This window comes from Bidens hawaiensis, unplaced genomic scaffold, assembly GCF_021521415.1.
Source record: "Bidens hawaiensis isolate Kalapana, Puna unplaced genomic scaffold, B.hawaiensis_p1.1 tig00026819_1, whole genome shotgun sequence".
NCBI lineage: Eukaryota > Viridiplantae > Streptophyta > Magnoliopsida > Asterales > Asteraceae > Bidens > Bidens hawaiensis.
In genome coordinates, this window is record NW_027494311.1 from 192,143 (window position 1) to 264,231 (window position 72,089).

Consider the following 72,089-nt stretch of genomic DNA (forward strand, 5'->3'; position numbering starts at 1 on the left):
ATTTCATATTCTTTGTAGCACAAGAAATTAACAGAAGGGTCACAACAAAAGGAAGAACTATCCAAGCAAATCAAGGAAATAACGGCACACAGGGCACATTTGGATAGTAGTGTCGATATGATCAAAAGTTACTTAAGTAACGGACATAAATCAGTGAGAAACGAAGGATCAGCCCTTGTGGACGATTGGGGATGTCTCAAATCTATGGTGAAAACGCAAAATCTCTCTTTTATATTATCGCAATTTAATTTATTAACGTTAGTTGTTAACTTACTGAACGTTTTGACTGATTAAGGTTCGGACATATGAGAAATACTGTGGATCATTGACTCAATATGGCATGAAACATACTCGAACATTCGCTAACTTATGTAACAATGGAGTTACTAACAATGCCATGAATGAAGCTTCAAAACACGCATGCAGCACGTACAAAATGGGACGATGGAATCCTGCTATTGTCGGTTACAGTGCTTGATCATTACATATTTTGCATGATGAAACCTGTGGTAGACCCGAAGAGCTGTTTTTGTTTTTATTTTTATTTTGTAATAATGGTTACACCAGTTGGAACCAAAGCTCAATCTGCATGCATGGTTAATCTTGTTTGATTACCATACTATCTTGTAATTGTTGTGGTAAAAATAAATGGAGGAAGAAGATTTGTTAATTAACAAGCTTTCATTTTTATAAGGTATATGATAAGTCACCAATCCCACTTTCATCACAAGCCCACGTTCATTTAGCTTGCATACATATTTTGTCAATTTCATTTAGTGGGTGTGTTTGGGATTTCCTTTTGAAGCCTTCCTTTATTTTTGGCAAAAGTTAGAAAAGTCACAATGTTGTGACTTTTAGAACTTGGACAACTTTTACTACCAAAAATCTTGTTTTCCCCACTAAAACTTTATATCTTTTTCAAAAGTAAAAGTGTAAAAGTCGGCTCCAAAAAGGATACCCAAAACCCCGTTAGTATTCACGTATGAATACATGTTAATTCAGAGACGTAAGGGTTGTTTGGCAACTGCTGAATCATTAAATGTTGAATGAATAAGAGGTCATGAATGGTTAAGAGACTCTAAACCAGTAAGATCATAACAAGTTAAAGTCTGTTTTGTTGGACCTCTGAATCATTGTGTAAAATGACTATCTTACCCCTCTAAACTATTTTGTGCTGGATGGAATGTATTTGTTTGGTAACTTTGAATGGTAAATAGTTATAAAAAGAATTGATCATGAACTAGCATGGAGCCCTTTTATGGTCATTTTTATTGTAGCATTCCAAATATGTTTATGGACGAAAGTGGTCTAATTGAACTAATAGCTTAGGAGTGTTGCAATATGGAAGTAAAATTGCAGCCATACTATTTTATAGCTCGTTAAATAACAATTGCTCGTGAAACCTACCTACCCTTTTATAAATTAAATTACGATAATATACAAGAGAGATTTTGAGTTTTCACCATAGATTTGAGACATCCCCAGTCATCCACAAGGGGAGATCCTACGTTTCTCACTTATTTATGTCCGTTACTTAAATAACTTTTGATCATATCGACACTACTATCCAGATGTGCTCTATGTGCAGTTATTTCCTTAATTTTCTTAGTTAGTTCTTCCTTTTGTTATAACCCTTCTGCTAATTTCTTGTGTTGCATAGAATATGAAATGACATCAACATGATGCTCAAAATCATATAGAATTAGATTCACATGTATTTTGAGTATACATACCCTTAGCCACATTGAATAAAGATCTGCAACTCTTTCGTTAACTACACCCATGGGGTCGGAAGATTGAAATGAGTTTGCGGATAAGTTCCCAAGAGTAGAAGAACCTTGATAAACTGAAACAGTCTCATTGGTTATTCCTAATGTACCATATTGCATTACGTGAGATCCTTCATCAGAACCGTTATTGTAAGTCCTTGTCTTTACCTATATAATTATATTGTGTATGCTTTTTATTCAAACACTTGCTAATTGATTAAAATTAAGTCTAGAAAACTAAAATAAAAGCTCTAATATCAAACTTCAAGTATTGTTGATCCAAAGTTTCATGCCTTAAATATTGAGTCACTAAGAACAAAGTCAGAAACAAGCGACCAAATCAATAGCATAATTAATAATAACCACAAGAAAATACTACTCATTCTAATGCTAACGTTTGCTAAATTTAATCAATGATATCAGCTACAAGAGTCGTCCCTTAGAATCGTTATAATTCTTTTATCCAAGAGCGAGTAAAAATATAGGTCTTTAAATGCAAACCTTTTTATTTGCGTTTAAAGTTTTAAATGGACTTAAATTGGGTAAATGTTGATCTCAAAAAGTATTTAATCAAATTAAATTCCATTGTGTTGTTGCATCTTCGGAACATATAACTTAAATAAGGTTACGCTTGCTACTAATATATAAAAGTGGATGGGAGCTTAAACTTTAATTTCCGTTTTAACTCATTTATCTTAAGATCATGCATAGTCATAAAGCCTCACCCACATTCATTATGCGTCACGTGGTGCCCAGCCAGAGTTATGACTTTTTACAAAAATAGGGTGTAGTCATAAAGCCCCACCCCATGCATTATGCGCCACGTGGCGCCCAGTCACTTTTACACCTTTTGTTTTGTTTTTAATTTTTTATTAGGAATAATCAAATAATAATAATATTTTATTAAATAAATATTATATTAAAATAAAAAAAACTACTCGTCGTCGTTGTCGTCCTCGTCGTCGTCGCCCTCTTCGCCCTCGTCGTCTTCGTATTCATCGTCTTCGCCCTCGTCGTCGTCTTCATCATCGTCTTCATTGTTGCCCTCGTTTTCACCAGGCAAAGGCCGATTCATCCAAAGATATTGGACCAAATCCTTCTTTAGTGCGTTATGTATCTCTTTTGACCGCACGAAATCCGAGTTTTCAAGTCTTTGCTCCATACTTGCTGGAGTTCATGGTAGATCTGGGTCCGATATGAAAGTTGGACATACTGCTCTTCACTTGTCCTCGATGATCATGTTATGCATTATGATACACGCATACATAGCACATTTCATTCTTTCTAAAGACCATAGACGACAAAGGATTTTTAACAAAATGTCATCGTTGTTGAAGAACACCAAAACACCTCTCGATATCCTTTCTCGCAGACTCTTGCACTTTCTTAAAATACTGTCTTTTTTCATCCATCGGGTCTCTGAATGTTTTAACGATTATCGCATACTCTGGATATATTTCATCACCCAGATAGTACCCATGATGGAAGAACTTATCGTTAGCCCAAAATGAAGCGACGGGAACGGTCCCATATATGTAACTCTCCATCACATGAGACTGCTCTAAGACGGTTTTGTCATTGTTGGAACCGGGAACACCAAAGAATGCCGACCAAATCCAAAGGTCGTATGAAGCAATCGCTTGAAGGCTGACCGTTGGTCCCTTTTGGTCACCTCGTGTGTATTGACCTCGCCATGCAGTTGGACAATTAGCTCATTCCCAATGCATGCAATCTACACTCTCTATCATGCCGGGGAAACCATGCACCCTTGTATGTGCCTCGTAAAGACGTTGTAGATCATTCCAGTTGGGCTCTCTCAGATAATGTGGGCCATATAGTTTCAATACTCCTATATTTTACATAACTTTTATAAAATAATTGATTAAAGTCAAGTTATATAATTATTAAAAAAAAAATAAAACGTATCGTAACAAAAATACTCCAAGGTGTCCCGAATGTTTTATCTGTCATCTTTAAATACTCGTCGTTGATGTCGAGCACGCGTACGACTGACATAACCTTATGAATAGTCGTGAATCCTAGCGTCCCTCGACCGTCCGGCTTTCGCTTAAAGTAATCAAGCTCACGCTCCAAATCATTGGTGATGTGCATAAATAAATTTTTAGACATCCGAAAACGACGCCTAAAGGTCTTCGGGTTCTTGTATCTCGGCGAGTCGCAGAAGTAATCCGCCATCAACCGGTTGTTGACTTCGGTACAATCTCGTTCAATATATGCTCTTATTGAAACCGGAGGTGGTGAAGAGCTAATCGCACTCGTAATGGAACTTATATAAGTTGTCGCGAGCACAATCGCACTCGTAACCGCCTCTTCCTCGTCGTCTTTGGCTTGTTGGTCGGGCCCGAAAAACCTTTTATATATAGATGGAGGATCCATTTATAGTGAAGTTTGTGTGAAGAAATATAGAGTTGAAAGAGATATTTCATAAATTTGATGAATTTGATTGGGGATGAATTGGTTTAATATATAGAAAATAAAAATTTTTTTATGAGTCTATTTGTGCTGGTTCTACTTAAGCAGTTAGTCAAATCAAACAATCAATTATCCCTATCCCTATCGTTCACATATCTTTTCTTTCTCATTAACATATATCATTTAATCATACTCTTTACCTTTACTGATCTTGCTTGAGCGACACATGGCATTCTTGAACTGGCATCTTCTTTCCTTTCTTACTTAAATCCCATTCTCTGTTCGAGTCTAAGCATGTAGGATGCTTAAATCTCTCGAACTTTGCTCTGATACCAACTTGTAAGGCCCCGAACCCGGTAGCCCTACTTTCGTGTTGGATTTACTCATAAACGCAGTTCTAAATATCAGAGTTAATTAAAACATTCGCGAAATATAAAAGCTTTCATAAAACACTTCATAATAAAACACGTCTTGTCTTAAAACATCATTTTGTCTTTCAAAATAAACGAAACATTAAACTTAAACGTCTTGAGTCTTCCGATGCCAGCCTCTTATTCAGTGCCACGTGTCTCCTCAAGCGAGCTGCCTCATCCTACTCACCTGCGTGCATACTAAAAGTCAACTACGCTGAGTGAGTTCTAGTTAATCACATAATCATACAATACCTTCTTACATTTCATACTTAACCTCTTAACTTTCTTTCATACACACATAATTGCATATACTTTCATTCTTACCTTCATACTTTCTTTACATACATAATCATACGTTTTAAAAAGCATTTCGCCCTATAACCTCACAGATATTATAAGGGTCTGGTCCCTAACATCACAGATATTATAAGGGTCTGGTCTCTAACATCACAGATATTATAAGGGTCTGGTCCCTCTTTCCTCGAATATTAGTAGGGTTCGGTTCCCTAGTTCTCGAATATTAGTAGGGTTCGATTCCCTCTTCGTTACCATACAACCATACATCATACCTCGAGTATTATTGGGGCCCGGTACCCTCTTCGTAACCATACAACCATCCTTTCATTCTTTATTAACTTTATCACATTCATACACATAAGCATACATATCATACTTACCTTATACATAGCGTTACAACCTGACAGTACATGCAATATCCGAAGATCGTTCACGTACCATCAAGCAATCATTCATACATATCACATCATTCACATAAGGCATACACTTATCTCTTAGGATAAGCGTATTAACAAACATATCGAGTATGCACACAGCCCCGAAAACATAACACATAAATGGGGCTAGAAACTCACCTGAATCCTGTTACGCTCTCCGTTAATCGTTATTCCCTTCTTGAGCTGTGCACGGCTAACTGTATAATATTTACATGTATCAACTAACTACTACTACTCATGTTGTATTTCTATCTTTATACAACCCACAACGAACGGGGGTCCGGGGGCAGTCATCAGGCGAACTTAGCTTTAGGCGAAGTTAAACCTTAGGCGAACTTAGATTTGCAGGCGAAGTTGTCATCAGGCGAACTTAGCTTTAGGCGAAGTTAAACCTTAGGCGAATTTAGCTTTAGGCGAAGTTAAACCTTAGGCGAACTTAGCTTTGCAGGCGAAGTTGTCATTAGGCGAACTTAGCTTTAGGCGAAGTTAAACCTTAGGCGAACTTAGCTTTAGGCGAAGTTGTCATCAGGCGAACTTAGCTTTGCAGGCGAAGTTCATCAGGCGAACTTAGCTTGCAGGCGAAGTTGTCGGCTGCAGCTACTGTTCGTCCTTAATCATCTTCGTTTCTTAACCAAATAACTCGATTTAGGTATCCACGGAATCGTCTGACCAGTGCCTACAAACCCCAACCATCAAATCGACCTAACATCGATGTTTAAGGGGTGCGATTTAGGCATATAGGTTACGGGTTCTTTTATCAATCGATTAACCCATCAATTCTTAACCATTTTCAGTAAGTTTAGCTTTGTTGGATTCGTTTTTACCATACAAACACAGATCTATCATTTCTATACTAATCCAAACCTAAACGAACAAGTTCTCGATATAAACGTACCGTAAACGAGTCGAACTACGAACACGAGCTGGTCTTTGATGTTGCTTTGGTTCGTCACGACGATCTAGCACCAACAAGCTTGGGTCCTCGCCTTTGGATCTTGGTTCGGGTTGTGTGTGTGTTTTGGAGTGTGTATGGAATATGTGAGAATGAGGATTAAATGGTGATTAATGGTATTTATATTTAGGGATCATGGGCTTAAGCCCATGGACTCTCCTTCCTTCTTTCATAACCCAAGTCCATAACCCATATCCATTACCCAACACTAGCCCGACCCATACCAACTCCTACTCTATTTATTTATTTTCCGATAACCCGAGTAAACTTTCCCTCTATTATTAAGTAGTACAATTAATATTATTTTGGAAATTTCGGGATGTTACAAGTCTTCCCTCCTTAAAGAGGTTTCGTCCCCGAAACCTAGCTTATTTCTTTAAAAGGAATACGTTTGTAAAAGGAATACCTTTTTCTTTATAATCGCACACTTTATTGAATCACCTTTGCTTTCTGAGTTATCCTTCTTACTCCTGACTTGTAGTCATCGAGCGGTGATCATGTGTTTTAGCTATTAAGGTAGCTTGTCCATGAGGCCCTCAATGTGCCAAGTCTCATCTCACCTTCCCGAGGAACCTTGTTTTATATAATAACGCTAACTCCTAAGGCGACGCTTTACCCTCACACAACTATTTATCATAACCAACACGCATTCAAGATAAATTCATAGGTCGTTCATACAAAATCACAAGAAATCACAAATACTTCATAACATAAAAGGAAATCATTCAAGCTTACTAAAAAAACATAGGTTCAATTGTAACATAAAACACTCTTTAACTACTAAACATAAAACAACTGTGACATGCCACTTATTCTCCTGCAACCTCCTCAGCAGCTAATAGACCATCCTTTCACGCATCTCCTCTTCCTCCCCCCCACTGCCACGGCTTCTCCACACTCCCTAGCTATGTGACCTGACTTACCACACTTGTAACACTTCTGGTCCTCGGTGCATTCACGGGAGATGTGCCCCTTCCTCCCACATCGGTAGCACTGATTTGGACCAGCCTTGCATTCCCCCAAGTGCATCTTCCCGCACACCTTACATGCTTCCTTTCCTGCCATCTTCTGTGTCTTTCTCCCTGCACACTCCACGACATCCTTAGCTCTTTTAGTTCCTTTCCCTTCTTCCTCATCTTCCACTTCCACATCATCCGCCGCCAGATCAACATAGACCATCTCCGCCAACTCGAGCGCAGACTCAAAGGTAACAGGTTTGTTGGCCCTGACTAACATGCGGACCTTCTGGGGAAGTCCTCTAACGTAGCACTTGATCCGTTTCGCCTCGGTGTTCACCATGTCAGGAACCAGCCTAGACATGCGGTTGAATTCAGTGGTGTACTCACGATGTGTCATCATACCGGCCTTTAAATTCAGGAACTTCATCTCCGTCCTTTCAACCTCGGCATCTGCACACAACTTCTTCATCACCAACTCTTTCAGATCGTCCCATCTCAACGCCTTGATCTCTTCTTGGGTCTTCCTCTGCTCCACACTCTCCCACCAATACATAGCCTCATCTTCAAATGATTGGGTGGCATAACCGACAGCTTGGTCAGGACGACACTCGCTGATTCGGATAATTTTATCCATGGCGGTTATCCATTGAAGAGTAGCGATTGCGTCCCCTAAACCAGTCAGCTTAGGCGGGTCACAACCTTTGAAGGACTTATAGTTGCAACCGCCTCGGCCCCTCTTCCTATCATCAACTTTCACAGACCTCACCTCACTTGAATCACCCTTTTCCCTCTCATCATCTTTCCTACCATCTCCACCTGCCCCTTCAACAGTTCGTTCATGGCTTCCAGCAGATCTTTCGAGATTCAGGTTCTTCACAGCAACAACTACAGCTTGAACAATGGCTGCTTGAACTGCAGGGCTAAGTTGAACCTCTTCGTTGTTGTTCTGGTCTCCTCCAGCTGCGCTTCCTTCATCTTCGGTGTTAGAAGCTGTCTCAACCGAAAGTTGCTGGACACGACGAGGCCTGCCGCGTCGTCCAGTGCGACCTCCAGCTCCAGCGATGTCTCCAGCTCCAGCCATCGTATTCTAAAAGGGAAAACACAAACGTCATCACTCAAGGAACTATTTAGTACAAGGATAGCAAGGCTAACAGGTAATAACAGTGGCCAGCTGTGACTAGCTGATCACGTTGCTTTCCGTGTCCTATACACTTCCCTTTATGAGTCTATTTGTGGTGGTTCTACTTAAGCAGTTAGTCAAATCAAACAATCAATTATCCCTATCCCTATCGTTCACATATCTTTTCTTTCTCATTAACATATATCATTTAATCATACTCTTTACCTTTACTGATCTTGCTTGAGCGAAACATGGCATTCTTGAACTGGCATCTTCTTTCCTTTCTTACTTAAATCCCATTCTCTGTTCGAGTCTAAGCATGTAGGATGCTTAAATCTCACGAACTTTTCTCTGATACCAACTTGTAAGGCCCCGAACCCGGTAGCCCTACTTTCGTGTTGGATTTACTCATAAACGCAGTTCTAAACATCAGAGTTAATTAAAACATTCGCGGAATATAAAAGCTTTCATAAAACACTTCATAATAAAACACGTCTTGTCTTAAAACATCATTTTGTCTTTCAAAATAAACGAAACATTAAACTTAAACGTCTTGAGTCTTCCGATGCCAGCCTCTTATTCAGTGCCACGTGTCTCCTCAAGCGAGCTGCCTCATCCTACTCACCTGCGTGCATACTAAAAGTCAACTACGCTGAGTGAGTTCTAGTTAATCACATAATCATACAATACCTTCTTACATTTCATACTTAACCTCTTAACTTTCTTTCATACACACATAATTGCATATACTTTCATTCTTACCTTCATACTTTCTTTACATACATAATCATACGTTTTAAAGAGCATTTCGCCCTATAACCTCACAGATATTATAAGGGTCTGTTCCTAACATCACAGGTATTATAAGGGTCTGGTCCCTAACATCACAGATATTATAAGGGTCTGGTCCCTAACATCACAGATATTATAAGGGTCTGGTCCCTAACATCACAGATATTAGAAGGGTCTGGTCCCTCTTTCCTCGAATATTAGTAGGGTTCGGTTCCCTAGTTCTCGAATATTAGTAGGGTTCGATTCCCTCTTCGTTACCATACAACCATACATCATACCTCGAGTATTATTAGGGTCCGGTACCCTCTTCGTAACCATACAACCATCCTTTCATTCTTTTATTAACTTTTTCACATTCATACACATAAGCATACATATCATACTTACCTTATACATAGCGTTACAACCTGACAGTACATGCAATATCCGAAGATCGTTCACGTACCATCAAGCAATCATTCATACATATCACATCATTCACATAAGGCATACACTTATCTCTTAGGATAAGCGTATTAACAAACATATCGAGTATGCACACAGCCCCGAAAACATAACACATAAATGGGGCTAGAAACTCACCTGAATCATGTTACGCTCTCCGTTAATCGTTATTCCCTTCTTGAGCTGTGCACGGCTAATTGTATAATATTTACATGTATCAAATAACTACTACTACTCATGTTGTATTTCTATCTTTATACAACCCACAACGAACGGGGGTCCGGGGGCAGTCATCAGGCGAACTTAGCTTTAGGCGAAGTTAAACCTTAGGCGAACTTAGCTTTAGGCGAAGTTAAACCTTAGGCGAACTTAGCTTTAGGCGAAGTTAAACCTTGGGCGAATTTAGCTTTAGGCGAAGTTAAACCTTAGGCGAACTTAGCTTTGCAGGCGAAGTTGTCATTAGGCGAACTTAGCTTTAGGCGAAGTTAAACCTTAGGCGAACTTAGCTTTAGGCGAAGTTGTCATCAGGCGAACTTAGCTTTGCAGGCGAAGTTCATCAGGCGAACTTAGCTTGCAGGCGAAGTTGTCGGCTGCAGCTACTGTTCGTCCTTAATCATCTTCGTTTCTTAACCAAATAACTCGATTTAGGTATCCACGGAATCGTCTGACCAGCGCCTACAAACCCCAACCATCAAATCGACCTAACATCGATGTTTAAGGGGTGCGATTTAGGCATATAGGTTACGGGTTCTTTTATCAATCGATTAACCCATCAAATCTTAACCATTTTCAGTAAGTTTAGCTTTGTTGGATTCGTTTTTACCATACAAACACAGATCTATCATTTCTATACTAATCCAAACCTAAACGAACAAGTTCTCGATATAAACGTACCGTAAATGAGTCGAACTACGAACATGAGCTGGTCTTTGATGTTGCTTTGGTTCGTCACGACGATCTAGCACCAACAAGCTCGGGTCCTCGCCTTTGGATCTTGGTTCGGGTTGTGTGTGTGTTTTGGAGTGTGTATGGAGTATGTGAGAATGAGGATTAAATGGTGATTAATGGTATTTATATTTAGGGATCATGGGCTTAAGCCCATGGACTCTCCTTCCTTCTTTCATAACCCAAGTCCATAACCCATATCCATTACCCAACACTAGCCCGACCCATACCAACTCCTACTCTATTTATTTATTTCCCGATAACCCGAGTAAACTTTCCCTCTATTATTAAGTAGTACAATTAATATTATTTTGGAAATTTCGGGATGTTACACTACATCTCCTAAAACTCGCTCAGAACTCCATAGATTCAAGGTTGTTATTTCTTATGTATTCTTGAAGTTTTGACTTCTCAAGTCAAACTAACTATAATCTTTCATTCTAACTTGTTCATCTAACATTACTAACTCTTGAATATGGTGGTACAACATATATATAATACACACCCCTTGTTTCCTTTATTTGTTACTTCACCGACTCTGGTTGGTTAAGTTTCAAATGTCATAAGGCAAGACTTCATGGAGGACTTCGTGTTCTTGATATATATTTACACACACATAACTTATTATACATATCACTTATGACTAACTTCTAACCCTTTAGTTTGTTCATCTTATTTACAAGTTTAATGGTGTGGGTTTGTATAAGACTAACCTCGGTTTAACCGAAACTAGTCCAAACCGGAAACCGAACTTTTATTTACTAGTTTTGTTAAAATAGTTGTTTAAACATGTTTGTTGCTAGATTTGAGTTTCAAAAATCATTTTTACAAGTTCTTTGATATTAAGCATATGGAATCCATCTATGAACTCGTTGGGAGATGGAAACCAAACTAAACCGAAACTTTTGCTTAAAAGACTTGTAGTTAACTTTTTTTGTTGTAAAATTTAAGTTTTCTTCATTTATAAACCAATATACAAGTTCTATGATATTTGGGCATGTAGAAACCATCTATGAACTATTTGTGAGATGGAGACCGAACCAAACCGAACTATACCAACTTTTACTCGCTTAAGACACACAAGTGTGTTTTAGCTATCAAGACTTGTATATTTCTTTAAAAAAACAGTTTACTAACCGATTTTAATTATTTTCTTAAGTACTTGGAATAGTTGGATCCAACTTGATCTCATAACATAGTTTGGACCGACAAAACCGAACACTCGCTTAACGTGCGTTGTTAGTTCTAAACAATAGATCTACATACTTGGTTAAGTGTTAGTATGTTTTAATGAGTTATCTCATAACAATTAATATTTTGGAAAGTTGACTTTGGGTTAGACCATTTGTCAAGACCCGAACCGACAACCCGAACACTCGTTAAAAACCCGTTTTAGTATCTTTAGCCTAATAGAACTTGCATTTTAGCATTTTCCCCACCTTATTACTTAACATTGGTTAAGTAAATATTAAGGTTAGATACTTTAACCCGGTTTTGAGCAAACTTACATTTTTTAAAAGGGTTATTATTATAAATTCTTAAATAGTTACATTTTAAACCTTGAACTTTAATTGATTAGTTTTTGCAACAATTATTTTATTTAAAGATCTTCAAGACAACCTTTCTAAATCCAAGACTTTCTTTTATTTAGGCTTCATACGTTAAACTCGTCCTTCCGGCAAATCTCCAAATAATCAATCTTTCAAGTTTATTACTTGAACGTGAGTAACTTCATACCCCGTTTTCTATCTTTTATTTTGGGGGTGACATTTCAACTTATCTAAACTAAATGTTTTATACTTGGGTCTTAAACCACAAACGTTGTTGTATACCTTACTTGATTAATTGCTCGATTTGGTGTTCTATGCTTATTTGACTATGTGTTTATCTCTTTTGGATGGTGGAACTATAAATCCTAGACCATTTGGCAACCCCTCATGGCAAGGTGTCGTTAACGTAATGCAATTAACGATAACTATAAAATCCTAAACTATTTGGCAACCCCTTATAGTTGGGTGTCGCTAACATGTTAGCGATAACTATTTATCCAAGTTTATAGCTATTATCTATGGTTTTGTATACTAGTTTTGTGGCTTTTCATACTATATATCTATTGTTCAAGCTTATGAATTGCTCACCAACCTTTGTGTTGATAAACTTTATTTTATGAAATGTTACAGGTTTGCATCTAGGTTGATTATGGAGTTCGGTGAAGTAAACGTCACAAATACCGTTAGGATATTAGCAAAAATGAACAATATTTGATTTGCTATATTTTGTTATATTTTGTTGTATTTGAGTTATGAATATTTGGTTATGTGACATTTTCGATGTTGTGAAATGAAATGAGTTTGTTAAATATTGTCGTTTTAAATAGTGTCATGCGCTTATGAGCAATCGTTGCACCCCGGCATGTTCCGCCGCCTTTGGTCGGGGTGTGACAATAAGCTTGCCATCTCACTAAAAAAAATGCCACATCAACAGCAAAACTAACGGGGTTAAGATCCGTTAAGTTCGGGAGTGACAGAAGAAAATAGGTTACAAGTTGAGAGTGATGGGAGACAAATTGTTAGTTGGGAGTGTTCCTTATCAACGGGTAAAAGTTCGGAGTATTTAAAACCAATACCCCTTTTTTTAAAGATAAGTTGAACTAATTAGGCTTATAACATGTTTTAACCATAATCAAAGTTGACAGTTTATTTTTAATGTCCTAAACTCATTTTACTTATTACTCATCTTAATCTGAACAAAACTTTATTTTTTTTATAATGACCTAAACCCAGTTGGCTTACATCCCATTATAACTCGAACACATTTTAACATATCAAAGTCCTCGATCATTAACTCGAGAAAATAAAAATATTAAAAAACTGATCGAAACTCATTTTGTTGGGCATTTTGACCTGAACCCAATCTACTATGTTAGCCACGGTTATTCGGGAGTCTTTTAAAACCTTCATAAACGACCAAAGTTTTAATGTCCACCCAGAGCCAAAATTGATATTTTTTAAATGACCTGGATTCATTTTGCATATAATTGTTTTAACGCAAACCAAAAACACTTTTTTAAAGATGACTCAAACTCATTAGTATACTTATAACATGTTTTAACCAAAACCAAAACTGACAATATTTTTTAAGTGACTCAAACTCATTTTATTTATTGCATGTTTTGGCCTAAACAATATTTTAAACTTTTTTTATAATGATTTAAACTTATTTGGCTTACATCTAGTTATAACTCGTAGACGTTTTGACATGTCAAAGTCCTCAATCGTTGACCCGAAACAATAAAAGTATTTTAAAGAAAATGATCAAAACTCATTTTGTTGGCATTTTGACTTGAACCAAAATTGATATATTATTTTAAATGACACGAAATCATTTTGGTTATAAGTTTATAACATACTACATTGGAACGTAGACAAAAATAAACACGTTGTAATTGTATGTTTGAAATCTATTAAAACGAACTATTTCAAAGATATAAATGAAAAACAAAGAAAAATAATATATGATTATATGGGTAAACTTAAGGGAATGGAAGAGTAATTATTAATTAAATTTACTATATTGAATATAGTTGCAGGGTTAAATTTGTAATTATATTTTAGGTTCATAATTACGTATTTGAGTTGTACTCTTATGCTTAATTGACTTGTACATTATAATCAACACCTCAAAATAAAACAAAATTTACATTGAAACGTCAACAAAAAAACATATTGCAATGGTAAGTTCGCTTTTGTTTAAAACACAATATATTCAAAGATATTGAAGAAATAATTTTTTTAATGAATTTGTCAATTAAATGGGTAAAGATATAGGGTTTATGTTTAACTACTTTACAAATTTACAAAGTTGTATTGAAGTTGAAGGATTATTTTTTGTAATTATTTTCTAAAGTAGACACTGTTAACCGTAAAATGATGTAAAAATACAATATTGTCCTCAAATTTTCAAATTTGTATGCATTAGTGATTGTATTTTATGCAAGTGTGATTATACCTCTTAAAATTTAAAAGATCCTTCACTCATGCTTTATATATAGTATAGATAAACAAAAAATATTAAATTTAATATTTCGGATAGTTCGGATACGGATAATCGGATAATCCGGATACGGATTCGGATTCAGATACTTTTGAACACCCCTAATAGATATGTCCTTTTTTTTGTCATTTGTGTGTTGCAGTTAGATGCCTGTGATAACACGAAAATTTCACCATAGTTGATGAAGAGCCTAGAGGTGCACAAATCGTGTTTTTCAAATACCCGGTTTTGGGTATGAAATCGGGTTCGGGTATGAATGGGTATTGGAAAATTGGGTATTGGCAATACCTGGGTCCGGGTATTGTCTCTCAGTGGCGAAGCTTGGATATACACGTCGAGAGGAGCGGACTCAATATGTACAAAAAAAATCATACCATGTATAAAAAGGAGGTGATTTTACACGGGCTCAAAATTTTGGTCGGAAACAGGTGAATTTATACCATGTATAAAAATTTTCGGCTGAAAAATGATAAATTTACACTGTCGAGCGAAAAAAAGGAGGCTGGGCTCAAAATTTTGATCGGAAACGGGTAAATTTACATTATGTATAAAAATTTTCGGGCAAAAAGTGGATAAAGTTACACTGCCGAGCAAAAAACCAAGGGGTCTGGACTCAAAATTTCAGTAAAAAAACGGGTAAATTTACACCATGTATAAAAAGTTTCGGCCAAAAAAGGATAACTTTGCACTAACAAGCGAAAAAACGGAGGGGGCGGGGGCACCCCGGCCCAACTAAAGCTACGCCCCTGTTGTCTATAAATATCATACTCTATGCATCGGGTTCGGTTCGGGAATAGAACCGGGTATTTGACGGGTGGTCCATTGGACAACCCTTAAGTGATATAAGACCGTTAATAACCATGCATACAATCGGTTTATTTTGTGGAATTAGTTGACTATGTTTACTCATATAATTTCAGGTAGGAGAAGATAGAGGATGAAATCACGAGAACGTGGGCGAAAACGGCGAAGAAAACGGAGTTGAAACGAGAAAGATATGAGGAAAACAAGAAAATGAACACATGATTATCTAACGTACACAAACAAAGCCACACTTATGTTCGTTCATTTAATTAATCAAACAAAATTTCTTGTTCATGTTCATTCATTTATTAAAGAAACAGACATATATAAACGAACGTTCCGCGACTGTTCCAATCATTTATAGCCTTAATGAAAATAAAATATGGACATGATCAATATGAGTTTAGAGATGGAAGGGAGATAGATAGGATAAAGATTAGGAATAACATATATTGAAAAATTAATTGTGAATTAATCTTGTGTTGTGCACTCTCGTGAATATAATCAACATCAACACTCTAAATATCATGTGATATCTCGTCGTAATTTAAAAAAAAATGAAATCTGTAGTGAAGTATCAACAGTTTACATCTTACATATTACAAATTACAATACTAATACAAGAAAACCTCTAAAATCACATGATCTCTTCTAGCTCCTCTTCATCCTATATGGCACTAGATGAGCCTTTCTAATCCCCTACTTTGTCACATGTGAACTAGTAATTACTAATAAACAATACAAACTAACTAATAATAAATAATAAATAAAAATAAATTTTCAAACACATTTCTTTAAGTAATAGTATACTATATTTAGTATACACACGTATATTTACGTTATATAACTTCATTTTATATATAAAAATTTATGAAACCATATTCATACTCTAACAAATAAAAGTTTGATTGTGTCACTTGACATTTATCTGGATCATCATTGTCCTAACTAGTTTTTCAAAATATTTGTTCTGTTGGCCTATTTGACTGATGATGAATGTACAAACCGAATGGTTCAAATCATACGAATGCTGGTAATGGAATCATGGTTAGTTGGGTTAATAGTTTTGTTGTGAGATGCACCTGTAATTGGGCATTACGTACAAAACATCTTTAATGGTTAGGAAGCTAGCTAACAATTAGTTAAACATGTATCTCAAACCATAGAAATGAATATGTATGTTATGTGGATTAAGATAACATAAAATAGTGTGTTTGATTTGTGCATGTTTCATTAAATTATTTGTATATATAAAACTTTGCAATTTATTTGTATTTCTGGAGATTTTTGAACAACATTTTAGTTATTATTATTATTATATGTAAGAGTAAGGTTAATGTAAAAAACAAAAATAATTTAGTCATATAAAGTATTTAAAGATTTATCAATTATATCGTGGTTGTTATTAAATAAACCAAAAATTGTCAACTGTTTTTGTCATTACTAAAGATTGTAAATTTAAAACGGAATTAGCCATTAAAACCTGCAATCAATAGTTGAAAATAGCCAAACATAAAATAATAATGGTTCATCACAAACACACGTTTTGCCTATATAATAATAATAATAATAATAATAATAATAATAATAGTCATAAAACTAGTTATGAATTGTGTAGCCGTGTGTGTAGGCATATATAGTAACAGGTAGTGTTTATACAGAATACATTCTGATATATAATAATTTATGCATCATGAGTCATTGATTTGTACGTATTGCTATACAAAATGTTGTTTCTACATTGGTTGCTGCATATTGTGGTCCTTAGGCTATCTTCAATGTTAAGAGAGCCCTTAGGCGTATTTAGCAGTCTAATCACCTGTCACATCATTTAGTTACAAATCCTTAAAAAACTAATTTCATCTTCAACGATAAAAGAGCCCTTAGGTGTTCTTAGTTACCTACTCAGTTACCACCTCATTAACCTTTTTTTAAAATTTAAGTATTGAAATTATAATAAAATTTTTTAATAATGAAATGATTAAAACATAAGATAAAAAGTAAAAGTAAAAAAATTTGATCTAAACTAAATTTTAAAAATGTAAACATAGATTGCATTACCATACAAAGGATTTAAAAAAAATATAAACTTTCGATAATATAAATTAAATTTTACATATGCAACAGATTGTTTTTTAATTAAAATTTGAAGGGTTGTACGTAGTTTACTTCAAAACAAAAAGAGTGATTGTAAAACTTTCAATAATAAAAGAAAGAATTACAGAAATTATCATTTATGTTTGTACTGAATTTCATTGTTTGTCCTTTATTTTTAAAATTGATATGTTTTATTCTTTACGTTTTTAAATCCAACAGCGTTTATTCCTTAGCCCTAACCCAGTTAAATTTTTCATTAATCATGTTATGTGCTTTGCACATGAGGGCAAATTGGTCTTTTTATTCATCTGATTAGAAAAAACATTTTATTAATTAAATAAAAGATTAAATATATAAATAAAAAAAAACCATATAAATAAACGATTAAAAAACAATCTCTCTCTCCTACAAGGCAACAACACGTCCACCACCACAGGCCGTCGTCGGCGAGGTGGCCGATCACCACCATCAGCTACCACACAACCTGTCACCATTAGCAACCAGACTATCCTAGCTGCTACTTCCGCCGCTGCCACATCAGCTCATCACAAACCCTAGATCTGCCGCCTCCGTCGCTGCCACCACAAACAGCCTTCGTTCCTCCCCACGTCTTGCGGCGGGTGTTTCTGGGTCGATTTTATGGTTGCCGGAAAACAGAGCTAGAACCTTAGACAAGGTTCGTGTAGACGAAGATGTCTGTTAAAAATCTCAAGAAATTCTTACTCTTTACCACTAAATCTATTATTATTTTCTGAAATTTCGATTTTTACTCAGAAAGCTAGGGCTTTTATTTACAAAGTTTCGATTTTGATCCTATGTGTGTGAGGCCGCCAAGCAAGATTGTCCACATCTATTATTTGATTTTGAATCATTGTTCTATTGATCAAGTATTATTTTAATTGGGGTTAGTGCTCTGAAGGACCTGATGGTGGAGATGGCGGTGATTTCAGGTGGCGGGGTTATTGCCGGAGATCGGTTGCGTTTTAGGGGGGGGGGGGGGATTATTTATTTATATGTTTAATCTTTTATTTAATTAATAAAATGTTTTTTTAATTAGATGGATAAAAAGACCACTTTGCCCTCATGTGCAACATGACAGGACTTAACGAAAAAATATAACTGGGTTAGGGCGAAAGGATAAACGTTGTTGGATTTAACGTAAAGGATAAAACATATCAATTTTGAAGATAAAGGACAAACAATGAAATTCAGTACAAACGTAAATGACAATTCCTGTAATTTTGTCTATATATAATATGTGTGTGTCAGTTGAAACTATCAAAACTTATAAATTCTATCATTTTGTTTTTGTATAGCATGGCGAGTCACCTCATTTCATTACTATTTATTCTGGTTGTGGTAAAATTATCTGATACTAACAGATTGAACTTGTTCAATTCCTTCACATCGGTTATCCAACCGAAAGCCGATAGCACGACTTGGGCCGTTCTAGTAGCCGGTTCAAATGGGTACAACTATCGTCATCAAGTTAACATCATTTACGATATTTATGTATGTGATACAAGATTTCAAAAAGTAAAAGCTAACACCTGGTATATGTTATGAATTCAGGCAAACGTTTGTCATGCGTATCAAATCCTTAAAAAAGGTGGGTTAAAGGATAAAAACATAATTGTTTTTATGTTTGATGATATTGCAAATAATCCAAGAAATTCTATGCCCGGTGTCATAATTAACAGCCCCAAAGGATCAGATGTGTACGCTGGTGTTCCAAAGGTATGAGAAAATTGTCACAATTATTTTTTTGTTATAGTTCTCAAAAGAAAGACAGTTTAATATTAACACTGACATGCTCTTTGCAATAATGAAATTATCAAACTTTTAAACCTGCTGAAGCTTTTGATAATCTATAAGTAAAATAAAAAAAGAAATTAAGGAAGATGCAATAAGTGAATAAATATCTATCCTTTTGCAAAAGCTATATTATTTGCCAATGTTTAAGAGTTGGTGGTGGGAAAAAAAGCTAGCTAAAATTTGTACAATAATGTTTAATATGGTTGCTTCAAATGTGTTAGGACTATACCGGAGAAAGTGTGACCGCCGAGAATTTCTATGCGGTGCTTCTTGGCAATAGTACAGCGGTAAAAGGTGGAAGCGGGAATGTGGTGGCAAGCAAACCTAACGACAGGATCTTTGTGTACTACACAGATCATGGCGCCCCTGGATTACTTGGTACTGGGTTACAATTTTTTGTATAGTCAACCAAGATCAAAATGTCAATTTATTATATATTAATTCCTATGTCAATATATTATATTAGGTATGACATACACGCCCGTTTACGCTAATGATTTCATCCAAGTTCTGATTACAAAGCATGCGAGTGGAACATATGATAAGATGGTAAGATACATTTTGCTCTTAATTGATTACTCTTAAGCTAATTTTCAGTGGTGAGAAAGGATACAGTCATTTGAATGTTAAATGCAGGTGATATACGTTGCAGCAAGTAATAGTGTAAGTATGTTTGAAGGTTTGTTACCAGACAATCTGAACATATATGCATTAACATCAGCAAATGCAAACGAGGGTAGTTATGCCACATATTGTCCGTATGATACGGAAAATCCTTCACCTCCAGATAGAGATGTTCAAAACGGTTTGGGACTAGGAACCGGAACCGGTTCCTAACCGGTTCCTATATTCAAAACCACCTTTTAAACCGGTTCCAGGCTCGAACCGGTTAGGGAACCGAACCAGTTCTCCCACCCTCGGACCCCTAACCTATCTAACCGGTTCTTACCGGTTCCTAACCCGGTTCCTGTACTGTAACCGGTCAAAAAACGGCTATTTTTGACCCCAACGGTCAAAAAACGGCCAAAAAAACGTTTAGGAACCGGTTCCGGTTCCAGAACCGGTTCCGGTTCCTACCCGCCCCCACTCAGAAATGCAAGAACCGGTCACGGATCATCGGGTTGAATCAGATAGGGTCCGGTTCCTACAAAAAACGGGTAGGAACCGGTTCGGTTCCACCGGTTCGGTTCCAGGAACCGGTTTTTTTTGATCATCTCTACCTCCAGAGCTTCACAATTGCTTAGGTGACTTGTTCAGTGTTTCATGGTTGGAAGACAGGTATTTTCTCAAGCACTACTTTTGTTTAGTGAGCGTCTTGTGTATTAAATTATTGTTTAAGCAATTGATTTAGTCACATCTTCTTAATGTTTTAGTGACTCACAAGATTTGAGGCATGAAACCTTGGAACAACAATACTCCAAGGTTGGCATCATGATTTACTTATCTTTTAGTTTTCTTGATTTAAAAGGTGTGGATTTACTAGTATTAATTAGAGGTGACAATGTGAGTGGGTTGGGTTGGGTTGGGTTGGGTTTGGGTGATGGGTCAGGATGGGTAGGTGTCAGGATGGTATGAGGTCAGGATGGATTTTTTAAATAGAGGGTTAGGATGGATATGGGTCAAGATGGGTAAAGCTAACCCATCTTGACCCAAGTGAAGGTTGAAATACAAAGTGTTTTAAAAACTCCTCAAAAAAATATTCAAAAAAACTATTAAAAAAATAATAACTCAAAATATAAATAAAAAACGCAAAATGTAAAATAACTAAAATGTTTCCCCCGTCATCCTAGTTCATTAAAAAAAAAACCGTTTTGTGCCGGTTCAGGTTCGAGTTTTTCGGGGTTTTTTTTCGGTTCGGTTTTGTTTTTTTTTTTTTTTTTTCATTTCGGCCTGTTTCGGTATTTGCTCGGTTTCAATGATTTGGGTTTCGATTTCTCCGTTTTTTCGCTTTCAGTGTTGTTTTGTTTTAGTCAGTTTTTTCGGTTTCATTTCGTTTTTTTTGTTTCGTTTCGATTCATTTTCTTTTATTTTCGTCGGTTACATTTCAGTTTTTTGGTTTCGTTTTGGTAAGCTTTTTGATTGCATTTCGCTTTTATTTGTTTCGTTTTGGTCAGTTTTTCGGTGTCATATCGGTTTTTTTTGTATCGTTTTGGTCGTTTTTCTATTTTGGTTGAGTTTCGTTTAAGTTTTTTTGCTTCGTTTTGGTCGGTTCGGTGTTTTTGATTCGTTTTGATCCGGTTTTTAAATTGCATTTAGTTTTTTTTTATGTTTCCTTTTGGTCAGTTTTTCAATTTCAATTATGTTTCTTTGTTTCGTTTCGGTCGTTTTTCTATTTCAGTTCAGTTTTGTTTCGGTCATTTTTCTATTTCAGTTCAGTTTCGTTTCGGTCGTTTTTCTATTTCAGTTCAGTTTCGTTCCGGTTTTTTTGTTTCGTTTTGGTCGGTTCAGTGTTTTTGTTTCGTTTTGGTCGGTTTAGTGTTTTTGTTTTGTTTTGTTTTGGTCAGCTTTTCAGTTGCATTTCGCTTTTTTTGTTTCGTTTTGGTCGTTTTCTATTTCGGTTAAGTTTCGTTTTTGTTTTTTTGTTTCGTTTTGGTCGTTTTTCTATTTTAGTTCAGTTTTATTTTGGTTTTTTTTGTTTCGTTTTGGTCGATTCAGTGTTTTTTTTTAGTCAACTTTTCATTTGCATTTCGCTTTATTTTTTTTCGTTTTGGTCTACTTTTCGGTATCATATCGGTTTTTTTGTTTCGTTTTGTTCGTTTTTCTATTTCGATTTAGTTTTGTTTCGGTGTGGTCGATTGAATGTTTTTGTTTAGTTTTGGTTAGCTTTTCGGTTGCGTTTCGCTTTTTGTTTCGTTTTGGTCGTTTTTCTATTTTGGTTCAATTTCGTTTTTTTTTTTCGTTTTAGTCGGTTCGGGGTTTTTGTTTCGTTTTGATCGTTTTTTGGGTTTCGGATGAGTTTTGTTTCACACGTGATAGTTTGAGTATTTTGAATTAGATAAATTTTGGATAACTTGGATATTTTGTTTTGACCCATTTTAACCTATAAATGAAACTCACTTGTATATTTCTAACCAATCCTGACCCACTTGAAGAATTGTTATGATCCATCCTAACCCATTTAACTTTTAAAGTTTATCCATCTTAACCCAAAACAATCCATTTGGGTTGGGTTTGCCACCCTTAGTATTAATTGAGAAAAACTCACCCAAAATTATTTTAGGTGAAGGAGAGGACTTTAAATAAACAACACCCGTCCAATGGATCTCATGTAATGCAATACGGTACCCTGAGCATAAGCAATGAGATCGTTTCACGTTATCAAGGTTCAGCAGCTGGGAAATATTCTACGGACCAAATTCAAACATTTGACTCCGTGGGTGTTATCGACCAAAGAGACGCGGATCTTTATTCAATGTGGCATAAGGTACTTACTCTCAGATATAATGTGACACTTGATATGATAGCATATTGATGTTATCTCATATTATGTACAGTACAAAAAATCAACAAAGGTAACACATGAAAAGGAAGAACTACTCAACGAAATCAAAGAAATAACGGCATATAGGGCACAGATAGATAGCAGTGTCGATATGATCAAACGCAATTTATTAGGTAGTGGACATGGACAAGCGAGAGATGAAGGACTCGCCCTTGTTGATGATTGGGATTGTCTGAAATTTATGGTGAAGAAGGCTCACAGTTTCTCATTTAATTAGTATATCGTAAATTTAACGCGTGAAGTTTTTTTTTTCTTTTTGATTCTTAACTTCTTAAAATTGTTAATTGATTCAGGTTCGAACATTTGAGACATACTGTGGATCCTTGACTCAATACGGCTTGAAACATACTCGAACATTTGCTAACATATGCAACAACGGTGTTACAAAGAAAGCTATGGATGAAGCTACAAAGAAGTCGTGTAGCACATTTAAAATGGGGCAATGGGATCCTGCAACGGTAGACTAGAGGAAGAAAGTACACGATAATAATCGGGATACTTTTCAAGGGAGTTATGTATTTAAAAACTTATCAAGCCCAATTTAATAGTGTTGGGAAAAAAAGTTTAAATAATAAATCAATGATTCCGTAAAACAAATCGTAATTATTATTCTCGCTTACAATATAACATCTACCTATTCAAATAAAGTAAAATAATTGAAGACACGTGTCGGTTTGTTATTAATCTTCACAATTTTTCCCCTCCTAGACCTATAATTATTCAATATCCTTTTACACACCATTTATATTATATCTATTACATGACTAAGTTATTCACTTTTATTTTTAAACTTTATTTATATTATATCTACAAACTTTTATAAAAATAAATATTTACGTATTATACTACTATACATTGTTAGAATATATTTCACAAAATACTTGGTGAAATCCAAAAATCATAGGTATATAAATAACTAATTAAACAGGGTCGAGGGATATGAAGTCCATAAATAATTTTAAGGACGATGTTCTAAAGGAAATTATATTGGGCAATTAATGTGTTTTAAATGAAATTTTTTCTATGAAAAGGAAAGTGAATTAATATGGAAAATGAAAAAAAACAGTAAACATGGCAATCACTAAAATCATGTCTTTTTTATTAATGTATTTTGGGAACTTTTAATATCACAAAACAATATATATAGAAATAAGTAAATAAATAAATCAAGGATTTTATGTTATTAACTTGTTATTATGTATTTATGTTAAGTCTTCTTTTTTTCTTTTTCCTTTTTTTTCTTTATGATCAATGATACTCAAGTTAACAACTCACAACGACAAACATTATAAATCTATACATACTATTAAAGTAGGACACAATTTCCACATGACACCATTTTAGGGTGTTCACATAGGATGTCACCTCACCTCCATGTCATCCATTTCCTTAATCATTCCAACTCAGCAATTAAACCACATTTAACCCATTAACCCATATTAGCTTAATTTCTCGCGGGTCTTCATTATCCATTAACCCATTAACCCGTAAATTCAAATACTGTATTTAAGTCTAAATTCTTCTGCTTACACTTTTCACAAACCCTAATGGCCGCTCTTAGCCTCTTATTTCTGCTTAATATTTCCGATCCAAGGTAAACTACAATAAATTAATTTCCGGCTACCTTATTATTTTTTCCGGTTATTCTTTCTTATAAGTTTTATATGTTTATTTCAAATATAACTGATTTCAAAAAAATCAGTTTAGGTTGGTGACATGATACACGGTCATGAAGATGATATGTGGACGTTTTAAGTTTTTCCGGTAAGTGTTGCCGGTTTATTTTTCCTATCATGTTTATAACGATGATTTTTTTATATTTGTTTCAATACTTCATTTAACTTTGTTAATTAATCAAAATATGAACTTTCATGATTAATAGAAGTTTCTTTCTCTTTTCCGGTATACCATGGTCATTCTTACAATATCGTTTTTCCGATAACATCTTTTAAATTTTCCTTCTTTTAATTATTGTTTAAAAATCCATAATATATATATTAATTGTCTAATTTATTATTTCAGGATATTGTTCGACTCATCTATACTAATATCGCTTTTCCGGTATACCATGGTCATATATTAATATACTAATCAAAATCATATATTCCATTGTTTCGTTTTTCCGGTTAGTATTTCCGGTAAGTTTTTTTGGTAACTTTTTCCCTATATGAATATTAATATTCTTTTTTATTATTTTAGGTAACATTTTTCGATAACATTTTCCGGTGAGTGTCACGGCTTATACAATATTTTTTCCGGTAACGCCTTTGAATTTCGTTTTTTTCGTTAACACCGTTTAAATTTTCCGGTTATTAGTTAGAATTAGAATAATCCATAATATCAATATTAATATTTTTTTTATTATTTCAGGTAAAATCCGACTCATATAATTTAATTTCACGGAATGATTATGAGTGTATAGTATGTATAGATTTTAATTTCAATGTTGATGTATATGTATATTTTATTTTGTTAATTTGTTAATATTCATGTATATTTGTTAATATTCATGTATTTTATTTTGTTAATTTGAATTATTTGAATTATCTTATTAATAACATTTATTATGTTTGACTTATTTAAATTATTTCATTAATAACATTTTTTTGTTTGACTTTCCTTAATTTTATAGTCAACGTGAATATTAATTAATTATTTTTATAATAATAATAAAATAATTTAAATGTTATATTCTTAGTTCAAATATTAAAGTTTAAACGTTAATATTAAAGTAAATAAGTAAATAAGGAAATATGTAAATCATTACACGAATTAAGGTAATTCGTTTGAATATTAAATAAGGTAATTTTTATCATAAATTTACATAGCAATAATATATCATTTCTACTATAATTTACATTAATTTGAAATCATTTCTATTTATATTATCATTACATAAATAAGTAACTAATTTGTACTATATATCATAAAAATAAGTATTCATATATTTTTGGTATATAACCATACTTCGTGGTACAAATTACAAATTACAAACTAATTAGTATATAGTCAACGTGAATATTAAATAATAATTTTCATAATAACAATAATTTTTTTGGTATATAATCATACTTCGTGGTACAAATTACAAATTTCAAAATTTTAAACTAAATAAGTAAATATAAATAAGTCGATTAATAATGAGTAAATATATAAATAATTAGACGAATTAAGGTAAGTCGTTTGAAAATATTAAATTTAATTGTATTGATTTTTAACTATATGATTTTACATAATAGGGAACTATATGATTTGTATTTATATTACAATTTTACAGTATATTATAATTTACGGATTTATTTATCATTTTCAAATTTGAATTATTGACCAATTATATTAAGTTTAACAAAATATTAACTTTATAAAAATAGTTTAGCTGTTTTGGTATATGATTTAGTGATTTTTTAAATAATTAATGATTTTACTCTAATTTTGGTAACAATGTTTACAAGATTATAATTTTAATAAGTAATAACTAATAATTTAATAATAATAATAATTAATGATTTAACTCTAATTTCGGTATATGTTTATATATTATAGTTTTACACACGGGTTGATTTAAACTTTGACTATATTTTTAAAAACCTGATTTTAATAAATTAATCATTTAACTCAATTTCACTCAAATTCTTTTAAATTTGAACATAATTTTAACTTTAAATATTTATTCTCATTTCTATTTATATTATTTTTTACATAAATAAATTAAATACTTTATACTATATAATAAATACATTTCTTATAATTTTCTCATCACTTTATACCCTTACAACCTCCATTGTTTTTCTCCATCCCAGTTATTCTAAATTTTAACTTTTATTGTTTAATACAATCTACTCCCGTTTACATTTAGCATAATTACAGTTTTCTTAGTTTAGTAACCTTGACTAGTCTTCTAAGTTACAATTTTGTTAATATTTACAAACCGAAATTCAAAATTATCTTATAACCTATTTCAATTTTAAATTCAATATTATAATCTTTACAAAACAAAAACATATCGAAAATAAAATCTTATGAATCATTTTATATGTTATTATTATAATATGTATGTTTATTTCAACTTTTGTAATTGTTTATAACATATAAATCCATTTTGTTGATAACATATAAAATGTATTAGAGTTGTACTTTTAATTTCAAATGATACAATTACCGTTTAATTAGTATTCATGATGTAATACCTTATAATTTATCTAAAATAATCAGTTCTTATTAATATAGCATTTACAATTCATTTAAATTTAAAACACATATGTATATTTTACGTTTTTTATAATTCCCGTTCATGTGTTACACGGGTCACTCGCTAGGTTATTTAATTCAAAATTCAAAAGTGGATTTTTTTTCAAGATGGTAATTTAGTAACTATATATATATATATATATATATATATATATATATAATCCAGATTAACCTCTGTTAGAAATAATTCGAATTTGTAGCAGCCAAACAAGTCCAAGAGTCTCACACTACAAAGTTGATTATTCATTTCAAATTTTGTATTGTTTGAAGAAGATGAAGGTTGTGGGTTGTACTTTACTTTTAATTGGTAGTTTTGTACCATATTGTTCTTTTGCATTATTAGATTATAAATATGCTTTGGTATATTATTAGTTCAAATACTAACTGGATTATTATGGACTTGGAACTATGATCAGGGTTTGAAAAAATTAAGAATATTTTTTACAGGTTCTTATGTTATTGTTTATATATATATTCAACCGTGTGTAGCACGGGCTCTAATCTAGATATCAACAATAACAATTAAATCAATAATAATCGTCTTAAATATATTAAACTTTCATTTGTTCATTTTGTGTAAATAATAATCGTTTTACCAAAACTATTGTTATATTAAATACAATTACTTAAAAAGTATCATTTATTTATAAGTACAACATTTACATTTCATTAAATTTATATGATGTAATATATATATATATTATGTTCCATCATGTGTAACACGGGTACTATCCTAAATCAATATTGGAATCCAATTATCTGTTTCTTTTAAGATATTTGGATCACTTGAAGATTGCTAATGTTAGAAAAGAATGGGCACATTTAGATTTGAAAAGTGAAGTTAGTGAGAAAGTAAAATGGTTGTTAGAGTGTGAGAACTATTAGTCAAATTTTGATGATATTTCAAACTCTTTCGAATTTGAAGATGAAATTTAAGGTAACACTAATTCAATAAGTTAGTTATGTAGTTGATTACTCTAAATTTTTTATTTTCATTGTTTACTTTGTGTTTTCTGTTTAAGTTATTAGTTTAGTTCATAACTAAAAACTTCCAAAAACGTAGAATAAACTTCCATAATCGTTTATTATGATTTTGATGACCAGCTTGTTGCGTTTTTTTTAAAAGCATATGAATTTCTAAGATTGTGATTATAAAGTTATGTTAAATTTTATGATTTTTAAATGTTTTCTTATGAAATTTTATGATTGTCTATATTATATGGTAATTATTACATTCACACATTTTGTTATTAGTTTTACATAATCTTTTAGATATTAATGTTAACATAAACCCATCATGACATACATTAACATTTTAGTTTTATACATAAACAGGTTGCATGGGTTGTTTTGTTTTTCAGGTTCTATAGCAAAATGTTTTTGTTTTTGGACGAAAATTTTTTAAGTTTATGATGGGATAATACGGTTTGAATATTTTCATGACTCTGCTAATATAGACAAGTTTGTGTAATTATTAACATTTTATGTATACAACGCTATTTTCTATATCTCCAATATAGAGATATATGATATCTTTTTGGTTGTAAATTTTATGATATCTTATGGTTGTTTATATACACTTACTTACATATCAAATTTCAACCCGTGTGTAACACAGATGCTATCCTAGTTAAGAATAAAAAAGTAAAAAAACCAATAAGACATTTAATTTCTTCGTCTTTGATTAGTTTTGGTTGCGTGTTCCAGACGATTCTCCTCTTGTAGCTTTCACCACCATACATTCATACAATGTTTGGTCAAATGATTTTTTAAAGTTGTGCCAGCCATATACTTTGAGGAACACGCTAAATTAATTACTTGCAACGAGCCATTGTTATCTTGTCTGGCATTAAACATAATCATCTATTGTAATTTCCGGGGGTTTTTTCACCTTCTAGGCGCCCGTCTCTAATAAAATCTTTGTTGTTAAACCAAAAATCTTAAAGAAGTAATACCTTTTCAAGTGGTGGAATATATACAATCTTTATCAAGTTAAGCACATGTCACATACAGTAGATTATTGAAATTGTTAGTGCTGGGTCCTCAAAAACGTATGAACGATAAATAAAAGTCGTTTTGTGGTTGTTTGGCCCTGCTGCGTTTGGCCCGGTTTTAATCCGGTGTAGTTGGGTCATGTTTATAATACGTAGCCATTCAAAAAAGAAAAAAAGTCGTTTATGTTATAAATAATTATAGTGGATAAACATAATGTACCACTATTCTCCTACTTATGATGCAAAATCAGTTACATATAGTTCAACATGTTACATTTGATAAGTATGTGTAATGTATGCGACGTCGATCTAATACTATTGAACTAAAATGAATATGATGAATGATCTGTGATTAATGTTTATAATGTGATTAATGTCTGGTGTTAAACAAATGTGTCTGATAATTCATATAGTTCATACATTTAGTTGTTGATTTGTGTAAGTTGCTATAAAGACAAAACTCATAGACATACTTCAGTGGCTACAAGGTAATAATCGTCCTTATTTTAGTATTTTGTTTGTATAAGATTCAAATTTCAATTTAGTATTATGTAGTGACTGTCATTTGATATGCTAAAGATTAACCCTGGAAAACTAGGTGGGTTCGTGTGACTTGCCAAAATAGGTTCGGGTTAAGTCTTGTTATGAGTAAAAAAATATTTTGAGTCATATTGGGTTATATATGATTTCGTAACTTATATAAAATTTGTTTCTTTAAACCTTTTTGAAAAGTCTCAATTTAGTTGGGGTCAAAACTGGTTCGGACCAAATGGAGTTTCGGTCAAAACGGGTTCCGACAAAACCAAGGGAGGGCTGACGGCCACAGCCAACCCTAACAGATACATTGGGCTGAGGCCCAATTATTCAACACACAAAAAACAAGCCCACTTCAAGTTTTAATAAACAGGCTACGCATTCCTTCGTATAATACCACTTCAAAGATTTAACAAATAAACCACTCAATAATCAATATTCCTTCCGGTGAAAAAAAAATAAATAAACCCGAACCTGGAACCGGACCCAATAAAAATACCCGAAACCCGTGCCCGACTCAACCCGTAGGGTACGGATAGGGTATGCATTTCAGTACCAAAACATGTACCCAGAACCAGACCTGATTTGTACCCGGTAATACCCGAAAACCATAACCGGTTCCATACCCGAACCGGATTTTACAAACACCCGATATTACCCGAAAAATACCGTAAAAAAAGCCCTAAAAGGTGCAACCTCTTAAAGAATCCAATATATATCCGAAAAATACCCGAAAAGCCAGAAAAAACCCCCTGAAAATAGGGTTTTTGAATACCCGGAAATAGGGTATTCAAATACCCTGTTCTATGCCCGACCCGAACCCAATACATAGGGTATGGTTTTTAGAAACAATAACTGGACCCGAACCCGACCCGGGTATTGTAAATACCTGATTTTCCATTACCCGGTCATACCCGAACCCGGTTACATACCCAAACCCGGGTTTTTGAAAAACCCGATTTGTGCACCTCTACTTCCAATCAAGAGATATAAGCAACTATCTATCGTAGGATCCCATCTGCCCATTTTATATGAGCTACACGACTTCCTTGTAGCTTCACCCACGACCTTGTTTGTAACACCGTATATTGTTGCACATCTTAGCAAATGTTCCCGTATGTTTCAAGCCATGCTGATTCAAGGATTCACAGTATGTATCAAATGTTCGAACCTAAATCAATTTTCAATAAGTTAACAATAAACAAAAAAGCTTAGAAAAATAAAGTTATCTTTTAATAACTAAATGAATAACTATAAGCTTTGTAATTTACAGAAGATAAATTCTCGCTCTTTGGTCGGATTTTATATTTCTTTTGACGCGAATACTTTAACTTGAAAATTAGTTCCATACATGATTTGAAAGATATACAGGAATCAACAAAAATCCAACAGGCTATGTAGTACTAATTACCTTATCTAGTACTTGTTAGTCGGTAACTCAGTGACAATTTATTTTATAGTGACTAGATGATGCTGTTGGTGACAAGAATATTGTTCACACTATAAAACCAGTCACAAAAGATGGTTTTCTTGTGTGTCCAATTTTGAATCTTCTGTCTAGCATGTATTATTTATTTAAAATTAATAGCTTTATTTTTTTATATATTTATCCTGCTTTTTTCTGTACTTTTTATTTTCTAGAAGTTGATTGATGCTAAGCATTAACAAGAAAATACTTTAGACAATGACTATTTTGTTTATTTATTCTAAATCACAACAATAACAGGCTTATTAAAATGATCTTAAGGACTAACATAGGTTGTATGTCAAATCATTATTACATACTTATTGTAAAATACCAAATTAAGTATTATATATATATATATATATATATTGTAAATGTTTTGGGGACCAAAGGGATAGGTAGTTTATGAAGATTCTCTTAACACATCCAAATCATAGAAATATAATAAAAGAGTATACATGGATGCATTACTTTCTTAACTTAATATCGAACGAGTCAGCTGAGAACGAAGTCTTACCACATATAGTGTATTTGGCAATCACTTCTGTATAATAAACAAAACAATATAAAATATTAGTAAACATCATTTTTTTTTGTTTTTCTTTGCAACCGAAAGCATGAGACTGATGGGACCAAACAAATATAAAGTTTATAGTCGATAAGTGATAGTTTGTTTCATTGGTACATGTTTATTCCTTGGATGTTGAAACGTGACCAGTTAAGCGTTTATGACATTTGAAGTAAACTAAAACCTACGGTTACTAATTTCATTTTGCTAATAGTTACAATATTTAGTATAGCTGGAATTGTGTCCGTTAGGGACCAACTTATTAGTCTCGTGGTATGGTTGTCATGTTTCTACAGGGCTGTCTCAGACCCTATCTATATATACAAGGATCAACCAGCGTCTAGGACATGGTCTTGGTAAGGGCTCGGAAGATTAAAAAAAAATTATAAATATAAAGTTTTTTTTAACTTTAAGTGGTGAATTGGGCTAAAAATGACATAAGATAAATCAATAAGGGAACAACATTTTTTTAAACAAGTCTTACAAACATTAAAGAATCTAATAAAGTCTAGGCCTAGCTAGTAATGAAGTATTACAATTATCGTCAATCTTTTGGGATTTTTTTTATAAAAGGTACATTTTTAGTACTCGTCTCGGGCACTGATCAAATCTCGGAGATGGCCTTGTTTCTGCGAAGAAAGGCTGAAATAAACTTGGTTTTTATCATGACTCTCAGATTACTCCATGCATATGCTAGTAATATCTTGTAACAGTCTTTATATCACTAGCTTTCAACACCTGAAGATTTTTTATGGTTGTGTAAATGAGCTGGAACGGTGAATTTGGTTAAGTATATCATGATTAATTAAATAATTTGTAGCTTTAGGTAAATGGCATATTATATGTCCACATTCAGACCTGATACTATTGATTACCTTTGAGTTAGTTATATATACATATTCAACTCAAATTTTTTAAGAATAAGTTTTTTAATTCAGCCATTATTATTCTCTCACTTGTAAGTGATATTTAAAGCACTTGGATATAATAGAGGCTGATTGAATAATGAATGAAGGCAGTCCAGAAATGAAACCAGAAAAAAAGATGTCATCGGTACCAGTCCCGGAAACAAGAAATAAAGATAATGAAGCAGATAGTGAAAATATAGCCCCATACCACAAGCTTTTTACTTTTGCGGATTCCACTGACTGTGTGCTTATGATCATTGGAATAATAGCTGCCATTGGAAACGGGATCGCCATGCCTCTTCAGTCACTGATATTCGGGGAGCTAATTAACACATTTGGTGGGAATCAAGATGACAAGGATATTGTTCATCAAGTCTCCAAGGTTTTAAAAGCCTGAATAACTTTTGAGTAATTTTTTGAATATTGAGTACTTCTATTCATTGTTTCATTACTTTTTATTAAGCAAAAGCTACAACATTTCGTGTTTTTATTTTCTTTTTCTTGTGTTTATATAATTAGGTATCACTTAAATATGTTTACTTGGCTCTGGGGACTGGTGTGGCTGCATTTTTCAGTAAGTTTGTTATTCTCATCCCACCATACACTTGCTTGATTGTGTAACCAAATTTGTAACTATGTTGTAGCTGTGGTTTGCTGGACGGTGAGTGGGGAGAGGCAGGCTGCACGAATCAGAAGTATATACTTGGGAGCGATATTGAGTCAAGAAGTGGGATATTTTGATCGGGAGAGCAAGAGCGGAGAAATTGTGGAGCGTATGTCTGGTGACACTGTCATTATTCAAGATGCAATGGGAGAGAAGGTACATAGTACATACGTTAAATATCCGCATAATTAATTTACTAGCATTTCATGATTTTGGAGTATAAAAAGTCGTATAAATATCCTGATCAAACAGGTTGGAAAATTCATACAACTGATTTCGACATTCCTTGGAGGATTCGTGATTGCTTTTTCACAAGGGTGGCTTCTTTCCCTTGTGTTATTATCGGCAATTCCTCCTCTCGTGATCTCAGCCGCCTTCATGACTGTCCTTATAGCAAAGCTAATGTCTAGGGGACAGGTGGCATATTCTGTTGGAGCAGCTGTAGTTGAACAGACAGTTAGCTCCATTAGAACCGTAAGTGAGAATTAATCAACTATTAATCAGTCGCTCTTCATAACGACTCATTAATAATTTATACAGGTTGCATCGTTCACAGGGGAGAAACAAGCTATTGCCAAGTATGAAAAGTCTCTTGAAAAAGCTTACAGGGCTGGGGTCCAAGAGGGTCTTGTCACCGGACTTGGCGGTGGCGTATTTATGTTTTGTTTCTTCTGTTGCTACTCATTGACCATATGGTATGGTGGCAAATTGATTATTGAAAAAGGATACACCGGAGGACAGGTCATAAATATAATGACGGCTGTCATGATAAGCTCTCTGTAAGTTATAGCTGGATATATGTGTGTGTGTGTGTCGGTATGTATGTTGCATAACTGAAATACTTGCCATGATCATCAGTTCCTTAGGACAGGCTTCACCATGCTTGAGTGCTTTTGCCTCTGGAAGAGTTGCAGCTTTTAAACTATTCAAGGTAATAGATAGGAAGTCAGAAATAGATCCATATGACACGAGAGGTATGACACTCGATGACATTCGTGGGGATATTGAACTAAGGGAAGTTAGTTTTAGCTATCCAGCTAGACCAGAGGAGAAGATATTTAACCGGTTTTCTCTTGTTATACCAAGCGGTACAACCATGGCTCTAGTAGGAGAGAGCGGGAGCGGGAAATCAACTGTAATTAGCCTTATAGAGAGGTTTTATGACCCCCAAACTGGTGAAGTTTTAATCGACGACATCAATGTCAAAGATTACCAACTGAAGGGGCTCAGAGGCAAGATAGGTCTTGTCAGCCAAGAACCTGTTTTGTTCAATTCCACTATTAAAGAAAATATCGCTTATGGGAAGGATGGTGCAACACTTGACGAGATCAAATCCGTTGCTGAGCTCGCCAATGCTGCCACATTTATTGACAAATTCCCCCAGGTTTGATTTCATACTCATTTGCATATGCTAAATTAAAATCTTGATGTTCCACTTATTGTAGTGTTACCAACTTTGTTTCTGTTTGTATGTTGAGTAACCGAGTAGCCACCTATGCTTGCACAGTAGAAAGGGAAAGTTAAGGCATGTTGACCATAAAGTATCCAAAATAGGCAAGAAAATCTCACCTTTTCATATTAGTCATGGAATAAATTGGGCCAATTCAAATAAAAATACATAGGCTAGTTAGACACCATCTGGGGCACCACTAAAAATCTGATGTGATAAAACCATTATGTGGCACTAGCTTATCACGAACACGCTACAAAGAAGCCTAAAGAGGAATTATTAGAGGAAATAATTTGTGAATATTTGTATTCATTGTGTTTAAACCTTTTCCTTGTATAACGTTTGACTCTCCATAATTATAGGAGAGATTTTTGTATCTATAAATAATACTTCTCCAAATCATTGGAGGTTGATTTCTTACATGGTATCAGCCTTTTCTCTCCTCTCCTTTATTTTTTTAATTTCCTTCCTAGGACCTCCCATGGCATCCCAAATAACCGATACCACCTCAAGCCCCCACTTCTCCCCTGTCAAACTTTCATATGACTCTTTTAATGGCTCTTCACAAACTATATGCTCATATTGATGGCTCTCCCTCACCCTCTGAAACCGTAACTTCCGATAACAAAACCGAGCCCAATCCAGACTATGCCGCTTGGCTTGCTGCAGATCAAAAGGCTGCCCTTCTTCTCCTTTCTTCCTTAACTGAGGAGGCAGCCACAGAAGTACTTGGCGTAACCGGTGCTCGCCAAATCTGGATCACCCTTGAGAACACGTATAGCAACGCGTCTATTGAACGTGTTCAGTCTTTACGGGACTCCCTTCAACAACTTACCAAAGGTTCTTCCTCCGTTACGGATTTTTCCCGAAAATTCAAACTCATCTGTGAACAACTTGCTGCAATCGGTCATCCGGTTGCCGAAACGGACAAGACCCATTGGTTTCTTCGAGGACTTGGTCCCTCTTATGAGAGCTTCTCTATCGTCATTCGAAACATCAAACCAGCGCCTTTGTTTCGGGATCTTGTTGTCCAAGCGGAAAGTCACGACTTGTTCACTCAAAATCTTCATGGCACCTCAACACCCCCTGCTGCGTTTCATGTCCAAAACAAACGTGATTCTTCATCACAAAGCCGCGGTCATAGTTCGTACCGTGGTTCTTCTTCTCGGGGCAGGGGTCGTTTCTCTTCTTCTCGCGGTAACAACAATCATCAGCCCCGTTGTCAACTGTGTCGGACATACAGCCACTACGCTACGGCGTGTCCTGATCTTCGCTCGTATGCCACTCAATCTCCAGCCTTGGATGACTCCTTAGCCAAGGCATTTCATGCTAAGTGCCATGTTACAGAAGAGACTCCTGATTGGACCGGTGATACGGGAGCCACAGATCATATGACTCCAACTCCAGATTGCCTTCACCATTCCACTTCCTACAAAGGTAAGCAAGAGGTTATTTTCGGAAATGGTAAGTGTCTTCCAATAACGCACGTTGGATCCTCAAAACTTTGTGATAAGATTAATATTCGTAATGTGCTTGTTGTTCCAAATCTTACCAGAAAGTTACTATCAATAAGCAAGCTTACTGCTGAACACCCGGTTGACGTATTATTTCTTAACATTATTTTCATATCCAGGATCGGAAAACAAAACAGGTGCTTGCTCGAGGGAAATGCGTTGATGGACTTTATGTGCTTCCAAATGAACCACAAGCCTTTGTTGCGGGTGTCTCAAATAAAGCTTCTTACGAATTGTGGCATGCTCGTTTAGGTCACGCATCGTTTGATGTCATTTCTATTTTGAATAAATATGGTTTTTTGTCGGTTACTTCTTTATTACCGAAACCGGATATTTGTACTTCATGTCAACTTGCAAAAGGACAAAGATTATCTTTTATCTCAAATGAAAAACGAGCATCTTTTCCGCTAGATTTAGTTCATTGTGATCTATGGGGTCCCGCACCTATTCCCTCCACAGAGGGTTATCGTTACTATGTTGCTTTTATTGACGATTACTCAAGGTTTACGTGGCTATATCCACTTAAAACAAAAACGGGGTTTTACGCGGTTCTACCTTCTTTTATTAAACTTGTGCAAACGCAATGTTCGCGCAAAATTAAAATCTTTCAAAGCGATGGTGGAACTGAGTTTGTGAACCACACCGTTCGTAAGATTTTTGAGGAAAATGGAACATTTCATAGGTACTCATGTCCGTACATGCCTCAACAAAACGGACGTGCCGAAAGGAAACATCACCATATTGTGGAAACCGGTCTTGCAATGTTGTTCAATGCTCATGTGCCCGCTTCTCTTTGGGCCGACGCCTTTGCTTCGGCAACTTATATTATTAATCGTGTGCCTACTCCACTTCTTGAGAACAAGTCACCCTTTCAGGTTCTGTTCAATCAAGAGCCAAATTTCTCAAATTTTCGGGTTTACGGGTGTCGTGTTTTTCCGTACCTACGTGACTATGCCAAGCATAAACTCGAGCCACGAAGTCTTCCATGCATTTTTATTGGTTATTGCTCCTCTCATAAAGGCTTTCGATGCTTGGATCCTACCACCAATCGGTTATTTATATCCCGACATGCTCGTTTCAATGAGTCGTCATTTCTGTTTAAAGATTCTCATATATCCACGAACCTAAATCACCTAATGCTCACATCTTTTTGTGAGGACATACCAACCGGCCCAACAACCACTCGCCCACCACCCAGCCCATCACAAACCAAACCCCACGGCCCACCTACATCACAATGTTGTCCTATTTGCACTTCAGCTCATCAACCCGCTGAAGCCCAAAACCAACAAAATAACCATCCTCCTCCTACACAGCAACCTCAAAACTCCACCAGCTCCCAACCCGACTCCTCTGTTGCAACCGACCCACCCGAACCGTCCTCCCCTGCTGCACCCGAACCACCCGAACCGTCATCTCCTGCTGCACCTGAACCACCCTCCTCTTCCATACCCGAACCACAAATGGTTGTCCCACCTGTATCTAATTCTCATCCTATGACGACTCGAGCAAAAGCGGGAATTTTTAAACCAAAGCATCAAGCAGACCTCGCAGCTCTAAATTCTTATGCTTTACATGTGGCTTTGGCAGCCGCTACGGAGCCGCGTGGTTTCAAATCCGCAGCCAAAGTTCCAAAGTGGATGGCGGCAATGGTGGAAGAAATTACGGCTCTTCATAAAAATAACACGTGGACACTTGTTCCGAGACCAACATCTGTGAATGTTGTGGGTTCTAAATGGGTGTTTCGCACGAAATATCACTCCGATGGAAAAATTGATCGGTACAAAGCGCGCTTGGTAGCGCAAGGTTTTACTCAAATTTCGGGATTGGATTATTCTCACACCTTTAGTCCGGTGGTCAAGGCATCTACAATTCGCATCGTTTTATCTCTTGCGGTTATCAACAAATGGAAATTGCATCAACTAGATGTCAAAAACACATTCCTAAACGGCGACTTAAATGAAACCGTTTTCATGGAACAACCACCCGGATTTGTGGACTCTAGTCATCCACGTTATGTTTGTAAATTATCTAAGGCTCTTTACGGTCTTAAACAAGCTCCTCGTGCTTGGTTTCAGCGTTTGAGCACATTCCTTCTATCCTACGGGTTTACATGCAGTCGTGCGGATACATCGCTTTTCATTCTTCGAAGGGATGCTCACATCATGTATCTCCTTGTCTACGTGGATGATCTTATCCTTACCGGGAATGATGAAGCCGTTTTACAATCTTTTGTCTCTCGTCTTAATCGGGAATTTGCGGTGAAGGATCTTGGAAATCTCAGTTATTTCCTCGGTTTAGAAGTTGTCCACACAGCGAATGGTTTGTTTCTTACACAAGCCAAATATGCCCAAGACATCCTTCAAAGGGCGAAACTGTATGATGCTAAACCCGTACATACTCCCCTTGCTCCGCATGAATCTTTCTCTGCCAAAGGTGTGCCGTATTCCGATCCTACATTGTATCGTTCGTTGGTTGGAGCTTTGAAATACTTAACCATAACCAGACCGGACCTCTCGTATGCCGTTAATCAGCTCTCGCAGTTTCTTCATAGCCCAACCGTTGATCACTTTCAAGCGGTTAAACGCCTCTTAAGGTATGTCAAAGGTACACTTTCCTTTGGTCTTACCTATAGTCGCTCTCATCCTCCTGACATCATTGGTTACTCGGATGCCGATTGGGCACGCTCTCTTGATACGCGACGCTCCACGTATGGATACTCGATTTTTCTTGGTGGTAACCTTGTCTCTTGGAGTGCCAAGAAACAGCCTACTGTTTCCAGATCAAGTTGCGAATCAGAATACCGAGCCATGGCTAATACGGCTGCCGAACTTGTTTGGATTACTCATCTTCTCAGAGAGTTACACGCTCTACCGCCTGACCGTCCAACGTTACTCTGTGATAATAAAAGTGCCTTGTTTATGACCCAGAATCTTGTCTCTCATAAACGTGCTAAACACATTGACTTGGACTACCACTTTGTTCGTGAGCTCGTTAACTCGGGGAAACTTTACACGAAGTTTGTCCCAACCAATCTCCAGGTGGCAGACATCTTTACCAAAAGTCTTCCCCGCGCGCAATTTGATGCTTTCCGTGCAAAGCTACGTCTTGGCCCGCCACCATTCCGATTGAAGGGGGGTATTAGAGGAAATAATTTGTGACATAATTTGTGAATATTTGTATTCATTATGTTTAAACCTTTTCCTTGTATAACGTTTGACTCTCCATAATTATAGGAGAGATTTTTGTATCTTCCTCATTATAAATAATACTTCATCAATCTCTCCAAATCATTGGAGGTTGATTTCTTACAGGAATGTTTAGGCTAGGAAGGTGTCGACTCTGCTTAGGCTACTAAGGAGCTTAAACCACGAAGGGCTCTACTTTTACCGAGAAGGCTTAGGCTACAATAGAATCGTTTGTTCAAGGTTTACGCTACTCTATAGCCTAAGCACAGTTGGCGCCTAATCATTCCTCTTGATCCTCCATAGTATGCTCACGACACATGTTAGATAAAGTTTCACTATGTCAGCTTTGCAAAGATTTCAGTTGCAGCCCGAATGTTGCCTAGTGGTGCCTAACCAGCTTATGTGCTATTATTTGATTGGTCATGACTAGTTTTGGCTATAGGGCTTGCTTCTATTAGACTTGGAGTTAGTCAAGGATGCCTATTTAAGAAATTAACCCCTAAAAAAAACTCATGCTTTTCAGCCTAAGGTAGCCTTCACTTTTGACCATTTCCGTTTCATGCGTTTTAAAATGCGAGATATTGTTGTTCATCTTCTAGCAAAGCTTGTTATTTACTTATCTGTCATCTTAAAAATGCATGTAGGGCCTAGATACAATCGTCGGTGATCACGGAAGTCATCTTTCTGGAGGACAGAAGCAAAGAATTGCAATAGCAAGGGCAATATTGAAAAACCCAAGGATATTGTTACTTGATGAAGCTACAAGTGCTCTTGATGCAAAATCAGAGAGGGTTGTTCAAGAGGCACTCGACAGAATCATGCTTAACCGAACAACTATAATTGTAGCCCATCGCTTGACTACCATAAAGAATTCTGATGCAATCGCCGTTATTCACAATGGCAAGATTATAGAGAAAGGTGTTTTTCTTATTCACCACGGTTTCAAGAATTCCGATGCGACTATCTAAACTAACACTAGTTGTTTTTTTGGTTTCAATAACCAGGTTCACACTCTGAGTTATTACAAGATCCTGACGGTGCATACTGTCAGCTTATAAGATTACAAAACAAAAACTTGGAAAGACCGCAAGATGGTGATCGGAATATGGATATCACTGAGGGGATTTCTATCCTAAGCCAAGAATCATCACCTTCTTATATTATTAGTAGCGACGAAAGAAAACAAGAAGATTCGTACGCGGCTACAAATGTCTCACTTGTTCGGTTGGCTTCTCTGAACAAGCTGGAAATCCCACAGCTCATACTAGGCTCTGTAGCTGCTGTGGTTAATGGCGCCATCCTACCAACATATGGTTATCTCCTTTCAACTGTGATAAAGACTTTCTTTGAACCAGCTCATGAGCTTCGTAAGGATTCGGAGTTCTGGGCATTGATGCTTTTTATACTTGGTTTGGCAAGTTTCATTGCAACACCATGTAGGACCTACTTTTTTGGTGTAGCCGGGTGTAAGTTGATACGAAGAATCCGATTAAAATGCTTTGAAAAGGTGGTTCAGATGGAAATAAGTTGGTTCGACAAGACACAAAATTCAAGTGGTATAATTGGGGCGAAGCTGTCTACGGATGCAGCATCCGTGAGAGGTTTGGTAGGGGATAATCTTTCTCTACTTGTTCAAAACGTGGCTACAGCGCTATCTGGTTTAATCATTGCATTCATGGGAAACTGGCAGTTGGCTTTTATAATTTTAATATTGATACCGCTTATAGGACTTAATGGATATTTTACTATGAGATTTGTTAATGGGTTCAGTGCTGATACAAAGGTTATAATCCACTGTATTTTTCTTGTAGAGAGATTAATATATAAATTATGCTTAATTTAAAGTTGTATGTATTTGGTTGTTCCAGAGACAATACGAGGAAGCAAGTGAAGTTGCGAGTAATGCAGTAGGAAGCATTAGAACAATTGCTTCCTTTGGTGCAGAAGATAAGGTGATGAAGTTATATGAAAAGAAATGCGAAGGTCCTCAAAAAGCAGGAATCAAACAAGGATTAGTTAGCGGTGCTGCTTTCGGCTCCTCTTTGTTTTTGTTGTTTGTAGTTTATGCAACCAGCTTTTATGTTGGCGCTCGGTTTGTTGAAGCGGGCAAAACTTCATTCCCTAAAGTTTTCCAGGTAACTTACTCATTGTGTACGGTTTTACCGGAAGCACATTCCATTTGCTACTCTTTTTTTATTTTACGATGCTTTCGTGGTGAGTGATAGTAAATTATTCTATTTGATCTTAAGGTGTTTTTAGGCTTGAGTATGGCAGCAACGAGTGTTTCGCAATCAGGATCCTTTATGCCAGATTCTGGGAAAGCCAAGACTGCTGTTGCATCAGTTTTTGGTATCCTTGACCAGAAATCTAAAATAGACTATACCGACGAGTCTGGAACCACTTTAGAAAACATAAGGGGGGATATCGTGTTTAGTCATATTAACTTCAGGTATCCGTGTAGACCTGACATTCAGATCTTTAGGGACCTCTCTTTCGAAATTTCTTCTGGCCAGGTAATGTTTCAACTTAAAGCTAACAAAATTGTAATAAAGATTATTAAAGCTAACAATGTGGTTGATATAAAGACGGTAGCTCTTGTTGGAGAAAGTGGGAGTGGAAAATCAACTGTCGTTTCTTTGCTGCAAAGGTTCTACGACGTTGATTCAGGGCAGATAATGGTTGATGGAAATGATATCCGAAAGCTTAAAGTGAAGTGGCTAAGGCAGCAGATGGGTGTAGTGAGCCAGGAGTCGGTCTTGTTTAATGACACTATCAGAGCAAACATAACATACGGGAAGGAAGGCAATGTCACCGAGGAACAAGTCATAGAAGCATCCGAATTAGCAAATGCCCATAAATTCATCAGTGCCTTACACCAGGTATCCTAAAGTACTTTACTACTTCATATGCGCAAAGACTAATCGATTTATGTGCGGTTTCATCAGGGTTATGATACTAGTGTTGGGGAAAAAGGTATCCAATTGTCTGGAGGACAAAAGCAAAGAGTGGCAATAGCAAGAGCAATGGTAAAGGCTCCAAAGGTATTGTTACTAGATGAAGCGACTAGTGCCCTGGATGCGGAATCTGAAAAAGTGGTGCAAGATGCACTTGACCGAGTTATGGTTCACAGAACAACGATAGTGGTAGCTCACAGGCTATCCACAATCTATGGAGCAGACATTATTGCGGTCATAAAAAACGGAGTGATTGCAGAGAAAGGGAAACATGAGGCACTCGTCAACATCAAGAACGGCATCTATGCCTCCCTAGTTTCTTTACACACTACCACTTGTGTTTCCTAATGTCATATCTCTTAATGCACTTTAATTTCCACTCAAAAACATTTCTTTTCCGGTTTGAATCAACGGATAGCAACCATGCGTGCATATTTTTTTACTCGCTTACTACATGCTATAATCTCCAATGTGTGAACAAAGGTAATTCATCTACTAGACATGATTATTGATGTGTGTACATTAGACAAACTCCTCAATAGCTCGACAATTTAATCTTCAAATATGTTTCCTATGGTGACAATAACTCTTAGCTTTGATAGAAAAGTGTCATATTGAGCAATTAATAATCTCTTTGTCACAACACAAGGACAAGAATAAGGAAATTATTAATCAAAAACCTAACAGTTGATTACATCCAATTAATTTCAAAATTAAAGCATAAGCAAACAAACATATAAGTCTCAATTTTTATATAAAATCTAGCTAGCTATCTAAAGCTTGTACTTGATCCTAGCGTGCGCATATCAATGACTTGGTATCCTTTACCAGAAAGAAATGCCAAAGACTAGCGTGAGTATATCAACTAGTTTAGAATCATAACGTGTAATTGTTTAAACATGTTGACATAAAATTTCAAATAAAACGTGATATATTTTAAGTTTGTAACCAGAATCGAAAAACACTAATACAAATTTAGATCATAAGCTCGATCTTTGTAATTCTCATTAGCTTGTAAAATTACTGCTTAATTCTTAATGATATAACCTACAAACTCGGTTATGTATACTAATTAATATTTGAAAACCCAACTAGACTAGAATACAAAAACTCATATCATATTCAAATACTAATTGGTAAAAACAAATCTAAATAACAAGTAATAAATAAATTCATTGTTGTCCAAGTCATTGGCTCGAATTGTTCACCAAGTAATTTATTCCATGTAAATCAAGTCATAACCTCAACTTGAAAAACAAGACACCAATCCATCATAGGCTCGATGAGTCGGCCCAACCGCTTCATTGACTCGAGGATACGAATTAATTCCACCAATATTAACAAGTCAATACAACTAAAAATTTATAAATAATAATTACTAGGTTTTATCTCATGTGTTACGAGGGTTGTTTTCATTTTCGTTTCTAATATTTATATATTTTTTTATTTCCATTTTATTTATTGTAAGAGAGTTAATACTTAATAATATACTTAGGGGTTGATGATGAAAGAGTTTCACAAATAAAAGAGATGCTATAACCCATTTAAAAACTATTTGGGTTTGGTGAGACCCATGGCCCGCTTATTTTTTTAATAAAATTGTTTCTTAATTATAAATAATATCTTTATTTTATAAAATTGAATATTTATTTTTAGTATATCTTTATTAAATATGATTTTAACATCAAATATTTGGTGAGATTAATTTTTAATATAATGAGATGGTATAACCTGTATAAGAGTTATCTGAGTTTGATGGGACCCATACCCGTGAATTCGAGTCCAATACAAACACCTCCATTTATAAATAAAACAATCCAGTGACTTGTGGGGATGTAGGAAGCAATAGAGAGCTTTTAAAGATTTCACATATATATATATATATATATATATATATATATATATATATATATATATATATATTAACATTCTGAACTAAATAAATTATGATTTAACGTCAGTTTTATTAAACAATTAAATTAGCGAGAAAACGGGTTCATATACGTGGTGTACACATGCCAAAAACCTAACTATATAAACACTTTTTGCCCGTTCTCATTAAAAAAAAACTAATCTAGAAAGACTGGAAAGGGCTGGCAGCATAGTGCGGTGGCGCCACGGTAGAAACAATGTGGAAGACGGCTGCAAATCGTGGTGGTGACCTGTGAACCTGGCATGGATGAATAAATTAAAAGAACTACACAACATGTCCTATGTATTCTTCAATCTAAGATGAACTTTGAGGAAGATAAATATAAGTCAATAAACCAAAACGATGGTGGTGGTGATGACGGAGACGGTTTCATTCAATTTTGACAATTTTGAAAGTTGAGTGGTTATTTGGTCATTAAGCGTTAAAGTCTATGGTCTAGGTTTGATATGAAAATAAAGAAATTTTAGATTGAACTTATTGTTTAAAAGTTACATGAACCCGAAGTGAGGGAGGGGAGAAAGAGAAAAATTAGGGGCCCTCAACCAATCAAAATTTTCTTTTTTATTATTTTGTTTTTTTCGAACTTTATTTCTTTTCTCCATAAACTGTTGCGTTTGTCATGCTCGTGAGAAAAATATGGCCAAATATGTAGGTTTGAATAGTGATATTAATGATATCATTTTTCAAGAAAGGAAAAAAGTACAACTTGTTTTTTACCCGAAACTCGTCCCGGCCCTGACCCCTCCCGACCCAAAACAAAACAACCTGTTTTTGTTTTGACCCTAACTCGTTAGATTTGTGACGCGTTCAGACCCGACCCATCTTCCATCCACCTCTAATACCCTAGTTAAGAGCATTCACTTCTCTTCCCTCATCCTCAATCTTATATTTATTATTTATCACTTTTTTGAAAATTCCTACATCTCATTTCCCATATGATTAAATCCTATTTTTAAGAGAAAACTACAATTTGCCTCCCTGTGTAATATCGGCGCGAGCCGAATTGACCACTAAAAAAGAATTTGCGCATGCTGCGACTCTGTGTTTCTCTGGCGGGTTTTTTTGGCTCCTTCCGTCAGTTGACCAAGCGTTGACCTGTTATAAAATGTTGAAATTACGTTTTCACCTCTAAGCCTTTAATTCAGTTTAAAAATAATCATCCAAAACCATGTAAATGCCGGGATTCAAACCCAAGACCTCCAGTTTAACATCCCACCAAAACTACCAATTTAACTAAGTTAGTGTTTGGTATAGCTATACAACATAAACTATATATTATCTTTATTTAACCCATCATCTTCATCTTCATCATCACATTTAAAAATTAAAGAATACAGTTCAGAGGTTATACCAATCATTTAAAAAATCATCACATCTTTATTTAACCCATCATCTTCATCTTCAATGTCCCACCCACCACTCCTCTACTTCCACCACCACCTATTATTATTATTATTATTATTATTATTATCATATCCACCATTATAATCATCATTTCTCCTATTCATACCCAAACCACCCCTACCGCCGCCTCCACTTCCGCCACTAAATCCGCCTCTAGTTCCGCCTCTAAACTACTTCTGTTATCATCATCGCTCTCACTATACACCTTTCTTTTCTTAAGCGAACCCGAATTAACCTCACTGAACCAGTCACCGAGCTCAGACTCGTCCTCAATTAAGCTCTTAGGAGCCCTAATTTCAAACCTGCTGTTGTGTTTAATTGAAAACTATAGCTCAGATTGCACTATAGCGGCCAATTTTTGAAACCCTAGGTTATTAAAAGATGAAATTGACTGTGAATTGAGTCTAGTGGAGGTTAGACGAGTGAACACATGGGATGAATTGGAAACTGATAGGGTTTTCATGGTAATTAGGGTTACCGAAAGTGAAGAAGATTTGTACGAATGAACGTCAGGCAGTGACAGTAGTGTAGCTGGCATGCTACGGTAGTACGGCGGCGATGGTGGGCAGAGTTTGGTGTGGTGGCCGGAGATAAGAAGTGGAAAGACAAGACAGAGGGTTTAAGATGCTTGGAAATGAAAGAAAGAAAGATAAGATTAATATTATTACTATTATTATTATATTTATTATTTATTAGAAGAAGATTACCAAAATGCCCTTGGCATCCGTCAGTCAACTGACGGTCAACTACGGAAGGAGCCAAAAAAGCCCGTCTGAGTTATATAAGGGCACAACCTTTGCAAAATAATTTTCAATGGTCAATCCATCTCGCGTGTCGTGATATTCTCCAGGGAGGCAAATGGTAATTTTCTATTTTTTTATTACTCCTTTATTTTATTTTCTCACTTCACATCTACCTATAATTAAAAGGCAGTATATGCGAGACGAATATTTAGAAGCAAAATTAAGGGATATGTTCGTTTTCTCATATATATAATAAATAACGGGATGCCGAATTGCTGATGGAGACGAGTGCTGAGATGTAGAGATGTTTACATTTTTTTTAAGAATAAAGTTATGTAATAAGGATGTCATGTGAATGCTCCAAGCGAATGATTTTAATTACTTACACTTTTAATTATTCATATTAATATATTATTATGTAGACAATATTTTATATGATATAGTTTTCATTTTTTGTATTACATGAATTGTTTTATATTATTCGTTTCTAATATTTATAGATTTTTTTGAATTTTTAAATTTGTTTATTATAAGGAAGTTAATAATATATATACTTAGGGTTTTATTTACGAAAGAGTTACACAAAAATGAGCTGTTATAACCTGTTTTAAAAGCAGTGGGTTTGGTGAGACCCATAACCCGCTTTTTTTTATTATAAAGTTGTTTCTTAATTATAAATAATGTTACGAAGTTGTTTTACATTATTCGTTTATAATATTTATATATATATATATATATATATATATATATATATATATTTTATTTTAATTTTATTTGATGTAAGAAAGTTAGTATATGTATTTTGAGAAATCTGCAATTTTCCTCACTGGGTTATATTGACGAAAGATGGATTAACCACTGAAAACGAATTTGCGCATGTTGCGCACCTGTGTTTCTCGGGCGGGTTTTTTTGGCTCCATGCAGTGTTTATTATGATCAGAATGCTCCCTGCAGTGTTAATAATTGGTTAAATGACCATTATACCCTTCATCTTCATCTTCATCATTAACATTCAAACACATCAAGAACATAAACCCAGAAAATCAAGAACATCAAGAACCCTAACACAAACACAAACCCAAAAAATCAAAAACATCAAGAACATCATCTCTGTCTAAGAACCCTAACCCATAAATCTTATACAAACACATAAATTATCATAATTCAAACACAAACTCATATCCTCATCTTCATCATTCATCTTCAACTTCTTCACCCGCAACCCATCACCACCGCCGTCACCACCATTCATTCGCCACACCACCACCACCGTAGCCGGAAAATCACGAACACGTTGCCGGAAATCAACATACCCACTACTCATATCTTCATCTTCATCACCACCACCCATCTTCTTCACCCGCAACCCGTCACCACCGCCAGAAATCGTATTCCGACCACCCGGTCTTTATCACCAACCACCACTACCAACGTACTCCATCATTAAACATTACAGCCGCCATCCTCTCATGCCTCTCTGCTGGAAAATCGGATTCCGGCCACCGGCTGCCGGAAAATCGGATTTCGACCCTTTTCACATCTTCAACCTCCATCATCACACCACTACTCATCAAACACCATGCACTACCATTCTTGCTCACCAAAGTGGCATCACCATATTTATTTTCAAATCTCATCCACACCTTAGATCTAGATCTATGCTTTTTTGTTCAAATTCTTGTATAAGACCTATGTGGTTAGGGGGAATAAATCAGGATGAGGATGATGTTTAGTTTTAATGGAATGTGGTTCGTGCTTGGGTTTGGTGGTGGGAAGTTTTCCGATGGACGACGACGGCGACAGTGGCGACGGGGGAGGGATGAGAGAGTTGAGAAGATGATGATGATGGTTGAGATGATGATGATGATGAGCTGCTCTAGTATTATTATTATTATTACTATTATTGTTATTATTATTAGATATTATTATTATTATTATTATTATTGATCTAATTACTAAAGTACCCTCAACACACTCAACCAGGGGCTCAACACACTCAACCAGGGGCTCATATTAAAATTATAAAAAACATATTGGTACAACCTTCGCAAATTCGTTTTCAGTGGTTAATCCATCTCCCGTCAATATAACCCAGGGAGGCAAATTGCAGATTTCTCTTGTATTTTAAATAATATTACGGAGTTGTTTTACATACACTTAGGATTTGGTGATAAAAGAGTTTCACAGATAAATGAGATGTTATAACCCGATTTAAAACTATCTGGGTTTGGTAAGACCTATAATCTGCTTATTTTTTTAATATAAAATTGTTTCTTAATTATTAATAATATCTTTTTTTTTAAAAAATAAGATATTAATTTTTAGTATATCCTTATTTTATAGGGTTTTCATATCATATATTTGGTTAGACTAATTTTTAATTCAATGAGATGTTAAAAAGGGCTATCTGGGTTTGGTGAGACTTATACGCGTGAATTCGGGTCCAATAAAAGAGAAACCTTTATTTACAGATAAAGCAATCTGATGAGAGAATGTACGAAATATTTCGTCCTTATTTTAATATTAAGATTATTGCTCTAAAAAGGAACGAATTTAATTAAAAAAGTTTTGAATGGTGTGTACATGATCACATTAGATTATGTAGACAATATATATTATGTGATATATTATAACTATTTTGTGTATAATATCATGAATATAACAATATCATATCATATTATATAATCTTAATTATCTTTAAATGCATACACCCACACACATGAATATATATACATGTATATTTGTGACTTGAAAGTATTGTAACTCATAAATTATATCAAGCTTTTTGTTTAGTATGGCGAGTCACCGCATGGCTTTCCATCTCATGCTGTTACTATTCGTTGTGTTTACGGTAGAGTTGTCTGACGCTTACAGGGTAAACTTGTTCAATACTTTCAAATCAATAAGCCGACCAAAAGCCGATAGCACAACATGGGCCGTTCTAGTAGCCGGTTCAAACGGGTACTTCAACTATCGTCATCAGGTTAACACTTACTGAAATTTTATTTTACCTTTTATATATGTACATGCTAAAAGGTTTCAAAAAATAGAAGCTAATTAATGTCTGGTATTATTTTACATGGATTCAGGCAGACGTTTGTCATGCGTATCAAATCCTTAAAAAGGGTGGGTTAAAGGATGAAAACATAATTGTTTTCATGTATGACGATATTGCAAATTATGCATATAATCCTAGACCCGGTGTCATAATTAACAGCCCCAATGGATCAGATGTGTACGCTGGTGTGCCAAAGGTATGAGTAAGTTATAACTAAGTTAATGTAATGTGTGTACAAATTAGTGTTTTTAATTTATTTTTATTTAGTTTATTTATTTATTTTTTAATGTAAAAAGGTCAATGAAAAGTCAAAAGTTGAACAAAAATCCATAGAATTTGTTAGTATCTTAAAAGAAAGATGTGGGCCAGTGTAGAAAAAAAACTGTTATTAAATAATTTAATATGCTATTTGTAATAATGAAATTATTTAAATTAAAAACCTGCTGGTGTTTTAGATATTCTATAAAATAAAAATAAAAAGGAAGATGCAATAAGTGAATATATATATATATATATATTATATTACTGTTTCGGATACCCGCTGTCTGCGATTGCGGGCGCATATGATTGCGAGCCATCTTTTACTAGTAGGTTATCTTAGATAGTTGAGCTTGATTCATTGATTATTTTTTAAAAAATATTATTTGCCAAGATTTAAGAGGAGTGGATGGAAAGGTAAAAGGGAAATTTATGTACATATGTTTCGATTTTTTTAGAGGAGTTTCATGCATAATTTGAAAATGCACTTTGAGAAAAATCATGCATAACTTTAAAAATGCATGATTTTTTTCAAAGTGCAAGTTTTTTAACTAATGCAAAGGTTCAATTTAAAAAAAATAGTAAATAAATAAATTAAATGCAAAGGTTCAATTAAAAATAATAATAAAATATAAATAAATTAAATGCAAAGCCACAAAGGTTCAATGCTCTTAAGCATTATTTAAAAAAAACACAATTACGTAGTTAGTTCATAACATTTTTTTAAAATAAAAAGATTGAGGTCTAAGGTTTTAAAATCATATGTATGAGTAGTAAGGTTTTAATTTTATAACAATGTTATGTACTCTTTTAACTTTCCATGCCAAAATCCCAATCGACTTATCTTCGGTCCACTAATCTGATTTAAGTGCAACCATAGCTCCTTAATAATAAAATTCCAAAACACAAATATGTCAAACATAAAAAGATGATTTTGTTAACATTTAACGGAAGTTAAGGTTAGTGCCCAACATTATACTATAATATAATTAAGAAGTTTGGTGTCACAAAATGGATTCCTTTTATTTTTGTATATGTAATATTGGTTTTGTGTTTGAGCATGAATGTTTGGGTTGGTTGGATGTTTGTGTAGTTCGTGTAAAAAGTCTACCGGCTTGCAACCAGGTTTTGATCCCTACCGTGAAGCAACATTGGTGTTTTTTTTTAACAAAAGTGTTATTTTATGGTAGTTATTTTCAAGGTGGTGTTATTTTATGGTAACCTTTTTTAAGTTGTTTATGGTTTTGTTTTTTTAAGTGTATTATTTATGTTCATTTATGCGCGAAAATTGTTTTTTTTTTCAATATTAACTTTGGTGTAGGCCGGATAGTTGTGTTGTTAAGCGAAACCGACCGAATTCGCATAGAATCACCACATTTTGTTTTAGTTTTGGTACCGTAACGAACTTAACAAAACCGACATAATGCCAGTTTTGTTTTTGTTTTAGTTCTGGTACCGTAACGAAGGTGATGAGGACTGACCAAACTTTCGTAGACTCATCACCTCAACGCCCGAGTTTTACTGATCGAAGCCACCCCATCGGTCTACCTGCGTTTTATATTGTTTTGTTTTGTTTTTTGTTTCAGTTCCGATACTACAACGAACGTAACCAAAACTGACAAGTTCGTGTCGACTTACCACTTGCTTTGATTTTACCATTGTCCGGGTTTTACCAACCTGTCCTGGCGCAACACGCCGGGTAAAACACTCGTTGTTACCAAATTAGAACCTTGGTGCCGATACATGTGACTTTTAAACTTTAGTACCTAATCTTGTTGCTTTAAAGAAACATTAGGGACTAACTATGTAATTGTGTTTAAAAAGAATATATAGTGATTATGTACATTTTGAGACCGATAAATGCCATTATTCTTTTGGTCTCTTTGTTTTTAAGTCTTTTCAAACAGCAATGTTTTGGGCATGTTTGAGATTGAAATTGAAAACAACTTATTAACTTATTAGTTTTTTTTAAAAGTTATTTTGAAATGTCAAGATTTTTGAAAACAACTTTTATAATCTTTTCAAAAAGCTAAAATAAGAGGGACTTTTGTGTTTCCCAAACACTTTTTTAACTTATTGGCTGTTTAAAAAGCTAATAAGTCAATTAGTTGTTTTCAAATTTAATTTCAAACACGCTCTTATTATGATAACATCAAAATGTGTTAGGACTATACCGGAGACAGTGTGTCCCCCGAGAATTTCTTTGCTGTTCTTCTTGGCAATAAAACAGCCGTGAAAGGCGGAAGTGGGAAAGTGGTAGCGAGCAAACCTAAAGACAGGATCTTTGTGTTTTACTCCGATCATGGCGGTCCTGGAGTACTTGGTATAGGATTACCATCTTTCATATATTCGACTAAGATCAAAATGTTTAAATTCGTTACTAACTTAATTTCTTTGTCAATATATTGCAATAGGTATGCCACACGCGGCCATCTACGCTAATGATTTCATCGACGTTTTGAAAAAAAAGCATGCGAGTGGAACATATGATGAGATGGTAAGATACATTTTGCTCTAAACTGATTAGAGCAAAATTGTTATCATTGGTGAGAATGGATATATATAATCATTTGACATGTTAAATGTAGGTCATATACGTAGAAGCGTGTGAAAGTGGAAGCATTTTCGAAGGTTTGTTACCAAAAAATCTGAACATTTATGTGACAACTGCATCGAATGCGACCGAGGATAGCTATGCCACATATTGTCCACCTTTAATTGAAGAGTTTAGCACTTGCTTAGGTGACTTATATAGTGTTTCATGGATGGAAGACAGGTATATTTTTTCATGCAGTAGGTGTTTGCATAGTATATTTTGTTGGCTACTGATTTGGTCCTATTTTTGACTTTTTGGTTCTTAGTGACTCTGAAGATTTGAGGCATGAAACCTTGAAACAACAATACTTGAAGGTTGGTATCATATATGATTTTATTTTCTTGATTTGAATGTGTGTAATTACTACTATTAGGGGGTGAACTTCTCACACTACACGAAAACACGACCCGAACCTAACACAAAGTTTGCGGGTTTGGGATTGATATAAACGGGTTCGGATCAGTTTCGGGTCTAACCCATTTAGTTAAATAGGCCAGGTTCGTGGGTTGACCATTTTAACCCATTTATTTTTTATTTTAATTTCTAAAAAATCATTTTATGTAATACCTTAAATTGCTTGGTTCTCTTATACCAAAACTTAAAACTAAAAGGGAAATTGACATAAGATTTTTTAATTAAATGTAATTGTTTTATACAAACTTGTGTTTCAAAAATGTAAATTCAAAGTACTAGTATGTGAAAAACATAATAGGTACAAATTTTTCGAGTCAAATGGGGTGTGTTCAGGTTCACGTGTTTTACATGATTTTCAAGTGCGGGTCGTTTTCGGGTTCGTGACAAATTTCCAGGTTTGTTTCGCTCGTGAACACGCCCCGTTTAACAACCCCAAGGCCCAGTCTAGTATTAATTGCGAAAATAATCATCCAAAATTCTTTTAGGTGAAGAAGAAGACTTTACATGATAAATTTCAGCCGTTCCTCGGATCACATGTAACGCAATACGGTACCCTAAGCATAAGCAACGAAACCGTTTCCCTTTATCAAGGTTCTGCAGCTAGGAAAATATCCACTGAACAGTCTCAAACATTAGACTCCATGGGCGTTATCGACCAAAGAAACGCAGATCTTTATTCGATGTGGCATGAGGTATTTATTTTCAAATATACGAAAATGCATTTGACACTTTGATATGATGGTGGATTGATGTTATTGTTATCTCATATTATATGCAGTACAATAAATCAACAGAAGAAACACAACAGAAGAAAGGACTGCTCAACCAAATCAAAGAAATAACGGCACATAGGGCACATGTGGATAGCAGCATCGATAAGATCAAAGGGTTATTATTAGGCAATGGGCATGGACCGGTGAGAGCTGAAGGATCTGCCCTTGTGGATGACTGGGACTGTTTGAAATTTATGGTTCGAACGTTTGAGACATACTGTGGACCCTTGACTCAGTACGGCCTGAAACATACTCGAACATTTGCTAACATATGCAACAATGGTGTTACGAAGAAGGCCATGGATGATGCTACAAAGAAGTCGTGTATCTCGGTTAAATTGGGGCAATGGGATAGTACTGTGAGGGCGGGTTATAATTCTTGATCAGAAAATTAGTGGTAGATTAGAGGAAGGTATAAGTTGTCCTCTTTGTTAAAAACTAAATGGAATTTCATTTGGCAATAATAATGATCATCAACAACTAGAAAATATAAAAGTCTGAAAATAAAAATACGATAATAGTCAGGATATCTTTCAAGGAGTTCTGTATTTGCCATCAAGCCGATGGTCTGGTGTGGTCATGGGTTTGAATCTCTCGACCGTCAAACTAATAATGGCTTACCGAATAATCAAAACGACGTTAAAAAAAATCAAGCCCTGACTTGATTAAAATTTAAAACCCCTTTCAAATTAATCTGTGTGAACTCAATTTCAGTATGGGGCACACACGTTAACAGTAATAATACTAATGGCCACATCTTTTAGATAATCTTTCTTGTTTGAACTAATTAAAAGGTTCCATTTGGAAGAGCTCAAAAGGCTTAATTAAGTTCATGAAAGCAACAATTAGAACATGGGACAGTCCACAAGATTTGCATCTCTATGTGCTTGCTGTTAAATTTTTTTTTATTATTTTTTTTTTTTGAACGGCAAATTAGGATTACTTATGGACCACTGGAGTATCATCGTGTCACCAGCAAAATCACGCGATCATATCCATCTCCAATAGGCAATAATGTCTAACCACCAATTCAGGAGGAAACCCAATAAATCTTAGACAAGCTAAAGAGCTACTCATCTTTTTTGCTTTTAATTTGAGTTAAAGAGTAAGTTACTTACACAACGTACGTGTTATGGTTTGGTTAGTTAAACTAGCTCAATAAACAGCCAGCTAAAGAGTATGTGACACATCATTGCCATGTAGACAGTGAACTTTAACTAGCCAACTCAATAAACAAGTGAAATTGAGAAAGTTAGTTAACCAAGACATTTAAAAATTTGATTATCTTAAATGGGGTAGACCGCAAAAAAAAAATAGCTCTCTTGGGCGTGTTATCGTTTGGAGGTGGATTTTGGCTAAGGTGCCAAGTGGGTGCCCCTCTCACTTACCATAACACTAGGTCTTAGAGCATTCTTAACCCGTTCCTCATTCCCATCTTTATAATTACACTAAAAAATATTACATTTCTCTCTCTTGTTCAATTAAATAATATTTTTTATACTTTTATCATTACAGTTTTCTCTCTCATCTACTCACAAGCAATCCAACAAATATTTAAAAATAAATAGGGGAAACAATGTTTCCCCAAATTTACAAAAAATCATTACATTTCTCTCTTCACCCTATAATTTACACTCACAACCTCACCCTATAATTTGCAAACTTCCATTACATAATTATAGAATGGGATGAGAATGCTCTTATACTTTGAGTATTCGGACTTTATAACAAACAAAAGTAAAGTGTAGGTAATTGTCAGGTATAAACATATCATAGTTTACTGCTTAATTAATTTTATTATTATAACGTTCTAGATGCATAACAAATATCATTATATATCATATTTTATCATGTCCCCATCGTAAGCTTTTTATTGAAAGAAATTTAATCATAGTAATTTAATAAACAGAAAATTGTGTTCATTGATAAATTTTTTGAATTTGAAACAATACTAAAGGAACTGATTTTAAAAAGACATTTTCATTTAATCCCCTCATAATTCAATAATATCTTATCTTAAGTTATTTAATGTTTTATTTATTCACTTATATATCCATCAATTGAATTATAACTTTTTTAACTGTACCCCTCGTTAAAAGTATGAATGTAGGTCTTAAAGACGGGATCAAACAACTAGTTCTTAAATCAATCTCACTTGTATGCTGGCGAAAATCACATACAACATGGTTTGTTATTACCCGAAATGAAAAGTTAGAAAGAATAAGTAGAGAGAGATTAGGTGAGACTTGGTGACTTTACAAAAAGTTATGTTTACATGGCCATGCTTCACTATATAGGTAGTTAATTGTTTTGTAGGCTAGTATGTAAATATATAGGCTAGTATGTAAGATTACGATTTGGTAAGGTATGAGAAATTAATAACAGGGAGAGATGCTTTTGCAAGAGTTCTTCTAGTTCTAGAGTGACTTAAATCTCCTTAACGACCCTACTCAGAATGGGCCAAGCTTGGAATATGACTACCATTTACATAACTTTATTTCTAAATATAGCAAATAGTTTCTTTTTAAGTTATGTTTTATTTCTACGTTTACCATTTTAAGCTAGTGATGTACATTCATGTCGGCAAGTGGCTAGTAAATAAAGTTGATGTAAACATGCTTTTCTTAACAGCGTTTAGAACCACTCCTAATACTCGAATAATCCCTCCAAAGATGATATGTTAACTGTCCATACTGATTTTGACGTTTCAAGCCTTACTCACCTAGGACACCATCAAATAGAAAACCCACTACTATAAGAAAATCCTCTTCATTCATGTTTCGAACCTAAGTTTTTAAAAATCTGAAGTCTTAATCATCAACCTTATACTGTTAGACTAGAAGGCCAACCCGTTGATGTAAACTTGCTAATACCATATGCTTTATGAATGAATATAAGCATGTAACAATAAAAGTGTAATTTAAATTGTAAACAATTAATGCACACTAGATAAAATTAGAAGTGATGTTAATGATTCCAAACTCTACCCCGTGACACTTTATCAGTTCTTATTTCTTAATCATATTATTACAATAATATTAGAGGGGACATATGAGCCAAAACGCAATCATATGCATCTCATGCCATCATATTAGTATTAATATTTTGTAAAAAATGCATGCTTCTCATAAGTCATTCCAACATTGGTCTATGTAATGGAAAGCCGGTCCCAATGTAAGAAATGATTATTTTATTAATAGCCAAATGTTAATTACTTTTCCAATGGAGCCAAAATAAAAACTTTTATTAAAATTTCATATAAAATTCAGAAATTTGACACCCTTAACCATATCTTATATTTATAAAATCCTCTCATAACAAATTTAACGGATGGGTTTTTGTGCATTCACAACTCATCCTTAATTTTTTGTTAAATGATTTTTTAAATTATAGAATATGATTAAGATAATAATTTTTTTTTGTTATTTTAAGGAAAATTGGTTTTGTCCCTACTTATTTTTAATATTTGTTGAAATTGGTTATGATTAGGAAAGAGATAAACTGTAATGATAAAGGTATAAATAATTATATAATTGAACATGAAAAAGAAATGTAATGATTTTTAATGTAATTATGGAGATAATTGAGATGAAAGACCGAATGAGAATGCTAAGTGAAATGTTTACGAAATTTCATATAACTACGGGTAACAAGCTATAAAGCTTACAAGTTAATCAAATTACACAATCAACTAACTTAATAATGTGGAAACCCTAATTTATACTAAACAAAAAAAGGATTAATTAGAAAACGATATAAAGACAAAATTATATAAGAGAGACTAACAAATGAGAGAGAATAATAAATCTTATCTTTTTCTTAAGCTTCTCATTGATATCTCTATCTCTGGCACACTACTAACCTGAGCCCAATCTTGCTGCCAACCCAATTCTTAGATCAAAAGGACCACTAAACGGGCACATCACATGGAAACCCATGGATGCTCCCACATCACTTGTATTAGACGGTTTAATCATTAAAAAGTGGCATGCATTTGGAGTGAATACACTATTCACAAACCCATTAAACTATAATGTACTACCATGTTAGCCACTAATAGTGGCTCTAATTGGTCTTGATTCTTAATCTTAAATATGCAATATGTTTCTTAACCAATGGTTCTATTCGGTGGATTTTATGAGTACTTATGTGACATTCGTTAGATCAAATTAATTACCTAGAGGATTAAGTTAAGTTTTGGTGGGTTTACTAAAATTGGTCGATGAGTAACCAACCGATATATGAAACTTTGCACGTTTTGTACGTTAAGCATCCTTTGTATAATAACATGCGCCTATATATGTGTGTCTATGTATGTATGTATGTATGTACGTAGTATGTGTGTGTGTGTATAGGGTAAAGATCCTAAGAGAATTCTTTGAAAAATGAGAACTTTGAGAACCATTTTGGACCACTAAAAAAACCTTTAAAAAAATTATAAAACAAAAAAAAACAAAATTTTTAAAAAAGTTAAAAAAAACCAAAATTCTTATATTTCATTTCGGTTTTATATATAAAAAAAACTTTGTACTATACACATGTGTGTAATTTCATTTAATCTCTGATTACGTAATGTACACATATATATATTATCATTTACCTTATATTTTACAGGGTCGAGATATTTTACAATAATGCCTTAACGTACGATAGGTACGCGAGACACGATCCACGAAACCCTGGTTAAAATGTCTCTCTCTATATATATATATTACTCTGGTGACCTAAATAATGGGTGAAAGAAAGAGATATATTGGTGTGGTCTCTATCTGTAGCTGGTAGCGGGTGGTGGAGTATTAATATTATTATATGACCGCCACCTTTGTTCCGCATCACCTTCCTCTTATTTCAGCTGGAAGCTTTTCCAGAAATCAAGCTGTATTTACAGAAACATAACTCCACAATTAAGTAAGATACCCTCTAGCTAGCTTGTGTATTCTTCAAACCAAAACAAACAAAAAAAAACGACTGTTTTTTTTTGTTGTCATTAGCTTTAATTTCTTTGGGATCTGATATTGTTCTTTTAAACATCCAAAAAACATTCTTCTTTTCACTTCAATTCCCGAGGAAACTAAAACCTGTTTGGGTCCCAACATTCCTTTTGTTCTTTGCTTTTTCTGTTTCTTTATTGTCTCCTTTACTTGCTTAATTATTAATTGAGTAAGAGGGGATCTTAGAAGCCTTGACTTTCTCTCTCTTTGATCATCATCCACTGGTGGAAGAATAACAAGATCTATTCTATATATCTGGATCAGTAAGAAAACTTTTAGTTAAGGTTTTGTTTGTTTGTTATATATATATGCTTCATCTTCTTCATGATCTTCTTTGTTTTAAGGTTTTTTTTTGTGTATCATTATCCTTTTGTATTCAAGGATTAATCCATGCTTTGATTTTGTTTTCCTTCAAAATATGTTGTGACATTATTTATGGAAACAAATTTGCGTTTCAATATTAACTTGTGATTGGTCTTAGATTCTACGAAGGGTTTCTTCTGTTTAGCGTCCGGATTCCGATCCCACTCATGTGACATATTATTCTCGGATTTAAGTCTGCGTGAAGCCCCACTAGATAGAGGCCTCACGAAATCGACCCCATGCCCTCTGAGTTTTCTAGGGGCTTAGCCAGTGTTCGTCGTTAATAAAAAGTTAGTCGAATTACAATATATACAAGTTCATGATCATCTGTCTACTCATATATTTTCTGATTTGACATTGATCTTTTATACTAGATCTTTGAAGACAGATGATGAAGAAATAAACAAACAAACATTTGATTGTTTCTATTTTAGGCCTCCTGTATGTTAACAATGTTAACTTGTAGGTTTTTGATTATTCATTATTAACACATATTCACTTTAGTTGAGTGGTGCAAAACTTGAGTGGCTTTTCTCAAGAAAAAGCAAACTTGAGTAGTTTTTATCTTGATCATCAAGTAATAAAAATGGTGCTTCTCACATGAGAATTCATGGCAGAAACATTGACCATACATTGATTTCATTTTCTTCACATCATTTACATTCTACCCTACGTACACCAACTTTTTTACCTATTATGCTTTGTATTTTCTTAATTCCTCTTCTATGTAGCAAGTCTATCTATGTATGTAGCTTTAAAGTAAGAACCTTTTGGTTATTTAGATTCAACTAATACATAATTGTTTTATAATTTATGTATTCAACAGAATTTACAACATATATTTTATTTAATTTCTTTTCTCGATCTTATTCTTTTTGTCTTTGTATTTTCTTTGAGTTAGTTTCTAACTAGTGCATGCATTATTATTAGAATGCCCATAAACATGGTGTTCAAATACAACGAAACACATCTTTCTGTTAATTGACTTGAGCAACCTCTTTGAACTTGATATGTATACAAGAAAACACATACAAAGCACTCATTAGCTTCATCAGTGTCTTCTGTTTTGGAGAGAAACTATCATTTTATGCCAGAAGTTCCCATCAAAGAAACTGCATTGCCTTGTTATTCTACTTGTGACATGAGCTATCATGAATAGTACTATTTCTTTTGGCTTATTAGCCAATCTTCTTGAAACTTTGAAGTACTAGACAATCTTGAACATCGAATACACTTGATTGAAGTACATGCTGGTTAAGACTATATTCACACAATACATGATATATAGATTTTTTTTCCTTTTAACGGTTAATATATAGGTATTTTGTGTAAGATCACTTACAAATGGTGCATTTACATATTGCAGGTTTTAGATCATCATATCAATAAGAGTATGGATACCTTTTCACGTGTTCCTCCCGGTTTTAGATTTCACCCGACGGATGAAGAACTTGTGGATTACTACCTTAGGAAAAAGGTTGCATCCAAAAGAATTGATCTTGATGTTATCAAAGATGTTGATCTTTATAAAATTGAACCATGGGATCTTCAAGGTAACAATTAAACCATTAACTATGTGTTTATTGTTCCACTAATGCATTACCATTTGTACTGATACTAATATGGTTTAGTGTAATACTTTTTATTCAAATATTTCCTTCAATCTTTTGTGTTATCTTGACAGAATTATGCAGGCTAGGAACTGAGGAGCAAAATGAGTGGTATTTCTTTAGCCATAAGGACAAAAAATATCCAACAGGAACTCGCACTAATAGAGCTACAAAAGTTGGCTTTTGGAAAGCCACCGGAAGAGACAAAGCCATATACTCTAAGAATAATCTGGTTGGCATGAGAAAAACCTTGGTGTTTTACAAGGGTCGAGCGCCTAACGGACAGAAGTCGGATTGGATCATGCATGAGTACAGACTAGAAACGAATGAAAACGCGATACCTCAGGCAAGTAGCATTTCTATTTCCACCCTTCTATCCGTTTTTTTCTCGATAGATTGTTATCCGAATATACCACTTTCAGGGTTGTAGCTAAAGTTCAGCTTCTATAAACCATACAAGCACAATAAAATTGAAAACCAAGTGTTTACACTTAACAGTATGAATTGAATAGAGAAATAGAGAACTGAACAAAAAGTAAATTTTGATACAACGTGAATACGATGTGTTTGTTCTTGACATCGATACATATACACACACAACGAATAGGTATGTTCGTTTAGGGTTGCAAGGTTTCCATCGCCCCTTATAGTTTGACACGTAACAGTTACAAAGTTTACATACCGACACTCTAAACCTTTGGCTTTCAATACATACGTATTTACATAATAAAGATAGTTTGAATTATTTACAATACAAACATGTGCTTCAGATGAGAGTGATTAGCACCAGAAAACCAATAAAGAGTCCTCTTGATAGACATACAAAACCAAAAACATTGTGACCCAGGTAAAAGAATTATTCGGTCCGGTACTAGACGAAACTCCTTGTTCCTTCACTTGTACATATCACTAACTTCTCCTCCAAGTACTTTTATGTTCATTAATCATGGAAACTATTATGTTCATCAATAGTGGCAAAAGCAGAGAACTTTTACGATGAATCAACACTTTAATGAGTAAAATCCATGATCAAATTAAGATGAAGAAGGATTGTGTTAATTGAAACTTAGATTTGATTCTTTTGTATTATGCTTAATTTGTCAAGAATTATGTATACTTACCTTTAAAAAAAGGTATTTGAATATAAGGCGAGTTATAATGCAAATGATTCTAAAGTATCACCTATTTTATGTTTTGTTTGGAACAGGAAGAAGGATGGGTTGTATGCAGGGTTTTCAAGAAGCGGATAACACCCGTCCGTAGAATGGATGAACATGATTCTTTGGGTTGGTATGATGACCAAGTATCGTTCATGCCCGATTATGAATCCCCGAACCAGGTATCTCATCCTTACACTTCAAATAACTCATACTAGCAAAGAACTAGTTTTGCTATTCATAAAGGGCCAGCGATGCAACTGGTCCGCCCGTTTGCCTTCTGTTTTGATGTAAACACTACTCTTTGATGAATGAGGAATTTTTGTGTTTCTTTTTATACCAGCATCAACTTCCTGCAAAATCCGAGCTTGGTGAAACTCATTACAACTTGCCTCATGAACACTTCTTCCAGCTTCCTAAACTAGAACCACTCAGATTTCCGCAACCAGCAGCCGCTGGCATAAGTGCTTCCTACACAAGCACTTTACAACCCCATACTCAACAACCAAATGTTAACTTGGTTTATTGTAATAACGACAATAATAATGGCGTACAAGATCTCCAAGTGAGTGATTGGCGAGTAGTGGATAAGTTTGTTGCATCTCAACTCAGTAATGATCAAAATGGTATCACCAAGGCAAACAATTATTTGAATCCGCCGTCACTTAAAATGGTTGAGCACGTGAACTTGCTTCTAAATGACTCTAAGAGTGATGAGATGGGTTCAGAAGGTGCCTCAATATCTACATCCACTTGCCAGATTGATCATTGGAAGTAACTAATAAAGAAGCTATATGATGAACATGTTGGTCATCAAAGGGGAAATGAGACATTAGAGTAAGTGTATAATGTATGTACAAGCATCGGACTATTGATCTAGTTGATGTACATATTAAAACAAATATTAAAGGAGCAGATTTATCAAATGTGTTGTTCTAACCTTTTATGTTATATTTTAAGACAAATTAACAAGTGAAGTACTTCTGGATCTTTATGTTTATTTTGCATATTTCCTAATCCTAAACCATCAGTTGTATGTAGTGTTGGTAATTTTAGTGTTATCAACGTGTATATTAGGTTATTGGATTAACTTGTCGGTCGAGTAAATAACGTTAGAGATTAAACGAGTTGGGTGTCACGGGAGTGCACGCCCGGTTTAATTATAGATGTTATTTGGGTTTTATTATTAAAATAATAACTTAGGCCTAATTAAATGGGTTTTGGTTTAATTCTAGATAATCTAGTTGGCTACTAATTAAATGAGTTTTGGTTTAAAACCCATGACATCAATTTAGTTAGGAGTATTGAGAATATATACATGCATTGATCGACAATATACAATACAGAACGTCGGTTACCATACAAATCCAGTTCCGGTAACAAAAGAAATCTTTGTCTTGTCCGATAAATCAAACGCGTGTAACCGGCGAAATAGGTTTATCTGAAAGTTGATTCGGAGATTAATAAAGGATGCTTATTATATATGAAGATTGAAGTCAAGATCACAGGTTTTGACTATTTATTCGAATTCATCATCCGGGTATGTTTTATAAACAACATGTATTTATATCTTTTTTGTTAGTCAGTTAGTTAGTTATCCAGTACATTTGTTTTGTTGATGATCAAACAGAAACTTGAACAATAGATGAAGAATCTAATGGATCAAGCTGATTGACGTAAACTGATAATCAGTATTTTATAGGGATTCGTCATGAAAGAATTTGTGAGGCTAGTACGGACATATAGAATCCTTGATCAATATTCTAAAATGTACCGGATAGCTTTCTGAATCGTATGTGATCACTTTTAGATTAAGGTATTTTGTGTGCACGAAATTAGTTTCTGCAAAGAACAAGAACAAATTCTCTATGATCAATGAAGTTTGAATCCATCTCTTAAACACAACAATTGAGTTATTTTATATCGGGGTTGAGCCATCACGCACAATGATTATGTTGAAATGGTGCAATCTTCGTGAAAGGGTTAATTTGACGGTTAAAGCTTCTCCAATGGGATGTTTTAGATGTTTTTAGAGGAGAGGGAATGTGAGATGGAGGATAGAAGTGGTGGAATGTTTTGGGGTGGAATAGCAAAAACCGACAATGTGAGGGGGGTAGAGGGGAGAGATGGTATACTTTTTAGAGAGAGAGAAAGATTGTGAGTGAGACAAGAAAGAGAAAGGGTGGCTAGTTGGCAAGTGTCACATAACCAACCTCTAAAACATCAAAAACCATCCTCCTTTCTTATAACCACGGACTTGATAGAAACTTTATAACAGAGTTGCCACAACTCAAGTTGATACTGTTCATTGTAACCACTGACCTTAAGTTACCATTGCTCAATAGTAAGTTACTATATGAGCTTAAGTTGTCATTGCTCGGTAGTAACTTACTAATGAGCTCACTTTCCATTGATCATCCAAGTTACCATTGATGATCAGTTTCCACGTATCACCAATCGTATAGAAAAGTAGCTTCCGATGTATAATCAACAAGGAAAATAATAGTGTTAAACAAGCATTTACTCCATACCTTCTAGCTCTTAATGAATGCTATAATAATTTCTCCTTTGGTTTAAGAAAATCCGATCACTCCTTAATAATGGTATTGATAACACTAAAATCACCCATAGAGTTATACTGAACCAACCTTTGGATGGTTCACTTAAATTTCTTTGTTAGCTTAATTAGAAATCAAGAGCTGATGAAACTACGTTGAGGTTACATAAACACATGACTCAAAAGCAGAAAAACAATGTTATGGGTAATGTTCTAGTGTTCTACCTTTGAAGTCCACATGACAATATTATAAATAAATGCCCTATATATATCAAGAAACATAGAGGTTTTGTGCAAATATTGCAAATGAAATGAATAAAAAGGAAGATGATAAGCTACTTTGTAGAAAAAAAATGTAAGGCTTACCATGAAATGAAGTTCGATCAATCGATCATAGTGATATAAATATAGCGGCTTTATAGTGAATTGTGATAATGAAGTTTGATCGATGAATCGAATATGGGTAGGATCTTGTTTATAAAATCTTGAGATAATTAGAAGAGACAAAGAATGGCATGTGTTGATGATTTTGTAATGAATCTAAGGAACAAAGAAAAACTAAAATAATATCATCTTATTTTGCTTGAGGTCAATATTTTTCTTCACAAATTGTTCTCTAATTTTTAAGCAGACACCATAATGAGGCGTGCTCTTCTTGCGGTACTAATACTTTTACATGTATACAACACCCGAATACATATACACATAACCCGTTGTTGACCAAATTCAAGAAAAAATAACAAGGGTTTTTACCCACTTGCAATAGTATTAAAATCCGTGACTTGCAGCAGCGGCGTGAAAATGTACAAAAAATAAACGTCAATGACTCAATGTTGAACCACGTGTGCGGACGTTAAAACACGAAAAGGCTAAAGTCCTTGGAAGTTTATAAATAAAACCAAAATCTTTACGTAAACACAAACAGCTCAAGAAGAGTGTGTAACAAAAGTTCAAAAATAAATATAAGAATTTAAATAAAAAGAAAGTTTAGAATAAGGAAAATGAAAGTTAGAACAATAATGATGCTTGTACATATCTGCTAATTAGGAAATTAACTTGTATGTTGTCACACACAACTCCTTTTTGAACGAAATTTATATCGAAATCTATATACAAATAAGCAAATTGCAATGGTATTTATGGAAATTTATAAAAGTTAAAAATTAGAGTAACTAGTATTGGCACGTACGCGTTGCAGCGAGGGTGTCAAACCGTTTGAGAAAAAACAACTCATTTAAGCCAATTAAGGTGTCTAACCTATTCAACCCATTAAATTTTTTTTAACTAAAACTTATTAGCCTCACTATTTCTTGAATCTTGATCCACATTATTAGCTTCACTAATTCAAGAATCTTGATCCATATGAAAAGTAGACATGTCTAACCACATATGCACCATGTACAAACCAATATGCATAAGGAATTTGCTAAATTGTATTATATATAACATGTACAACCACATATATGCTATGTACAAACCAATATGCTTAAGATACTTGCTAATTGTAATATATATATATATATATATATAATGAGAAAAGAACACCAAAATAATGTGAATGAAACAAGTAGGAATAATGTGACTAGTTAAGAAAAGGTTAAAAACACTTTTGGGTATAAATTGTAACTTTAGAAAGGACTTTCTTGTAATTGAAAACTCCATGTTTAAAGCAATGCTTTAGTCACTTACAACATACGAATAATACATTTTTGTCATAGCATTAGAATTTCATAGTCAACAGAGAACCAATTAATTATAAATATTCTTAAAAAGATTCATGAAAGTCTGAAGTTAATTAGCTGCATAAACATGATTGTAGAAGTGTAAATATGAGGTTAATTTGGAAACTTCTTTTTAAAATGGAAGAATGACAAATTGATTCCAAGAGGGAATGAAAGTGTGTTCTTTTTTTGTTTATCCATCACAAAGGGATTCTGCATAATTTGCTTATTTTGAGCATTAATTCACCACACAATCCTAAGCTCGAAGCTTGATTACACGGTGGAGCAAAATTGTCTTAAAACTTATACCACTCGCCTTGAAGAATCAAGTAGAAGTAGAACACGTATAGTTTTAGATATGTACTTGCCAATCACTTTAGAACCAAAAAACCAGCATATTACTCGTATTGGATCTTAAATCCATGATTAAAAACAAAACGGTCATTCGTAATCTTCCTTAGAATAATCAAAACATCCATTAAAAACGAATATATTTTACACCGAATTTCTCTTCAACTACACAATAAATCAAGTAAAATAAAAGAATGATGGAACCCCAGAACCAGCACAAGCATTTCTGGGAATGTAGCAAAATAAATCAATAATTAACAAAAAGAAAAATTTACCTCAACATAAATAAAACCACATAAATACTTTCATTTAGACCATATAATTTATTGCTTAAAAACTAAAATTGCAGCACCAGACCACTCAAAACCGCCATTAACAAGCCCAACACCGTCACAGATCCATGCAGTTTCAATGCTGAAGAAGTATCCTGAGGTCTGCAAAATGTTATCAATTTTCATTAGTATGCTTGACTTCCAAAAGTCAAACTTTGACCCGAAGAAAGAAAGAGACGAATGCTTACTTTTGCTTATGACTGAGGGCCCCACAGAAAAGAGCATTATCGGGTATGGGCAACTCGGTTTTGTTGTTTTTCTCGGGATTGACAATCCTAACATAAGTTTCTTGACCAAGATACCACGAGTCGAGATTTTCGGTTCTCAGATTCCAAACCTCCACATTATCAAGAGAGATCAAGATTGATGTCCATGCCCCGGGATAAACCTACAAAACATACACGAGTAACAATAAAGTTTGATAATGTTTGACTAAAAGATTTGTTGTATCGAACAGAAAGGATGATACCTGTGTGGTGGTTCGAGCAATGCCATCCCACTTATTGTAAGTTCCCCTGCTGTCGTTTGTCCACTCACCATAACCCATTCTGAGATCAAATAACATAACATTTAAGATAAATAAATTGATCACAAAACACTTTCAAGTAAAAAAAAAAATAAGAAAATAATGAAAGGAGAGGTTCATTACAAAATACTAAGTTATTAGCTGGAAGAAAAAAAAGCCAAACCTATGTCATCTAATTAAAAAGTGTAATAAAACCAATTATTTTTAATTTAGAATAAAACCCGTTTTTAATTTAAAAGTGTAATAAAACCCGGAAAAACCGAACAGAATGTATGGATTTCCATTTTTAATTTGTATGTTAACCAATTATTTTGACCCAAATTCATTATTTTGGACCATTGATTACGTAAAACCGAACCGAATCCAAACTGAAAAAACCAAAACCAAATGTTATTCAAAACTACAAACCCGAATTTTTAGTTTTTGGTTCAGCTGTAGCCCAAAACCGCGACCCATACACACTGTCACATGCGCATTTGACAAAACTAGTTGATATTTTCTTTTTGAATGTCAAGAAAGACGAATAAAAATTACACTTTATTTATAAACATTTAAGATTGAAAAATGAACGATTTATTTTGTTCTTAATGTTCTATGAAAAACTCTCTTCTGCCTAAAACTCTCCAGATTATGAAACAGCATAATTATGTAAAATATTCTCATACCCGACAACAAAGAAGGCATATCCATCCATATGATAACTATGCATCTTGGTCTCGTTGTTTTGCAATATGACTTCCATAAATCCTCTATATGTTCCATTAATAACTGATGTTTCCATCTTAGGTGGTCCTGTGAGTGGCGCGGTTGGAAAGTCAAGTTTATATGCGCCTTTGACTTTGAACTCATCTGCAAGCCTAATCGGTGTGGCAGGATTAACAAACGATACCCCACTTAGTGTTGCCCTTTTCTTCCCATTGATTGTCACCGGTGGTATGTTTCTCAGTATGTATACGTCAGTCACGTTTATAGAACCGTATCTAAACGAACCTTGTGGGTTCGGTCGGGCCCCACTAGCCGACACATTCCACCTGCACATGTTTCATCAAATCAAGATTTTACAACGACCATTTGCTAATAGTATCCATTCTAAAAAATCAGATAAGCATTAAAAAAAAACAAACGAAAAAACAAACTCAGTAAAATCATACTCATATAATAAAAAACAAAAATAAAATAAATAAACTTTCATAAATTAAATATAAATTGGTCATAAAAGAAGATTAGCAGGAACTTAGGCCTATAAATGAACCAAACTTGCGATGAACTGTTCCGCGAGAAGTTCGTTCATTTAATAAAAGAACGCACATGCACTGAAACCTTTGTACATTTAGTTAATCGAATGAACATGAACAAAAAGTTTTGTTCATTCAAAGATGTTCATGAACGTTCGTTTAGTTCGTTCATTTACACTCATTTGTTTACATTCATTTATGTTCGTTAGTTTTCCTTTTGTTTTCGTTCATTTATATATTCATTGCCCTTTACAATTTAGCCTACTCTAGTACAAATTATATATCACCCATTACAATTTAGTCTAATTTTATGATCCTTTTTAAACTCAATAAATGGGATGCTCACATTTACTTTTAATTAGTGTTTACCCGCTTATGTTTTATCATATATTTTTAGTTACATTTGTTTGTTTGTGTACGTTTACGTTCATGAACTGTTTGTTTATACTATACACAAACACGCCCATTTCCTTAACGAACGAATACGAAACCTCGTTCGTCTAGCTCCTTATGTTCAATCGTTTATCTGGTTAAAGTTACGAACGAGCGTGTCCCGTTTGTGTTCATTCGGTTTGTTTAGCCTGATGAAGTGAATTTACCTGATGGATCTTGCTTGGTTCATGGAGAAAGTATTGTCATACTGATCTTGAGGGGGGTCTGGAAGCGGGCCAGAAGCTTTTCCTTTGGAATTCGAGTAATGCAAGATGCCAACACCAGTGACCCACCGTTGCCACCTGGACTCGTTTACAAATCTTGCACTAGCGACAATGTAGTAATCACTGCTTGCATTCTGATCCATGGTGATTAAAAAAGAATATGTTTGTCCCACATGGATATCTAAACTAGTATAGTTTTGTTGAACCGTATACGACCCCTCTGTTTCAGCTAAAAGCAAGTTGTGGTTTTGGATCCTGAAGTTCAAACTAGTCGACACACCGACGTTGCTAACGCGAATGCGATAAGTTTTACCTGCCAATATATTATAACAATCTTTCAGAATTGTAAACACACGAAGACTAATAAGAATGATATTACGATTATTAGCTTACCAGGTTCAACATTAATGGTTTCGTGATCAATTCCATCAGGAACAAGTGTGTCATTGTATCTGTACGGTCCTTTTCCATTAATAAGAACGCCATCAGGCATTCCAAGAGCATGTCCATCATCAAGCGCCTTTCTTAAAGCCTACAAAACCAAAGGTTTTGGGTTCGAATGTTCAATCCACAATACACAAAAAAAAAATTAATGAAAATATTCATTGTGGCATCTCATCGAACAACTACCGTGTGGTTCCTTATGTACCAGTCACCAATCAAGATTGTAATATCACCAGCCAGGGTATCAAATGGGATAGGAATGACGGATCTCGGGTTGATAATAAAGCTACCAAACCCACCCGAAGCTCGTTGGAAATTGAGCGAGGGGAAGTAGAAGTAGCTTCCAATTTGATCTTTAACTTGAAAGTTGTAAGTCCAGTTCCACTTTGGGGGAATTGGACAATTGGTTCCAAGAACACCATCTTGCCAAGAACTCCTCTTTTGCTGTATACCAGCCCTGTTTCAATCAATATATACATCAATTGGATTATCCAATGTACCGCTATTAATATGGATTTGTGAGGCCTAGGGATGCAAACGAGCTGAGCCGCTCGCAGGCTACTCAAGGTCGGATCGATAAAAGCTCGAAACGAGACGAGATTTTTCAAGCTCAAACCGAGCCAGAGCATCAAATAACGCTCGTATAGGAGCTTGATCCTTGCATGGGAAGCTCGCTGAGGCTCGACACAAGCTTGAACCAAGCTCAGGCTCGTTTAAGGTTTTTCTCAAAATATATAAAATAATTAAAGACGTGTATAAATTTTTAAATTAAGAGCCAAGCCCGAGTTTGAAAAAAAACTATGCACAAGCCAAGCTCGATCTCTCGTTAGTCAAATCGAGCCATCAGGAACAAGTGTGTCATTGTATGAGCCAAGCTCGTGATCGGCTCGTTTACAATTGCACTGAGAATTAGAGCAAATCTTACCAAGTGAGCAGAAGGTTTTCATCCAATTTGTTCCTCACATTAACAACAACATTGTTGTTAGTAGTTGAATTGATAACAGGACCTGGAAATTTGCCATTTATAGCAATAACCTACAACAATCAAATTCATATCAATACAGATCAGTGTTGTAAGAATCGCGATCAGTGATTAATCGCTACGCTTCCTATTCTATTTCACCTAATCGAACCAACAAACCAGTAATCAGTCAAAGCCAGTCAAAACCAAGCGAATTTCGGTAAAAAGTTGGTCAAAATATTTGGAAGTATTTGAAAAATTATACTTGTTAATCCAATATAATCTGATTAATAAGTTTGAAAAATTACATATAAAACGTTAAAAATTTTCGTATAAATATATATATATATATATAAGTTTGAAAAGGCTACATACAAAATTTCAATCCGATTAATCGCTAGCGCCTAGCAAGTTCTACAACACTATGCAGAGTAAGAACGCTCCAGATCTGAACCTAAAACTCTCAACATTTCACAAGCCCAAAACAAAATAATCAAATCCAACAATTATCAATCAACAATTCGTTTAACTTCGACTGTGGCATTTCATCGAACACTTATCGTGCGGCTCCTAAAATCGGACACATAATGCAATCAAAATTAGACTCTAAAATAACGGAACAACTACTTCGTAAAACTATATTAGATGCAAAGGTATGAGAGGAAGGTAGAAGTGATAAATTTCAGTCAAAAATCTTAGTAATAAGTTGGAAAAAACCATATATAAAATTTTCAAAATCTGTGTTTGCATGTGTATATATTTATAGCTTAAAAAATGGCATATAAAATTTTAATACCGCGAATTATACAACACTAATGCAGATTAATAACACAGTCCAGATCTGAAGCTAACTTGACAAATTCAAAACCAAATAATCAAATCTAACACTTCGAGTGTGGCATTTCATCGAACACTTAGCGTGCAGTTCCTAAAATCCGATTAAAAAAAACACAAATAGCAATAAATAATCTCGGAACAACTAATTAGTGAAAGTAAGGAATAAGAATACCTGCTGCGGAACGCCGAGAGGTGAGGCGGTGATGTAGGAGACTTCGAACTGGTAAGAAACAGTTGGATCTTCAGCGGAAGTGTATGATATAATTAAGAGTGTAATGCAGATGCAGCCATTGATTTATTTGGTGAAATGAAATGAATGGAATCAATAAAAGGGGGGTTGTTTGTGTGCAAACGGCTCTTTTTTATGGAAATAATAATCATATCTTTTCTTATTGGCTCGCTGTCTATGGCTATAATATAAAATTTCACTTTAAATTACTCGTTTTTATTTTTTATATTTTTATATTAACTTAAGTCTTTCAAAACCAATAAGGCTTGATGTTGTGAGCGAAGAAAATATCGTCGGGTCTTCCTCCGATTTCTTATAAAAAATATTAAATCCGTAAGAATAGAAGGATATTTATGCTCGGTGTGTCCTTTATATGGATATAAGAGGCCAGGGAGTCATTCCATTGACTCGTACTGATGAGAGTTTTACTTCACGGGAAATAGAACAAAAGGCTGCGGAATTGGCCTATTCTTGTGTGTACCAATTGAAGTATTTTAATTAGAAGTTATTTTACCGATAAATGAATGTTTTCTCAGTAGGAGGTCAAAAATGCAAGAATCCTCTTTTTCTAGAACATAACTTAATTGATGTTCCATATAGTCTGCTTTTTTATACCTGTTA

The 72,089-nt window shown here is 34.5% G+C and overlaps 5 protein-coding genes and 1 pseudogene across 6 annotated transcripts in view; 5 read left to right on the forward strand and 1 right to left on the reverse strand.

Annotated features, from left to right (window-relative positions):
• LOC143574003 (vacuolar-processing enzyme-like) overlaps window positions 1-537 on the forward strand; it is a 2,744-nt pseudogene extending 2,207 nt beyond the window's left edge. Inside the window, exons 8-9 of the transcript XR_013142513.1 lie at window positions 19-207; window positions 296-537. The product of XR_013142513.1 is annotated as a vacuolar-processing enzyme-like (transcript). The remainder of the gene's footprint in view (window positions 1-18; window positions 208-295) is intronic.
• An 18,559-nt stretch (window positions 538-19,096) lies between these two features.
• LOC143574010 (vacuolar-processing enzyme beta-isozyme-like) lies at window positions 19,097-23,299 on the forward strand. The gene is made up of 9 exons (XM_077058746.1): window positions 19,097-19,252; window positions 19,552-19,708; window positions 19,797-19,879; window positions 19,967-20,106; window positions 20,549-20,608; window positions 20,704-20,752; window positions 22,551-22,754; window positions 22,825-23,016; window positions 23,126-23,299. The coding sequence occupies exons 1-9, from the start codon at window positions 19,157-19,159 to the stop codon at window positions 23,297-23,299; spliced, it is 1,155 nt and encodes a 384-aa protein (XP_076914861.1). The 5' UTR covers window positions 19,097-19,156.
• Window positions 23,300-32,646: 9,347 nt separating this feature from the next.
• On the forward strand, window positions 32,647-42,886 carry LOC143574005 (ABC transporter B family member 11-like). Its single transcript, XM_077058743.1, has 12 exons — window positions 32,647-32,931; window positions 33,069-33,123; window positions 33,194-33,369; window positions 33,466-33,687; window positions 33,754-33,992; window positions 34,072-34,597; window positions 40,010-40,283; window positions 40,370-41,148; window positions 41,234-41,500; window positions 41,615-41,878; window positions 41,951-42,244; window positions 42,311-42,886. Exons 1-12 carry the CDS (start codon window positions 32,647-32,649, stop codon window positions 42,665-42,667), a joined length of 3,738 nt encoding a protein of 1,245 aa, XP_076914858.1. The 3' UTR covers window positions 42,668-42,886.
• A 6,307-nt stretch (window positions 42,887-49,193) lies between these two features.
• LOC143574011 (legumain-like) lies at window positions 49,194-53,881 on the forward strand. Its single transcript, XM_077058747.1, has 9 exons — window positions 49,194-49,382; window positions 49,489-49,653; window positions 49,754-49,795; window positions 51,882-52,038; window positions 52,130-52,212; window positions 52,304-52,491; window positions 53,024-53,120; window positions 53,211-53,417; window positions 53,504-53,881. The coding sequence occupies exons 1-9, from the start codon at window positions 49,194-49,196 to the stop codon at window positions 53,879-53,881; spliced, it is 1,506 nt and encodes a 501-aa protein (XP_076914862.1).
• A 5,936-nt stretch (window positions 53,882-59,817) lies between these two features.
• On the forward strand, window positions 59,818-62,528 carry LOC143574023 (NAC domain-containing protein 7-like). The gene is made up of 4 exons (XM_077058753.1): window positions 59,818-60,405; window positions 60,537-60,812; window positions 61,674-61,801; window positions 61,963-62,528. Exons 1-4 carry the CDS (start codon window positions 60,246-60,248, stop codon window positions 62,395-62,397), a joined length of 999 nt encoding a protein of 332 aa, XP_076914868.1. The 5' UTR covers window positions 59,818-60,245; the 3' UTR covers window positions 62,398-62,528.
• A 3,875-nt stretch (window positions 62,529-66,403) lies between these two features.
• Window positions 66,404-71,531, reverse strand: LOC143574012 (monocopper oxidase-like protein SKU5; the record flags this gene model as incomplete). Its single annotated transcript, XM_077058748.1, has 9 exons — window positions 66,404-66,682; window positions 66,769-66,968; window positions 67,050-67,128; window positions 67,772-68,137; window positions 68,941-69,310; window positions 69,391-69,529; window positions 69,628-69,898; window positions 70,367-70,476; window positions 71,412-71,531. Coding segments are annotated over 9 exons (1,752 nt in total), but the record flags the coding sequence as incomplete, so codon positions are not given.
• Window positions 71,532-72,089: the final 558 nt, after the last annotated feature.

Excerpts from the sequence above, each read along its gene's own strand:
- LOC143574023 (XM_077058753.1), top strand. The coding sequence starts at position 60,246 with ATGGATACCTTTTCACGTGTTCCTCCCGGTTTTAGATTTCACCCGACG. Across the intron at positions 60,406-60,536 it reads TGAACCATGGGATCTTCAAG|AATTATGCAGGCTAGGAACT; the intron begins GTAACAATTAAA and ends TTATCTTGACAG. Across the intron at positions 60,813-61,673 it reads AAACGCGATACCTCAGGCAA|AAGGATGGGTTGTATGCAGG; the intron begins GTAGCATTTCTA and ends TGGAACAGGAAG.
- LOC143574010 (XM_077058746.1), top strand. The coding sequence starts at position 19,157 with ATGTTTGATGATATTGCAAATAATCCAAGAAATTCTATGCCCGGTGTC. Across the intron at positions 19,880-19,966 it reads GTGGAACATATGATAAGATG|GTGATATACGTTGCAGCAAG; the intron begins GTAAGATACATT and ends TGTTAAATGCAG. Across the intron at positions 20,107-20,548 it reads CCGTATGATACGGAAAATCC|ACCTCCAGAGCTTCACAATT; the intron begins TTCACCTCCAGA and ends TTGATCATCTCT.
- LOC143574005 (XM_077058743.1), top strand. The coding sequence starts at position 32,647 with ATGAATGAAGGCAGTCCAGAAATGAAACCAGAAAAAAAGATGTCATCG. Across the intron at positions 33,993-34,071 it reads GCTGTCATGATAAGCTCTCT|TTCCTTAGGACAGGCTTCAC; the intron begins GTAAGTTATAGC and ends CATGATCATCAG. Across the intron at positions 41,149-41,233 it reads GGTTCAGTGCTGATACAAAG|AGACAATACGAGGAAGCAAG; the intron begins GTTATAATCCAC and ends TGGTTGTTCCAG.
- LOC143574011 (XM_077058747.1), top strand. The coding sequence starts at position 49,194 with ATGGCGAGTCACCGCATGGCTTTCCATCTCATGCTGTTACTATTCGTT. Across the intron at positions 52,492-53,023 it reads GTTTCATGGATGGAAGACAG|GTACAAATTTTTCGAGTCAA; the intron begins GTATATTTTTTC and ends AAAACATAATAG. Across the intron at positions 53,121-53,210 it reads GGTTCGTGACAAATTTCCAG|GTGAAGAAGAAGACTTTACA; the intron begins GTTTGTTTCGCT and ends AAATTCTTTTAG.